Raw genomic sequence first — 62,133 nt, 5'->3', positions numbered from 1 at the left:
AGAAGCTTGGGCAGAGTGTTTTGATTTTCAGAAATGTAATAGTAGTGTAGTAGTCTCTTTATCTTTTCAAAGAAGTATTTTGAATGCTGGAACTGGTGTGGAGTCACGGCAGTAGGAGCTGAAGCTGTTGGTGATTGGCACAGTAGACGTTTATCAATTGTGGTGTACGGTTCGAATTTAATTTTCTGTGTTGTAATGAATTTTAATTTGAATAGACAATGTGATTTAATTTCCTGTTACTAAATTGTCAATTTTATTTTGTTGTTGTAATTTAATTTCTGTTGCAATTTAATATTTATCGTTGTGTGCCTATCGTTTAATTTTTACTGTTGCTTGCACTGCGTTGTTGATTATTGCACGTTAAATTATTAGCTGTAGTTTTGATCTAAATGTTTTGCCGCCGTAATGTTGATGTTGTTTTCAGATTTGAATTTTACTGTTTTATGTTTTTACTTTTTACTGTATTTTCATTTTTACTATTTTCTGTTTTTACTATTTTCTATATTTTATGTTTTCTGTATTTTGCTTTTACTGTTTTACTGATTTTGAATTTCTGTATTTACTGTTTTTACTGTTATTATTTACTGCTGTAATTTCATTTTTTTTGTTTTACTGTTTTACTGTTTTTACTGTTTTTTGTATTTTCTATTTTACTGTATTTTCGTTTTTACTGTTTCAGATTTAATTTTTACTGTTTCATGTTACTGTATTTTCGTTTTTACTGTTTTCTAAAATTTTCTGGTTTTACTGTTTTCTGTTTTTACTATTTACTGTATTTTCGTTTTCTGTATTTTCATTTTCTGTATTTTAGTTTTCTGTTTCAGAACTGTTTTTAATGATTTACTGTTCACTGCAATTTCGTTTTTACCGTTTTAATTTTGTTTTACTGTACTGCGTTTTACTTCATCGTATTTATTTCAACGTTTTTTAAAATTCAGTTGCATTTAATTTTCATCGCAAAAATAACCATTTCAAACCCCCCCCCCCTTCGTGTGTGATCTGAGACTGAACCAGCAATTTGGTCCTTGAGAGACGACCTAGGAGTCACTTCCTAGCTATACTGCATTATTTTCGTGCATCGAATTTGTACGCGGTGCGACCCGCGTGTCACTTAGTCTATTATGTATTAAGGGCATTGGCCCATATCTTACAATATAAATAAACTACCCTATGTGTAGTCTAAACACACAAGGGATATTTTCTCCCAATCTTCTCTATTTCTCACAGTGGGAAATTCGTTATAAGGGATATGTGTCCTTTTGAGGCTGAAGCTGTAATTATCAACCTGGTCAAGTCATGGATCAAGAAAGAAGTGGATACACTAGAAGAGGAATCAGGAACAAAGTGAATAAAAATCTACAAGAAGAGGTTGGTTGCTCGCAATCTAATCAATCTACAAGAGAATTTTTTTTATAAGTACCAGATAACATGCAAACTAAAGATGGAACAAATTAGCAAATTAAAAAATCGCCTTACTCATTTTATTCTTTTTGTTGTAGGTGTGGATTCCTGGTGCAAATAAAGAATGCTTTGCTCCTTCCGCTATTGAAATTCTAGGAATCATGGATGACTCCCTGGAAGCGTTCTTTGTATTGCCAATAATACCCATGCATGCAGTTTTGCTTCATCAATTCATGTTTGCTCTTGACAAATCTCTCCAACAATAAATTTTGAAGGTGAAAGCTAGTTGCGGTATATATTTACTGCATATCATTTTAAAATCGTATATCCAAACAGTTTCTCACCAACGCATATTGAAATCATTTTAAATATTATTAAAGGGCAAAAGAGGAATGGGGAGGTGTAGGAAATAATGTGTGGTGGTGGAGGGGGTAACTCTCATCTCATTATCATTGGTGATGGTGTAATTAACAGAAGAGAAACCAGAAGAAGAACCACTTTGATAAATTGTAGTTAACAGAAGAGGAATAAGTTTAGGAATAGCCTTAATAACCTCAAACAAAAGATCATGATCTCTCACAATGGTATTGATTGAGTGTACCTCATAATCTTGGTGAAGTGATTTAATTGTCAAATTAAATATTATTCAAATGTTTAGAAAACGTTTATTTAGATTTTTCTTTCAAAATTTTAATAAAAAAACTAGTAATTCTATATATCTTCTATATTAGAACTAAGATTAAGTTTATTAATTTTTTTAAACCTACAATATTTAATGTGGCATGAATTCTTACAATTATAACAAATAATTGATTTGTTTTTCTTATCTTCTACATCTATTTGTATTTTAATATTGTACATACCTAGGAATGGCAAAAAAATCCGCGCCCGCAGATATCCGCGGATAAAATCCGCAACGGATAATTTATACCCGCGGATATTTACTACCTGCAACCCGTGGGTAGCGGATATTTTAATACCCGCTTATAAACGGGTCGGGTGTAGGTATTATACTATCCGTACCCCGCAAAAAATAAAAATAAAAATTTAATTTATATTTTATTAAGTTAAATTTAATTAAAATTAACATTAATTTATATTTTACAAGATTAAATTTAATTAAAATTTAATTAAAATTTATATTTAATTTAATTTATATTATATTTTATATATTTTTTGTAATTCTATTTAAATTATTTTAATAATTTATTAAAATATATATTTTTAAAATATTTGTGGGTATCCCCGGATATCCACGAGTATCCGCGGGTTTTAAAATACCCGCGGATATTTTTTAAGCGAGTATCCATTCGGGTAGTGAGTCAGGTAGTGGGTGGATTTTTTTTTGTCGGGTCCGATTGCGAGTAGACACTATCCATGCCCAATCCGACCCGTTGCCATCTCTATACATACATATCCGAAACATATCCAAGAACACGGTTTTTTATGGAGTACTCGTTCTTTTCAAATATAAGAGTTTTATTAACTTAAATAATATATATATATATAGTAATAAATTATTAAAAATAAAAAAGAAAGAAAAATATATGTATATGAGTTACATTTCTTATTTATTGTAATTTACTTATAATTATGTTGTTATTAACAAAATTTAACTTAGAAAAACATAGAATTAAATAAGTTTGGATACTTTCACAACATAACTCATTAAATTAGTATCTTCAAAATTAGTACTAAGAATAACATCTAATAAATAGGTTAAGGCAACCATTAAATTTGTGTAATGTAAAGGACATTCCGAACAAACATCAAAACTAGAAATTGAACAAGACATGTATTTCTGAAGTTCAAATGGGTGAATACTCCCAGTCAAATAACAATGTATAAATTACGAATTTCATCATTAAATATGAGATAATGAGACTTTAAAGAATCAAATATTTATTTTAGTCCCTAAAAATACACTCTATTGTTAAATTACTTTGGTTTTAAAATAATTTTTTAATGATCAATTTGATAGAAAATTAAGAACTATTTTTTATTAAATTATGATATAAAAGTGATCTTATTGGGTTTGAGCTTGTTATACTCGGTAAGATTTGAGAACCTCCTATGGGTCGGATTGTTCAGATGTATGAAAAGAACCCGTAAAAAAATATTCGATACTCAAGTCAATAAAAATATAAGGATAAAAAATGTGATTAGTGTTACTATGGGCTTACAAGTTACCGATCGGTCTCAGGCTACCGATCAGTCTCGACCAGCTTCTCAGCCGGACGGTCTCGACAACTGTTGAACAGATTTAATGTACAAATAAATGTGGCAATGACTACCGTTAGACAGTTAAGGTTTGCATTAATGGTCATTAAGAGGTAAATTAATTGGTCAGATTCTTTTAAACTCTATAAATAACGGTTTAGATTTGAGGTAAAAACAGGTTCAACTCATACTTTACTGCGCCATACTTACGTCTGATTAAGACTTAAATATTTAACTGTAATAAACAGTTCATAAAATCGCTCCTAATTTGAGCGTCGAAGTACCTTTTGCAGGTACTTCCCCCATTTTGCACGAGGGTGACCGAGCGGTCAAGACTAAAGTTCACCAAGCGGTCAATACAGAAGAGGACTGATCGGTCTAAAATGGAAGCATACAAGTGGAACACACAAGTCAAAGAGTGTCTCGGTCTCATAAAATTCCTACCGAAACATTTTGGTGCCCACCGTGGGGCCGAGGCTTGAAGACACCCAATGGTGACCACGAGAAATATGGAAGAGCAGAGCACCAGAGATTTAATCAAAGAGTTACAAGCCTAGATTGAGGCATAGGCACAGACCATACAAGCGCAGGCGCATGCACAGCAAGAGATGCAGTGGAGGCATGCAGAGGAGATTGCGGCGATAAGATCCGAACAGGTCCCTCCCAAGCGGTCCGCCTCAAATCGGGAGAATGACAACGAAGCAAGCCATAATCATACTACCCGAACGGTCGAGGTAGAAGGGAACCAACACCCCTGCATACCGTTCGGCCTACCAGTTTACTTCCCTTTACAACGACCATCATGCAAACTCCAATGCTAGAAAAAACTCTGCCCGCATTGGATAAGTATGATGGTTCAACCGATCCAGACAATCACCTAAGGACGTTTGGTAATGCAATGACATTCTATACAAATAGCGACCCGATCATGTGCAGAGCCTTCTCATTATCACTCAAGGAAGAGGCATTGGAATGGTATAACACTCTTCCTCCCAACACAGTGGCTTGCTTCGCCACTGTGGAAACCCTCTTTAGAAGGCAATATGCCTCTAATCGGAAACAGGAGATAACACCTGTGGAATTGGTAAATACTAAGCAGGAGAAAGGGGAAACTTTGAAGGCCTTTATGAAAAGGTATACTGAAACCGCACGACGAGTTAAAGCGGTCAATCACTCTTTTATCATTAACAATTTGCCTTCATGTCTGAGACCAGGATATTTTGCCGAAAAATTGTATGCGCGACCACCAAAAACTATGGAAGAGCTCCAAGAAAGAGCAGCTGAGTTCATCTGTATGGAGGAAATGCGAATCTCGCTTAGAAATCGACAACAAGAAGTTGATGTAGGCGGAGGCAAAAAGGACGGCAAACGAGAATCGACATTAATGATAAAAGTGGGGAACTTCCCCGAACATTTAAGTTTAACCATTATACAACCCTCAACGCACCTAGGGCAAAAGTTCTCGAAGAAGCCCTAAACGGATAACTTCTCGCACCCCGAAGGAAATCATCTCCAAAAAACGCAGACGAAAGGAAGAGCTATCGTTTCCATCATAACCATGGACATACTACAAAAGAATGCATTACGCTGAAAAATGAAATAGAAAGTCTTGTTCGGGCGGGACATCTCCGTAGGTATGTAAAGGAAGCAAGAAGCCTCCCCAGGGAAGGATATTTGTGAAGAATCCCCGAACGGGCGTATAGGAAGGACGAGCGAGAGCGGGGCTATAGTCGAAGTCCCAGTCGTCTTCAGGAACGATCGGTTTGTTGATTTATCAACTGAGGAGAAGCATCCAAAACTATATTAATGTCATGTTTAAATTCAGTTTCATTTGATTTAGACTCTTGTTCTTGTCTTAAGCTTTCATTATGGAATAAATTAAGCTTAGTAATTCATGCTTAGTCACTGGTTGCTAACTTTGTTAAAGTTCATATTCAACGAAGAAGTCTCTCAAGAAGAGTATGAAGTTAAAGACCGAGCGGTAAATCCCTCTCGGCCGAGAGGTAAACTCCTCTCGTTGAAGTTAAAGACCGAGCGTAAATCCCTCTCGACCGAGAGGTAAACTCCTCTCGTTGAAGTTAAAGACCGAGCAGTAAATCCCTCTCGGCCGAGAGGTAAACTCCTCTCGTGGAAGTTAAAGACCAAGCGGTAAGTCCCTCTCGGCCGAGAGGTAAATCCCTCTCGTTAGCCAAAAAGCTGAAGTTAAAGACCGAGCAGTAAATCCCTCTCGGTCGAGAGGTAAACTCCTCCAGTGGAAGTTAAACACCGAGCGGTAAATCCCGCTCGGCCGAGAGGTAAACTCCTCTCGTCGAAGTTAAAGACCGAGCGGTAAATCCTGCTCGGTCGAGAGGTAAATTCCTCTCGTCGAAGTTAAAAATCAAGCGCTAAATCTCACTTGGCTGAGAGGTAAACTCCTCTCGTTGAAGTTAAAGATCGAGCTATAAATCCCGCTCGACCAAGAGGTAAACTCCTTTCGTCGAAGTTTAAGACCGAGCGGTAGAGGTAAACTCCTCTCGTTGAAGTTAAAGATCAAGCTGTAAATCCCGCTCGGTCGAAAGGTAAACTCCTCTCGTCGAAGTTGAAGACCGAGCAGTAAATCCCGCTCGGCCGAGAGGTAAACTCCTCTCGTTGAAGTTAAAGACTAAGCGGTAAATCCCGCTTGGCGGAGAGGTTAATTCATCTCGTCGAAGTTAAAGACCAAGCGGTAAATCCCGCTCGACGGAGAGATAAACTACTTTCGTTGAAGTTAAAGATCGAGCTGTAAATCCTGCTCGGGCGAGAATTAAATTCCTCTTGCTGAAGTTGTAGACCGAATGGTAAATCCCGCTCGGCGGAGAGGTAAACTCCTCTCGTTGAAGTTAAAGATCGAGATGTAAATCCCGGTCGGCCGAGAGGTAAATGCTTTTCGCTGAAGTTGAAGATCGAGCGGTAAATCCCGCTCGACCGATAGGTAAATGCCTCTCACTGAAGTTGAAGACCGAGCGGTGAATCCCGCTCGGCGGAGAGGTAAACTCCTCTCATTGAAGACTAAGACCGAGCGGTAAATCCCGCTTGGCCGAGAGGTAAACCCCTCGAGTTAACCAGGAAGCCCTGGTAACAAGGACTAAATCTCAAGTATACGGCCAGTCGGTTGTATAGTACGGATGACAAGATTCAATACTTGAAATCGTTCGGTCCAAATAAGATATAACGACTTGAAGCACATGGAGAGCAAGCTCCTCAATACAACAAGAACAACCTCCTTCAAACCCATAAGTCCTATAGTTAACCGTTCGACTAAAGCCGAACGGTTAACTCTGACTTGGGGGCTTATGTTACTATGGGCTTACAGGCTACCGATCAGTCTTAGGCTACTGATCGATCTCGACCAGCTTCTTAGCCGGACAATCTCGATAACAGTTGAGCATATTTAATGCACAAATAAATGTGGTAACAACTACCGTTAGGCAGTTAAGGTTTGCATTAATGGCCATTAAGAAGTAAATTAATTGGTCAGATTCTTTTAAACTCTATAAATAAGGGTTTAGGTTTGAGGTAAAAACATATTCAACTCATACTTTATTGCGCCATACCTACGTCCGATTAGGACTTAAATATTTAACTGTAATAAACAGTTCATAAAATCGCTCCTAATTTTAGTGTCAGAGTGTCTTTTGCAGGTACTTCCTCCTTTTGCAGGTACTTTTCCCTTTTGCACGAGAGTGACCGAGCGGTCAAGACTGAAGTTCACCAAGCAGTCAATACGAAAGAGGACCGATCTGTCTAAACTGGAAACATACAAGCGGAGCACACAAGTCAAAGTTAGACAGTTAGCTTAAGTAAAAAATTTCCTGATCAGATTTATTTTTATGGAGTTTAAGGAAATATGGCCATTAGCATGAGCATGTTCCACCAAATAATCAAAAAGGAGAATTAGAAGGTGGCACAACCAACTAAAAAAGTTTCACTTAAATATGTTTTCAACTCCTATAATAAGTGAATAATTTGTTCATTTCTTGTCATTTTTTCAAAAGTCAATTAAAAAAATAAGTAAATATTACAAAAACTAAACACAAAAATGAATACATTAGTGAGATTAAAACAAAAGCAAGAACCAAAATGTAAAATGAAATTGTATAAAAACCAGTTAAACCAACAGACCTTTTAACAGTTATTATCTTAGAATAATCAAGTTGCTTAAAGTAACTAAAATGATGCAATACCATGAAGCGTACAACCAAAAATAAATCTTAAAAATTCATGAAACTTGCTTGGATGAAATTGCCAGAAGCTTCTTTCCTTTTTTATTATTTATTTAGCATTGTTTGGCTTTTTCTCAATTTTTATTTGCTCATTTCATGTGGACAAACGTAATGAGGTATGCATCTTTTGTGTAAGTAAGAATTTGTTGAATGCTCATCTTCTGTCTCGCATCTAATTATAAGTTTGGCTGAGTTACCACAAAAGAAGACAAAATCAAAGTTGAATACCGCAGAAGGTAAAAAAAAACCGAACTATTCACATTATATATAAATCAAATCTGGTCCCAAAGGGATGTACAGGAACTCATGTATGAAAACTGTAAGTCTACAATCATATAATTCACAGTGCTTCCAGAAATAGTTTGTCTATAAAACATAAACTATTCCTAGAAGTCCAATGTTAGTTGAACCAGCAGTGTAGATGCGTTTCCATTGGGAACAAACCTGCTGATTGCGCAGAGAAACATCTCTAGATCACAACCAATATGTTCTCATGTTGGAATCATCAATATCAACCTGTATGTATCATGAACTTTAGTAAAGTAAATATAGATAAAGGGTAGTGGAAGGATCGGATGGCACAGCTCCTATATATTTCAGGAATAGTGACAAATCAATCAGTTGTGACATATATAAATACCTGTTCATCAAAACCAGCGGGAATCTCAAACTCGGTCCCTGAAGCATCAGCAAGATCCTCAAGAGTATCCTGTAAATCTCAAAAGTATATCATATCAATTGTCGAAGGAATTCCTATCACCTCAACCCTTTTCACTTAACCATCTCAAGGATACCTCTTGGTTGATTGAGGAAAGAAAAAGGAATACCTGCTCATGCAGACTAAGAGCATGATTCTCCACTTGGATGGACAAGTTGTCAGTAACTGATTCAGCAGTTCCGATAAGAAACTGCAAACCCACAAAATTAAATTGAAGGACAATATTCAAAAGTTGAAAAGCTTTTAAGGTATATTCTTAATATACACCCTGAGTTCCAAACTCAAAATGCCATACAAGCTACTATGAACAAACCAAAGGACTATGACAACAAGTATCATTATCCACACCAGACCTAAAACACAATTTTAGTAGGGAGTCAACTAACAGTTAATTAAATTGTCAATTTTTGCATAATCTATTCAATGAAAGTAAATTGCATAATCTGATATAAGCAAATAGAATTTCTTCATCATAGATTGAGCAAAATTAAGTTCCATTAAATTGCATCGAAAAATGTAAATAAATTAACTAATTCGAACAGAAATAGATAAAACCTGCTCATTTGTCTTCTCAGGTGACCGTCTGGAATCCATTTGCATAGGCTTTGTTTCCTCAGGGCTTCCCTGATAAATTAAAAAATAAAAATTACAAATCCATAGCCAAGGAAACAGTGTCAGCATGAGGATCAGTGTTCCATCATGCAAACAGTACTCAAAAGTCAACTCATTGATAATAATCAGCATCAGCAAGCACAACTTTGAAAAAAAAGTGAATGGACCCTCAGAAAACAATAAACTGATATTAAAAAACGAAGAGTTTTCATGCAGTTTTATAACCCTTGTCAAAGTTTGGTAAACAAGGAAGGAGACCACCATTGCCGCAAGAACAAAAAGGTTAAAGAAACAGTTATACATGAACAAAATAAAGTTTTTATTAATTTGCTAAGAAAATTCTAACATTAGTACCTCTTTGTCTTGCTTGGCACAAGAATGTTCTGCTTCTGCTTTTGAAGGCTTTATATCAGCTGAAGTATCCTTAAAATAAAGAGAATATTGTTAGACTTGAAATTTCAAACATCTTTTGAGCAAAGATCATATCAGAAATTAAAAATTGGAGACCACTGGGAGCAAAATTACAGAATAAAGTATTTCTTCAGATTTCGAGCAAGTAGACCTAATAAAAAAGGTTAAGGAATAGACACAAGCTATATCTTCATAGTATTTATTGTTGAAAAATGTTGACTGCTATGCCAAAATTTTCATGTTGTCATCTCCTAACACCTTATCTAGTCATATTTCATCAACAATAATTTCTGAAAACAGTTTAATCATAATAAGAATGCTTATATCTTTTACATATTATACAACAGACCAACTAATAACAAATATTTACTTTTGTTATCATGTAATTATGTGTGAAGAGAGTCTCTCCTCTAAACTGTGTCCTAGCCATAAGTAACAGAGCAAGTTTGTCAAACCCCTTCACATCCTTAGTTAATACATATTTCCATTTGGATCATCTCATGTGTGGCCATCTTATGACCAAGCCATTTTATGAGACAAAAGGCAATGCTTGTTGTAGTGGTCCCAAAATCATTTTCAGCACAGGACAGTTTGTATACCTTTCTTATCATATAACAGGGTCATGTAAGTGCCCAAGAGGATCCAGATCCATCCTGCTTTTCACACAAATAGATCTAAATGTTTTTAAAAGTGTGATGTAGACAATGCCTTAGATGAATTTGTCTATCCGTTTTGACATAAAGCATGAAGATACTATATTTAAATCTTGGTTAATCACAATAGGAGAAGGTATGACAATGGAAGAAAAGAAATTGTTGCATGAGAATAAAAAAATTAAAAATACCAGGTCATTTTGTTCAAAAGCAATCCTTCCTGCTTTGGTGAGATCTCTCAGAGTTCCCTTCAAATCAATAAGGCATGAAAATTAAGTAGATGGAAACGTGAACTTGTTCAGTTGATACTTGGTAATAAGCTATCTTCTCATGGCCACAACAATCCAGACATGCAAAATAACCATCTTTCACAAAATTCTAGGACTATGATTAACAATGAGTTGATAACTGCAATAGATAAGATGCTGACTAGACAGAAAATTGTTATTCTTGCTGAAACAGAAAGACAGAACATCCTATGAATAAATAATCTTCAGGATGACACAAAATCCTTGTTTTCAAATTATAAGTCAAACAGTTATCACTTGTCGGAGATGCCAAAAGGTCACATTCAGAATGACTCAAGTCACTAAAGATGAAAGTCTAGGCAATAAGAGCAGACAAAAGGTTAAAAAGAAATCTTAAAAAAATATAGGTTTACTAAAATTTGATGACATTCTAGTCAACAAAAGCTACAGTGTTTAAGGCACGGCCATCAGTTAGTCTAAAATAAAGTTACAAAAGGGAGACCAACATGTCATATCTGATTCTGGAAAGCAACACTTGCAACAATCAATAACAAGAAACTAAGTCCCACGCTAAGCTAAAACAGATATTAATTACTTTATTGGCCCACATAAGCCCACAGGCATTGCATAGAGATCTTGGACCTGCAGGTCCTCGACGCATAGCTGGAGTAGACTTCTCACTAATTCCACAATGCTGGCATCTACGTTCACTTAACAATGACAGATGCAACACAAAAATAATCATATTAGAACCAATCCATAAAAGATTAAGAATAAAAGTTATTGCATCCATCCGACTCAAACAAAAGGAATAACTTTGAAACTCACGTAGATTCTGGCCCAGGAATAGCATTGCTTGAATCCCAGTTTTCAGCATGAGATTTGTAGTCTTCCTTCAGTGATGCAAATTGTCCATTCTTACGATGCATCCTATTAGATAACCAAGTATTGTCAATCCCAAGAAAACCAGCTTATACCATCTAGAGGAAAAACAAAGCATAAACGTATTAGGGTCAAAACTAAAATTCCCATTCTTATTCTGAAAGCTAATGCTTTTACAAGATAGAAACACAATACTAAAATACCAATCACCAATGCAGACTTCAAACACCATAAATGCTTCCATAAGAAACAGGGGTACAGGCATGAGGGGGATGTTACTTGTTAAGCACAGATGTGAGCCAAGTATTCACTCAATACCAAGTCAGCTCACAATTTTTGTTTAACCAAAAATAGTCTTAACAAATAGAGTAACTACAAGTAAACTTATACTTTCTTCAACTTCTAAGGTTGTCAGAAGCTAATTTTATAAATTGAATTATTAATAGGATTTTATGAATAGAGTGAAGCCTTGCATACTCACATTATTGGCTTTGAAACTTCACTTGAAATTTTTAGTTCATCTTCTTAATAAAAGGGATTCAAAATTAGTAGCCAACAATAATGTTAAGATCAAAGGAAAGATAAAAATGACCCTGAGGGGCTCATTGACATCAAAATGAACTAAATTATATGACATAAAAATCACCAGGGAGAGATAAGTGTATCTTCTAAAATAAAAAATGATAATACAATTTAAGCACTTTTCATGGTAGAGGAGAACAATTCACAGCAATAATAAGCATTTCTTTCTCAACACTTTATAAATGTCTGTACAGAAATTCATAATATAAAATAAAAAACTATGATACAGGAGTGTAAATAATTTTGGGGAAAAACAAAATATGTTCAGAGCTTCTACTTCCCAACTACCCTATTCCTACCTCTGGGCAACCTCTTTACGACATGTGTATCGTATTTTCTTCTCAAAACATCTCTCTTTTCGTTTTTCACGAAACCTAACTAGTGAGGCAATTCTTCGGGAAAGCTTTGAACATCGGGAAGGATCATTTATTTCCTGACATAATAACAAGATTTAAAACACTTATTAGGAACACTAAGAGAAAAATGTTTCAAAAGGAAAAGCAATTTCTGAAGATATACCCTAATGTCCTGACTGTTTTGCTGCAACAAAAAGTCCGGGGTGGGGACAGTATTTGGTGTCTCCTGCCCTCCCAGAAGTAACAATACAGCCTGCACCTATATTTCATTTCATACAAATAAAGGCATTATCAATCTTCAAAAATTGTCCAATCATTTTATAGAAGTGGTGTAAATATGCCCCAATAGAGCACAATTAATTGGGAGCCACATCCAATCCAATTGAATAATTTATCAGGGAACAAGTAATCACTCATGACCATCTAAAAAATTTGAAATCCACATTAAAGTTGGAGCATAGGGGTCATTCAAATATAAGAAAATCATCAGGTTTTGTAATCATGCAACTAAAACCAATCACAGCGCCAATAGAATACTGAGAGGAGAAGTCAGGCATCAAGGGGAGCAACACTTTAATGAGCAAAAATGAACAAAGGGTGAACGAGAAAATTAAAAATACAGCTAGAAAAGACAACTTGTCAAACAATCCGCATGACACAATCAGACACACAATCTGCATGACAACAATCAGGCACAGCTCAAGACTCAAGACTCAAAATAACCTCTTCGTGGTTGAATAATTATGCATGGGAGGGAAATACGAGTAAATAACTTTCTGTTATAAAGAGAGAAGAAAGGAATGTCTTTGTTGAACCCCTGTAATTTCTTCTGTGCATGACAATAGAATCTGAAGATAATCAATAATACAATTGCAGAGTTTCATTATAAGACAACTTGTTCTTTTCCTTTCAGTCTTTCTATAACATTACAAACACAGAACCTAGAAAAACACGAAAACTACAACCTACTAGCCCAGAAAAACATTCAGAAATCCCTCCACCACTCTATGCAAAAACTTTAATCCATTTCAAGAAAACAATGATTGGGTGTAACCTACACTTCTGCAATAACTTCCCAATTTTTTACAAAAATATCATCGCGGGTGACCAACAAATGAATTAATAAATCCACATCAAACAGTTTTTTTCCATTTTAGTTTTTTTCCTGAAGAATCAGTTAAACCAAATTCAAACACTTCAATCTCCACATAGTGCCAAGTTTCCACACCAATCGATCCAAGGTATCAAATAAAAAAGTTGAGAGTGAATAAAATGAACCTTTTGTGGGGTAACAGCAGGAAAAACATAAACTTCGCCCTCAAAGGAAATGGTGAGTTCACTGGTTCGGGCGTGCACAGCAGTTGAAGCATGGCCCAATGGAGTGGTTGCTTCTTCTCCACCATCGGAACCATTGGAGTAATGGAAAGCATCCACCATAGCAAGCGCAGTCCCTGGCGGCGGAGGCTGCTCTTCCCTGTTTTGGCTGCGATTATTCACCGTATCCATTCCTGTAGCATCCCTCTTAGAAAATTTTGGAAGTGTGTTAGAAGTTTGTTAATGAACCCTAGAAGGAAGCAGAAGAAGAGTGGGGTTGTGAGAGAATAGAGAGACAAAAAGAAAGATTGAAGGAATAGAGAAAGAGTGCGGAAAGGAATAGAAATGCAAAATATTTGATTAAGTTGTGTTTCCCAGACCAAACAGCGCAGCCAGAGAAACAATGACTCAAGAGCAGAATAAAATAACATATCAATCAAAATTTCATCATCCATATTCAAATTTTGTGTATTTTTTTTTTTTGCCAATTATATGTTTCTATGGTTGGTGGGACATAACATGTTTAAATCCATCCCTGTACTAATTAAATTTTAAGCAAGATGATACATCAAAAATATGTATTTGTAATTCGTCTGACTTTAATTTTTTTAAATAAAATTCTAAATTCATTTATTTTATATCATTTCTTTTCATATTTCTATTCATTGATTTTACTTGTCAGCAAATTAATTTAAACAATTACTAAACTATGTAAATTAAATTTAAAAAAAAGTTGAAACTGAAAAACTAAAATGCATACAAATTAGAGATAAATTTCTTACAAAACAAAATTAAGTATTGGAACAGAATTAAGAAATAATAGTTTTAAATATTTTTAAAGAAATATTAAAAATAATTGATTTTTACAATTTATTAAAATCAGATTTCTTTTTAAAGCTTTTGTACCTGCTAATAACAGGAGAAATTCTTCAATTTCATTTCTTAAAAGAGTGGGTCACTCAAATCATACTAATTATTTAAATTAATTACATAATAAGTTCACTTAATTCTATTTTAGAGAATCATTGACATTTATTATGAAATGTGTCCTACTACAAGTATGTCAATAATCTCTCTCCTCCTTATTAAAATATATTTAATCTTTATTTTAACCAAAAAGTTAATGAAGATCTTTCTTAATCAAAGATATATACTTTAGAAACAAAAATTACTTTTATAGAAGATCTTATTTATTTCAAAATTATACATTTTAATTAGATATAGTTACATTTTAATTATTTTCAAATTTTATTATACATAAATAGTTTTTCAATACTTGGTAAAAAAAATCCTAAACTATATTTTAATAATTTTTAGTTGAAAGACTCCTATTAAAAACATTTTACTACATACTGATAACTAACCAACATATTAAATACTCATTCCATAACAAAATAATAACTGAATATTGGAAAAGATTAATGTTATTCAAATTGAAATATGCAAAGGATTATATATATATATATATATATATATATATAATATATAATATATAATATATAATATATAATATATAATATATAATATATAATATATAATATATAATATATAATATATAATATATAATATATAATATATAATATATAATATATAATATATAATATATAATATATAATATATAATATATAATATATAATATATAATATATAATATATAATATATAATATATAATATATAATATATAATATATAATATATAATATATAATATATAATATATAATATATAATATATAATATATAATATATAATATATAATATATAATATATAATATATAATATATAATATATAATATATAATATATAATATATAATATATAATATATAATATATAATATATAATATATAATATATAATATATAATATATAATATATAATATATAATATATAATATATAATATATAATATATAATATATAATATATAATATATAATATATAATATATAATATATAATATATAATATATAATATATAATATATAATATATAATATATAATATATAATATATAATATATATATATAATATATAATATATAATATATAATATATAATATATTATATATTATATATTATATATAATATATAATATATAATATATTATATATTATATATTATATATTATATAATATATAATATATAATATATAATATATAATATATAATATATAATATATAATATATATATAGATATAGATGAAAAAAAGTAACAAACTTAAAAAAAGAAATAGAATAAAAGCAAATATCATAACAAACGCAAAGCAATAAAAACAAATATCATAACAAATGCAAATAAATTAATTTTATGACGTGTATTAGTCCCTTTCAAACTGGAGATTCTATATTAAGCATTCCAAGTTTGAAAAAATTAGATCTAAAAGGTGCAAGCGTCAAAGGTTTTGTATAAATGTTAGTCAATTGTTGCGATGATACAGAAGATGAATAAGGCCTTGGTTGAGTTTTTTCCTAACAATGTGACAATCCAACTCAATATGTTTTATACGTTCATGGAAGTTGAGATTATGAGCAATATGAATTGTTGAGCGGTTGTCACAAAAAAGTGACACAGGAGAAGGTTCACCAACTTGTAAATCCTGCAGAAGATAAAAGATCCATTGTACTTCACACACCGTTGCTGAAAGTGCGTGATACTCAGCTTCACATGAGGATCGTGTTGTAGTAGTTTGCTTCTTGGATTGCCACGAGATTAAAGAGGAACCAATGTATAAACAATACCTAGTAATTGATTTTTTTTAGAGTCAATGCAACCAACCCAATCAGAGTCACTGTATGTGGTGAGCTTGTGAGTGTTTGATGATGGATAGAAAAGGCCACACCTAGGTGAGCCTTTAATATAGCAGAGTACTCTGTGAGCAGTTGCTTGATATTGATCTATAGGGCCAAATAAGAATTAACTAAGTTGATTCACCATAAAAGCTATGTTTGGTTGAGTAGTTGTAAGATAAAGAAGTCTTCCTATCAATATTCTATAAGAGTGGATGTTTGAGAGTGATTTGCCAATAGTAGCTCCCAACTTAATGAAGTTATCCATGGGTGTTGATACTGCTTTACAACAGAGAAGACTGGGATCTGATAAAAGTTCTAAGGCATATTTATCTTGGTTAACCACTATGCCTTTGGAAGACCGTGCAATTTCTAAACCCAAAAAGAACTTGGCTTCTCCAAGATCCTTAATGCAAAATTGTACGTGAAGAGACTGTTAGACCTTATTGATTTCAAAAATGTCATTTCCTGCTAACAAGACATCATCAACATATAAAAGTAAGGTTGTGAATGATTTCTCAGTTTTCTTAGTATACAATGTATGATCAACTTGACTTTGAGAATAACTAAGAATTTGCAAGGCATGAGATACAATATTGAACCACTGTTGACTAGCTTGCTTCAATCCATAGAGAGATTTCTTTAATAAACAGACCTGGTTGGGCTTGTAAGTTAAGAGACCTTACGATAAAGCCATATAGATTTCTTCTTTTAGATTTGCATGCAAGAAGGCATTATCTACATCTAATTGGTGTAAAAACCAATTCACAACTCTTAGAGTGGTCATTTTTGGCATTGGGGAAAAGGTATGCATGAAGTCAATACCTTCTATTTGAGTGTAACCCTTCACAACCAACCTTGCTTTGTATCGTTCTACTGTACCATCCTATTTGTGCTTGAATTTATAGACCCACTTGCAATCAACAAGGTTTTTGTCAAATGGTTTATCAACCAGGACCCAAGTATTATTTCTTACCAGTGCCTCTAGTTCTTGATCCATGGTTATCCTCCAACATTCATGTTTGATTGCCTCTAGAACTAGAAGTAACATGGATAGATAATTTCAATTGGTATGGAAAAATGTTTTCATGGAAGATGACATTCCGAGATATGGAACATTGTCTAGTCTTGATATCATAAACAACATAACCTTTTGTGCCACTCTTATATACTAGAAAAATACATCTTATGGCTCTAGGATCAAATTTGGTTTTATGACTAACAAGTGTGGAAGAAAAACAAAGTGAACCAAAGACCTTGAGGTGAGTGATGTCGGGTAGACATTTATATAGGAGCTGATAAGGACATTTGTTAGCCAAGATTGGTGTAGGGATTCTGTTGACGAGATAAACTGAGTGCATAACTGCATAAGACCAAAATATTTTGGGAAGTTTAGCTTGAAACAATAAGGCCCTAGCAACATTGAGAATATGCTTGTGTTTCCTCTCTACGATATAGTTTCGTTAGGGAGTTTCTACACAACTTGTTTGGTGAACTATGCCCTTTGTAGCATAAAATTGGTTAAACTGAAACTCTTTACCATTATTAGTTATAATGGTTTTAAGTGTTTTTGAAATTGGTTTTCTACCAATGCACAAAACGCTTGAATTAAAGGTCTAACTTCTGCCTTATTCTTTAGCAAATAAATCCAAGTGTGTCTAGAGTAATCATCAACTATGGTAAGAAAATAAGAATGACCATGTATGGACATCATAGAAACTTGACCCCAAATATCAGCATGAATCAACTCAAATATTGTAGTGGTGAATGAAGAACTTAAGGGAAAACACAACTTTCTTTGTTTTGCAATATGACATATATCATAAACATGATTTTTATTACAACGAATGAAAGGAAACATTTTATTAATTGATTAACCTCTACCAAAAGATGGATGACCCAATCTATAGTGCCATAAATTGGGCAGACTAGAAGGAAAATTACAAGAAAATTTTTCTGAAATGGTGTTACAAATAATAGAGGGTTAAGAAGAGTCAGTTGTCTGGGTGAAAAATGTAGATACCTCTTTCTGCTTTAGTTGTGCCAATCATCTTGCAAGCTTAGGAGAAATAACACATCAGTTAAAACAAAATCGATGAAAGGTGAATTGTACCAGAGATGGTAGCTGAAACTAAGGTACCATTAGGTAGGGATACTTTAACAGGTAGTATATGCCTATATGTAGTAAAGTAATTAAGGGAATTTGAGATATGATCAGTGACACCGATGTCTAGGATCCAGTTAGAGATTAGTAGATTACCATTGCTTGTTGAAGTTGAATTGGTGCAAGTATTCACAATGAGCAGTGGGCAATGTGGAGTCTCTCTGATCATGTTGTGGCAGTAAAACAAATAGATTCTGATATTGACTTTCAGTAAAAAAAAATTGTGCATTACCTGGTGTGACCTTTCTTAACGAGTCTTCTAGACAGTTGGTTTCATTTTCTCCAGTTACCACCATATTTGCAAACCTTGGAGCAGGGATTTTATAATTTTTGAACTTAAAACCAATAGGGAAACCATGTTTCCTATAACAAACGTCAACTGTGTGACCATTCTTCCATACCATGAACACTTCTTGGAAGTGTATCTATTATTTCAAACATTGTCATTCCCTTGATTTTTCTTGGAGTCTAAAGCATCATTGCTAGCCGTAATAAGAGCCTTCGGCATAGAAACATTATCAGTGGTAAATTGTCGTTCTTGTGCAATCAATGCAAAAACTTGGTTCACATTGGGAAGATTGTCTAACAACATAGTTGTGATCTAACCCCTGAATATTGATCATTCAACCCTCGCAAAAATCTAACCACTTGATTCTTATTTTTCTCCAATTCAATTCTCTGGATTACACCACATGAGCATTTGGGGTTGCATGTGCAAACAGGAAGGGGATTCAAAACATCTAATTCATCCCATAGAGTTTTCAATGTGGTGTAAAATTTTGAAACAAAACTATCACCTTGCCTCTAGCTATAGATTTCCTCTTGAATTTTTGTGATTCTGAATAGATTTACATGTCGCTCGCGGAGCTCCTTCCACACATATGAAGCCTTCTCGCACCAAAGGATGGACTGCTTAATCTCCATGTTCATCGACTTTATTAGCCAACTAAGAACAAGCATGTTACCTCATTCCCATAAAGGGAAAATTGCATGATTCTTTGGTGGTTTTGGAATCGTGTCATCAACAAACCCTAACTTGTTCTTTGTTAACAAACTCATTTTCATTCCACGAGACCAACTATGATAATTTCCATCTGTGGTGAGACAAGGACAATGGAAGGGCTCTCATTTGGGTGGATATATAGGGGATGCGATGCATTTTGTGCATCTTGTAGATTATAGGGATAGGTGGCTTCATTAGCCATTGATGCGCGCAAGAGAGCTCTCTCTAAGAGAGCTCTGATACCATAACAAAATAATAACTGAAGATTGGAAAAGATCAATCTTATTCATTGTGAAATATGCATAGGGTTACTTATATAGATGAAAGAAAGTAACAAACCTAAAAACAAAGAAAAAAAATAAATAAAAAATGTCATAACAGATGCAACACAATAAAAGCAAATATCATAACAGATGCAAAGAAATTAATTTGATGACGTATATTATTCTCTTCTTCCTGTGATAAGGCGATTTGTTATCCTTAATTTGTAGCATATACAAACTTTTTTTATTTTTCATTACTTAATAATATATGTAATTAAAGACTGGCGAAACTATGATATATCTTTTATTTTAATGTGTTAGTGTACTTAATACTATAACTTTTGGTTCATAATACCATCTCAAGATTCCTTTCACATGGTCATAATTAGTCACAATATCACACTAAGTACCCAAACATCCATAATAGGTCACAATATTCTACAAATTTTTACATACAATATTACATTACTATGTATGCACACATGTATGTATTTATATACATGTATATGTGTATATGAGTGTATCAAAAAATACATGTAATCTATAATACAATGCTCTCATTATTAGATGTATATAGCTTGAACGACCTTGCTTTTTTGTACAAATAAAAACTTCTTATTTGAAAATTTTCACATTAGTTAATGTAACACTAATCCCAAAAGAGATAATCAATGTAATGTCTCTCTTGAACACCCTTTCATCATCGAGTAATTATCATTCTTCTAATCGTTTAAAAAAATATCAACAATTGAGTCATAAGACTTATACAATTTAAAAAGTCTTAAAGAACAAAGTATTGTCTAAAAATTCTATCACTTAACCTTGAGTCATAGCTTGAATAACATACATTGACTTAAACATCACAACATTTCAGCAACGTAATGATTATTCATTATTCCTTGAGTAACAATCCACTACTTAAATGATATATACCGAAAACAATAAAAATTTCATGCTTACTATGTAATACTGTCATCGTCAAATTAAACTTTATTTTATCTCAAAGATGATTATAACTCCTTATGGTATTTGAATTTTCCAACAATTCCAAATAGAAATGTATAATTATATCCTAATATCTTCCTACAGCTTAACCAATAATACAATCCACGCATCTAATTAAATACAAATATGAACAAAGGTAATTTAATTAACTACATGTTATAAATCTAGATCATGAGTTTGTTAATGATTAATTTTGATGTACAATTAACATCTCTTCTTGACTAGATAATTGTCCACATTCCCCTTCTATATATCAAACAAAAAGAGAATTGGTTGAATGTTAACTTACATATATCATTATTATGATTAACCTAATTCAATATATCCTATGTCACTTTCTTAGAGGTTTACTTTGTCACAAAAATAAATGTTCTATCACACTATACTGTTAGAGAACATAGGCAAAAAGTGATTTTTATAAAGATGAAATTATTATTAAATAAATAATGATATTATTATAACCTATTTATAGACTTTTTACTCTTTATCCATTAAAAACTACATCTCAAAAAAAATATCATACATTTAATATTATAAAGGAAAAGAGTATGATATTTTTATTTTAGAAAAACCTTTAATTCTAGGTATCTATATTTTACCCATTTGTACAAATTATATAGTGTACTTGTACATTTTTATTCAATTATACACTACTTTTTATGTATTAGATTCACATTATAAAGAATTGAAATATTCACTAATAAGAAAATATAATTTAATTCCATAAATTGAAAATAACATTTTGTGAAATTAAAAAAAATTTAAAAGTAAAATCTTTCACTGAGGGTCAAAATAATACTATTCCCAACTTGGGAATTAATAACTATTTAAGTAACTATATAATATATAATATTTTACAATAATTAGATAAATTCAATTTACTTTGACATATTTAATGTAAAAGTCAATAAATTTATTCTCTTGACACTGAGCGATAGTTTCGCATCTCATATTATTTATGTACCTATTATTTATTCATCCTTTGTGAAGGTACTCAACTATAAAGGCGCTGGGTAGGATATTTTGAGTTTTGGTGATTATAATTGGAGGAAGAATGAATGTTGAAGAAGAGGTTCAGCGACTCAGCCAAGAAATCAAGAGGCTTGGCAAGGTCCAAGAAGATGGTTCTTACAAGGTCTTTATAACAAAATCTCATCTTTCAATCTTCTTTTTATATCATGTTGCTATGAATCACATTTATGGAACTTCAAGCTCACAATTTCTTCATCACCTCTTCCTTATACACGCATAATAATATATGTTATAGATCTAGATCATGAGTTTGTTAATGGGATCCTGGGTCGTTAAGAAAGTCGGATCTTGACTTCGTTCACAGGGATCTTATTTTATATGAGTCAATCTCAGGATCTCTTAGGTATTGGATTGAAAACTGAAGGTAGTTTTGGTAACCCAGAAAGGTAGATCTTTCCTTTCCTTGGGAAAATTGTGATTCGAACCACCTCGCTGTTTTGCATAGATTAGGATGAATGAAATGGGAAAGGACCGTTCCATCTTAAGGAAAAAAAAGGACGTAATACCTGCTAATAATGAACTGAAACTTAAGCATCAACAATTGTTTTCATTAGAAACAATTTTATTTACCTGTCCCAATTACTCTTCAACAGGAAATGAGAGAGAAAAAGATGTAAAACTAGAATATAAGTAATATGATGTAGTAAGATGAGAAATAAACATGCTGATAGCATATTTAAATGGGGTGTCTTACTGGATTGAAAATTGGGAACGCCAGATGGTCGTAGAACCATTCAATACAAGGTTGACCTGCTCAGGGAAACAGAAGAATGCTGCCCTTTTCTACGTGATTCATTGAAGTAACAAGTCAAAATTTGCGATCCAAGAGCATGTCATCATAGTAATAACTAAACTCTGACTTTGATGTTCATATTGTTGAAGGAGGCAGCAAGTAAAACCCACTGCATTCATGGAAAATAAAGGGTGAATTGATTTCCTCGTCAATGAGCATGTGCGTGCAATTTGTAGTTTTCATGTTTTAATCTTTAGGTGGAGATTTTTGCTGATATGTTCTATATACCCTTCTGAATAGAGCTCTCTTGAGATTAACAAAATATCATCTTTTATTGTGAAGGTGACATTTGGAACACTATTTAATGATGACGAATGTGCAAACATATTTGAAGCACTTGTTGGGACACTGAGAGCAGCGAAAAGGAGAAAAGTACTGACATACGAAGGTGAGCTACTGCTGCAAGGAGTCCATGATAACGTGGAAATTACACTTAGTCCTCCTGCCTCTGCCGCATCATAAACTTGAAACACCAACTTGTTTTTATGACCCTTGTAATGGTATAATGCGTGCAATATATATAAGCGTGTGGAGGAGACTTCAGGCATTATCTCCTCGTATTACCATTCAGGTTGAGGTAAATGTTTAAGCATGCATCAAATGCTAAAACCAGAATTTGTTGATTTCAATTTTTATGAAACGATGTTATACCTACTTGTGCACATTGTTAGTCCTTTTCGTCAATAGTTACCGTCGTTTTATTCTCTCATTATGATGCAGACCTATCACCATTGGAAAAACTAACATCAAGTAAATTTGTATCTAAAGTTAGCATGCCTTTGCTGCAGCGTTCCCCATGTAGCAGGGTAATATTCCAAAAAAGTAACAAGTGACAAAAATCTTGACCTGTTGAATATGAGTCGCCAATACTAGTAAAAAAAAATAATCAAGTGACAGTAGTTAAATCAGTACACTGCCTCGCAGTGAACAACTTGTGTGAATTGAATTAGCAACCTGTTACGAGATGTCTATTGCAACTCTTAATAGGTCTGTTGTCACTTACATTTACATAATTTTTATCTAAAATAGTTTTTTTATTAGCTAAATTTCATGAAATTGAATTAAATGAGTGACAACGACATATTAGTGTAACATTAGACACCAAGATCACTGGCAGGGCATAGTAAAAAACTGCGTGAATTTTTCCTATATTGTACGTGCTTTCGGGTAGGATAAAAAAGGGTTTCGAAAAATTGGCGAAACTACTTGAAAAGTAAAGGGGTTATGTCACGGCGATCCAGTAAGAATAAAGGCTTGGAGAAGGCTCTGCGCTGCTCGGGTTTCATCAGGTGTACCGGATATGACAATAGTCCTGTCACTTGTTCCGGGAAGAGGTTCATGGACGATGACCTCAGCCCCTGATATCTGACAACGGAAACACAATTAAGTTAAAATGGTGGGGATAACAGTGTATTCCTCAATATCTTTGAAACAAGACTAGTCTCATTGTTTGTCACGACAATGCTACATTTCCAGAATGTCAAATTTTCTCCTACTAGAACCAATAACCAATTACAAAATCATAGTAGTGACCACGCAAAAGATTAATGTGAGGAGCACTTTGGCAACTAAACAAAGTATATATACATATACTTATCCGGAATGGGGTACCTGTCTCAAGCGAACCAGATTGCTACTGTTTTCCCCATATACAGAGCCAATAATATCCTCGGGAACCACAATTTGCACAGTTGTATTAGTAACAATTGAAGTTTTACTCCCACTGCAGACCGAAGAGAGTCATAATAAGTGCTCATCATTTTGTAACATACTGTTATACACGCTCAAGTGATTATTTCCGAGTTCCAATAAGTTGTTGCTGAAAATGAAAAACAATTATTTTCTTTTTTCATGCTTTTGGGGCTGAGGAAGGCCTCAGTGAAGAATTTAATGGGATTTCATATTCTTTTCTAAGAGAAGATTCAAATACACAAACCCAGGTTATGCAACTGCAATGGGGCAGAAAGTAAACAAGGTGAGCCAAGCTTTGTTCACATTAAAAACCATGTCCTAGCAGTCCCAAAACTTCACTCGATGCCTGGGCTCCAAATAATAGCAAATAAACAATGCTCTCATAAAGGTCAATGTTGAATAAAAAAAAGGATGCTAGTCAAGTGTATTGACTTTTCACCAAACAGCAGAGTAACTGGCACAACAGAAACAACTCTATGTAAACAAGAAATGCAGTATGAGTTTGGCATCAACAAGAAATGCAAACAGGTGACCTGATCTGACCTAGTATGCCACAGAAATCACCACTGGTTATACAAATCATACTGTTCCTAGTTATGCAGATCTATGATCCTGAAAATACTAAGAAGGCCTAATTGATCAGCATTAAAGCATGTGTAATTTATTTGGCATAACACATACCTGACAATTTCTAAATCACCGTTTTGAGAAATCAATCCTCGACTAACACCATTGGTGCCACTGGAGTTTATTCCAGATACTGTCTGCAGCCAAATTTAATTAGTTCATAGGGAAAACTTGGAAAGGAAAACAAGCCAGCAGAGAGAAAGCAAAATACCAGTGGTGCCTGTAATCCTGGAAAAGAATGTCTATTGAGACCATGAGAAACAGCAACAGTTGGTTGGCCTCCAGCTAGAACAGAGGAAAGGCTCCTTCCTCCACCACTGTTTTGTGTACTGACAAATAGATGATATCGCAGTCTACTAGTTGCATTATATATTGCACTTTGAACATTCAAAAACTCCCCTGATATCTGAGGGAAAAGTGAATAATGGTTTTAAAAAGTGTTGAAACATGATTGCAAGACTTCTCCTGAGGATTTAGGGTGCATTTAGATTTGAGTTAGAAAGTTGACTTGAGTTGAACTCAACTAGAGTCAAGAAAAAGCAGCTGTTACGTTTTTGGGTAAGAAATGTAATGAACCACGATCACATTAGGCAGAAAAGATAATGAAAGAATGAATTTCTCTTATTAATGGTAATAGAATTCTGTAAACAAAGGATAGTTGGGAGCATAACCTCCCTTACAAAACAAGGATAGATGGGAGCATAACCTCCCTCACAGGACTGTAGCCGCCTGTCAACAAACTCAATAATCAAAACATAACCCTAACAATAGCATCGAGCTTTATTTATATTAAATATTTCCCTAGAATATAACTCTATTTACTATAATTATCTTATACTAAATATTTCTCTAGGATATAACTCTATTTACTATAATTATTACTAAATAATTATTAGGGTAGTAACTCTTCAATCGATTGGCTTGAGTTCTTCACCTCTTTCCATCGTTCGGCTCGATCCCTCACCGCCTTCAGCCGTTCGACTCAATTCCTCACTGCCTTCCATCGTTCCGCTTGACCTCTCCCCGCCTTCCACCGTTCGGTGCCCTTCTTCTTCTCCCTCACCGCCTTCCACTGTTCAGCTTGCCCTCACCCTGCCTTCCACCGTTCGGTGCCCTTCTTCTTCTCCCTCACCGTCTTCCACCGTTCGGTGCCCTTCTTCTCTCATATACTTTCTTCTTCTCTCGTATACCTTCCAACCCCTAACAACATCTATTACCTTATATCCTATCAGCAACTCAGTGTAGCTTTTAATTCAATTATAGTTTGAGATAGATTTTACTTCTAACTGTGAACAAGAATTGCCAAACATGTTGACACAATGTTCCAAACACACCCTTAATAAACATATTTAACGAAATACATATACAAGAGGTTTATGACCCAAGATAGACATCCTCTTGCAAATAATATGGTTCTTGTCAACTTTAAATGTTAAAAAAATACTGGATTTAATAAGGAAAAGTGGTAGAATATCATAGCATTAAGCATTTGTCATAATCACTATACATATCAACAAGGAGATCATTAAAACCACATTTCAATATTTTGCTAGTATTAAGATCAGATCTCTAGATAAAAAAACCACATGAAGATAAAAATCGAGCAGCCCCAATATAACACTTGCAGTTACTAATGACATGCATCAGAAAGACCACAAATTCAGAACTAATGTCAAGATGATAACGAGGCTAAAAGTCTTTGAGACACAAAGAATAGGTACTCCAACTTTAAAATCAAACTTTTAGTCTCTATAAAATAGAGAATACAACTTATATTTCAATTGTAGCTCTAAAGGAAAAATGTAACGTTTTGAGCGATTAATAATGTTAAGAATTGGACTTTTAAAACTAACTCAATCCTACAAAATCAGTTTGTAAGATAAGGTTTACACCCATATATATACTATAAACTGACCTTATCGTTAGTTGATATGAAACTTTCAACAAATAACATGTTTTGACATATAAACAGTAAGAATAGTTAAGAGTAAACAAAGAATCTAAACCCAAGTGTCTAAGTCATAACCCAACTTTCTATAACAAAAAACCTTTATATACACATTGCAATGCACACTCTAATTACGTGGAGTTTTTAGAGCATATTTCATTTCTTATGGATAACTTAAAATAATTCATGACAAAATATGTTGTTTGGATAGAGAATTTAAAAAAATTTTGAAACTTTAGAAATATATTGGAGTATTTTGATTACTTGAAATTGTAGAATTTCAGATTCCATCTAAAAACTAAGAATTTGAAATTTTCCATCCTCTTCTCTCTAACATCAACATCTATGTCTCTTCTCTCACATCAAATATTTAAAATAAGCTAATCTTTGGTACTAAAATTTCAACATGCACGTGTGTATACATTAGATATAGTAGAAATTATATTACTCAATCCAAATTGAGAATTGAACATTTAAAAAATTTAAATTAATTTATCCAAAGAAAGCATATGAAAATGTAAGAAATTTAGATCATAACAATTCAAATTTGAAGCATTTCAAATTTTAAAATTCCTCATCCAAACTTAACAAAGCTACTTATTGCTCCAAAAAGCATCTAGAAGGAAATAAATACAATCTATACACTCAGAGTGGGGGGTAGTAACTAAGACACTCAGCGTTCAGAAACGCAAAAAAGGTTACAAATTGAGGATAAAAATGGGTCATATTTTAGTATGAGCTATGCATGAACAATCATAGTAACTGTACGTCATATCTAAATCCATATTCTTGTTGTTTAATAGGATATATAAATATAACGTACTAGTTAATCAAAGACACTTTCTCCTCCAAAAAATTACATGAAACAAAGGCCTTATGATCAGGCTAAACTTATTCCTCCAACAAATAAGCACAATTATCTATATTTATAAGGATAAGCCTGAGGGAGTTGGAAGCTTGGTGTATGTCAATCAAAAGTATCACTAGTAAAAAAAAGAGTCAAAATCTCAAACATGTATAATGAACAGAATTTAGGCTGGGAGAAGCAATTTCGTTATATAAGTAGTGGCATGGTGAGAATCATTCACTTGTATTGTATTCTGATAGGATCTAGGGTGATAGGATATAATGGGTAATGAGATTAGGATAGAAGGAAGAGGAATTGTATAAATAGTACTCTGTTATGTTGTTAGGGAGTAGTTTTTGAATATTGATTGTACAGACAGGCACTTTTGGGTCCTGTGAGGGAGGTTATGCTCCCAACCATTCTTTGTAAAGAGAATTTTATTGCTGTCAATAATAGAAATTCATTCATTCACTATTCTTTTGGTTTACTGTGAGCGTCGATTGTTAGGTTTCAAACCCAGGAACCTAAGGATCCAATTAAAGGCGGAGCAAGACGGTGGGCAAGCTACCGCTTTGGAGAATAGAATCGAAGGGAGGATAAGCGTGATGGAAGGAATTGGAGAGGAAGACCAACGAAAGGAGCATGGCAGAATGGAAAAGAAATATGCAAGAAATATGGCAAGAAATGGCCGCGATGCGTCAAGACTTACAGGAAATCATGCAAATACTGGGTGGACGAAACAGGAACACGAATGGACACTCAGATGGGAGCCAAGCGTATGTCGATGAGGACAGGAGGGACATACGAGAAGAAAACAATGGCGGAAGAAAAGTTGAACATCATGAGGGGCAATACAGTGCGAGGAAGCAAGGGGAATTACTCGTCTTCGAGGGACTCGACCCATTGAATTGGATCAATCGCGCTGAGAAGTTCTTCGAACTACAAGGGGTGACGAAGGAAGAAAAGGTGCGTCTGGCGCACATTAGTATGGAGGGAAGTGCAGATTCTAGAAGGCTAAAACCAAGAACCTTTCTTGGGATGGTTTGAAGGAAGCCCTAGTGATAAGGTTTGGAACCATTGTTGAGCGTTTGGCAGCATCGAAACAGACGGGGACGATGGACAAGTATGTACAATACTTCAAGATATTGGCGGGTCGAGCAAAGAGGGTGCCGAACGAGCAACTGTTAGGATATTTTCTTGCGGGATTGCAAGAGGACATCCGAAATCAAGTCCGACAGCATGACTCGCAGGAATTGATGGTGGCGATGCGGATTGCAAGGGATGTTGAGGAGTTCCAAGGAGGCACAAAGGTGGGGAACGGGAGTGGGATAGAAGACCAGTCGTCTTGCGGACGAACGAGCAGTGAGGTGACACGGTCCGAGGCCAATCACTCTGACCAGGCCGATCGAGAGTTGTCGAGCGGTCCGAGGCCAATCGCTATAATGTAGGCCGATCAGGAGTCGTCGAACGGTCCGAGGCCAATCACCCAGGCAGATCGGGAGCCGCCGAGAGTGTGGGGTCAGTACTGAACACCCGAAATCTGCCGGATCCAAACAGGAGAGGACGGCCGGATCTGAACAGGAGAGGACTGCCAGATTCGCTCGGAAGAGGATTGTTGGACCCGAATGGGAGAGAACCGCCGAATCCGAACGTGAGAGGACGGCTAGAACCGAATAGTCTTACAGTCAAAGGACGAACGGTCTTACAGTCAAAACGGTCTCCCAGTCATCGGTCAAACGGTCTTACAATTAGAATGTAGGCTGGGGAGGGAAAGGTTGATGGAAGAATCAATGCCTGGGAGAGAAGGATGGATTTTGTGAAGAGGTGGACCAGCAAACAAAAAAGGGCCTTGCCGTTCTTGATACACCTGCAGAGGGGATAGAGTTGTTTGAAGCATTGAAAGACATCGAAGACCATTTTCTCAGGGCTTATGATTCTGGAAAAGAGGTGACAAGAATGCTGGAAGCTAATAAAATCCAGGAAGAATGGAAGTCATTGGAGGAGGATTTTCTGCCACCCAAGCCTCTAGACCTGAATTGGGGGGCAGTAGCCAGTGGGTTCCCTTCATATAATAACACGATGATGAAGAGGAGCCAAGAGATCAAGTTTCACGATTCCAACCTTGAGGACAAGGTTGTTCTGCAGCGGGGTGTAATGGTAGGATCTAGGGTGATAGGATATAATGGGTAATGGGATTAGGATAGAAGGAAGAGGAATTGTATAAATAGTACTTTGTTATGTTGTCAGGGAGTAGTTTTTGAATATTGATTGTACTGACAGGCACTTTTGGATCCTGTGAGGGAGGTTATGCTCCCAACCAGGGAGGTTATGCTCCCAACCATTCTTTGTAAAGAGAATTCTATTGCTGTCAATAATAGAAATTCATTCATTCACTATTCTTTTGGTTTACTGTGAGCATCGATAGTTAGGTTTCAAACCCAGGAACCTAACATATTCTCTGGAAACAGTTCTCTTTTCCATCTTACTGCACCCCAATCTGAGCTGACAGCAAAAGTCAAGAAGCCAGCAGACAAGAAGAATGGGACTACATTCATACACAAGGATAACAGATACTTTTGCATAATATACCAGGATATGAATGGTATTATATATCTTAAAACAATACCAAATGTAACATGATGAGAGGTTGGGGATATTTGCAGGAATAAAAAAGGAGTAGCTGGTACCATTAAACGAACACATGCAATTTGAAAACATTTTAATTGAAAAAGCAAATAAAGAATCATGGACACACCTGTACCAATTGATCATTTTCTGATACACACTTTGGAGCCTGATCATGGCCAATTATTCTTATATGCGTCCCTGTGGCTTTCCTCATTTCTGAGATGATTGCCCCACCTTTCCCTAACAAGCAACCAACTTGGTTTGACGAGATTACAAGACGTGCACAAACAGATGTTCCATTTTTCGCTTTCAAGTCTAGCCCCTTCCCAACACCAGCCTCAACAGACTTGGAGAAAACAAGCACAACGGCCTTCTGTGCAGCGGAATAGTTTGATTCAGCATTCTGCCAAAAAGTAAGTCACCAGCAAAAAAGAAATATTAATAGACAATGTACTACACTAATATACACACAAGGCAATAAACATAAGTACAAGCAAAAAGATTACTTTTAACAAACCTCTGAAGCAGTAATAGTAATTAGTCTATCCTCGCACTCAACTACTGAAGGAGCAACACTTATAATAGCCCCTGATTCGTTCTGCAGAGCTCTGACAATATTTCCTCCCTTTCCAATGATGGCACCAACCCTATCACTGGAACAAAGAATTCTAAAGGTAACTTCATGCTGAAGTACTTTTGGATCCAGGGCAGACAATCTATTAACTTCAGCTGATAATTTATGAGCACCAGACGCATTTCCATTAGACCTGTTGGTTAAATAAGATAATGCAGAGCTTCTTTGCAGATGGTGATCTATATGAAGATTAGTTAAAGACTTAAGCGGAATTGAAAATGGTTCAGACTGAATCCCTTCATTATGTCTGCTTCCCATCACCTTTGTTCTATCAGGTGGAGGACAATCTTGAAGTTGCCGGGAGACAGCAACAAGTGCCTTCTTTACGGACGTGAGCTGGCCTTCTATCTGACACAATTTCAAGACAATTTCTTAGTATGAAAATAAAAACAGAACAAATAAATTTAATTCCATTTATCATATTCACTGGTCCCGATAATCAGTGAGTTGGAAAATGTTCCCAACAAAGCAAAAAATTGCAGTCTTTTCTCTTACTGCATCACAGGTAGCCAAAGGCAACAGGTTTACTAAGTGCAAAGGCCAGGCACAACATTGACCCAATGTTCCCCCTCCAGATATCTGTTAGGTCTCTCATAAGTAAATATTATAAGATGAGAGCCAGGATATAGGCTTTTTGGTAGGACTGAATTGTTTTAACAATTATTAATTATTTTAGCAGTTATTAGTAAGCATAATTGCCTCTAAGCAGTTATTAGCAGAATAAAAAATAAAAGGAGGGGGAGTCGGTTTTTGGAGAGAAGTGGATTTTGGGAAGGGAGAGACCAAGCTCTGAACATCTTGGAAGGAAACCTCTGTCCTCAATCAATATTACTCAATTGTGTTGTAATTTGTAAAATTCTGTATTAGTCCAATTGAATAAATTCAGTCCTTATTCTCATAGAAGTTGGTGTCTATCAATATCAAACTTTTAATCCTAGCCTTTTAAGACACCACTAATAACCGCTAAGCAAGCTCCTATGTTCAAGTTCTATTTCAATATATAAAGGGTTGGATTGAGGAAAATGGTGAAATGCCAATAATCCACTACATCACATAACAGATAGCATCACAGCCAAATAACAGAAGTTGCATACTGGCTGAAATGTATGATATATATAGGAATTATATACTAATAAAAAATGAATTTATGCCAATAAAAATAAAAATTGGTATAATATTAATTCAAAAGTCCAATTTGCCGAAGACTCACAGGAGATGACAAAATGGCGTAACAAAGACATCTAGGAGTGAAAATAGGTCAGAGTACATAATTATATATACACAATACAAATATTACATAATAATATAAGAAAATTGTAATTACTAATAGGCCTTTAATACAATCAGTCCAATAGCTTTAAAGTTCTTATGGCAAAATAGGCCTGCAGGCTAAGTCAGACCTTCATGTAGATCAGGTTAGGCCCCCTTTTAAATAGCTTATGACAGATAAATAGGTTTATCTCTACCAAAGCCTGATTCCAGCATATTTCCAGCCCTAACTACACCCATGGCAGCCACAAAGGCAATCTAAGGAATTCTGCAGTGCAATAGCTGTAAAGTGGTTATTTAACGACACTGAAAAGGATCCTTATCATGGATACTAGAACATCAAAAAATAACTGGGCAGCGGGGGAAGGGGGTTAAACAAGGAAGTCAAAATCAATATTATAGCTATAAGATCAAATGGGGGATGGAATATTGTAAATCATGTGATCCTAACAAGATAAAAAATTATACGAACCTACTGAAAATATGAAAGTATATTTTAATATCAAAATATGATAATCTATTTAACTAAAACATACAATAATATCATTAAAATTAAAATAAGAATTTCGCTTTTTTAGTTATTATACAATTAATTTTTCAATCTATTATTTTAGTTATTTTTATATAATGAAAAAGATACAAAAAGAGAACAGGAGACAGAATTCAGTCCAAAAATTCAAAAAGTGATTCTATTTCAAAGGAAGGCCTAAAGCTCCACTGGTTTCTGAAATAAAAATAAATATAACCACACTGATTATTTTTACTAGCAAAAGTAACCACGTTAATTCAAATCACTTGCAAATGAAGTAACTCAAATCATATTCAGAACAGATCAGATGAACGAAGGAGATTAAACAATCCAGTAGCAAAAGCAAATCAGTTGAATTGCATACATGAGTTCTCGAAGCTGAGATCCCTAAGGCTTCCAAAATTTGCAAAATCCTTTTAATCATACAAGATATTGATTTTGCCTAACACAAATGTAAAAATAATTCACCAACTCATTATCCATCTAATTATTATGATAATATTAATGGACTATTTTAATTGACTTGAGATCTAAAAGAGGAGAAAATATTTCTCAAAAGACTTATTTCATTTCTACTCTTAATCTTACATTTATAGAACTAGAGAGAGTGCTCTCTAGTTGTAACACACTTAACACAACTCACACACAACTCATACACACTCACACACAGCTCATACACACTCACACACAGCTCATACACACTCACCCATAAACCAATAATTCTAACACTCCCCCTCAAGCTGGAGCATACAAATTGTATGTGCCAAGCTTGGAACAAATAAACTCAATCCGAGGTCCCCTTAATGACTTAGTCAACATATCTGCAAGTTGGTCATTTGATCCAACAAACTCAGTACATATTTCTTTTGACAATAACTTTTCCCGAACAAAATGACAATCAATTTCTATATGTTTGGTTCTCTCGTGAAACACTGGATTTGATGCAATGTGAAGAGCAGCTTGGTTATCACAATACATCTTCATACTCTGGATGTCACAGAAGTTAAGTTCTTGAAGAAACTGCTTCACCCATATAAGTTCACATGTTAATGAAGCCATTGCCCTATATTCAGCTTCAGCTGTTGATCGAGCTACTACATTTTGTTTCTTACTTTTCCATGAGATAATGTTTCCTCCAAGGAAAACACAATATCCCGTAGTAGATCGTCTATCAATAGGAGAACCTGCCCAATCAGCATCACAATATCCTGATACTTGAAGGCTTCCTTTTTCTTCATATAACAGCCCTTGCCCAGGAGCCTTTTTTACATACCTTAGAATGCGAATGATAGCATTCCAATGGTCAACACATGGAGCTTGCATGAACTGACTAACCACTCCAACTGCAAAAGATAGATCCGGCCTTGTAATAGTAAGATAGATTAGTTTTCCAACTAGCCTCCTATATCTCTCTGGGTCGGAGAATAACTCACCTTCTTGTGTTGTTAATTTTTGATTTGGATCCATAGGGCTATCAACCGGTCTACAATCAATCATGCCTGTTTCTTGCAAAATATCCAGAGCATACTTCCTTTGGGAGATTACAACTCCATCTTTTGACTGAGCTACTTCAATGCCTAGGAAGTATTTGAGGCTTCCAAGATCCTTGGTTTGGAAATGTCTACACAAATACTCCTTCAATTGAGATATTCCAGCAGTATCATTTCCTGTAATAACTATATCATCAACATATACTATCAAGTAAACACATTTTCCTGGAGACGAATGATAATAAAAGACTGAATGATCTGCTTCACTGCGTTTTAGCCCAAATTTTTGAACAATGGAGCTAAACTTTCCAAACCAAGCACGTGGTGATTGCTTGAGCCCATATAGAGATCGATTCAATTTACAAACCATACCAGACTCCCCCTGAGCAACAAACCCAGGAGGTTGCTCCATATAAACTTCTTCCTCAAGATCACCATGGAGAAAGGCATTTTTGATATCCAATTGATGAAGTGGCCAATGACGAATGGCTGCCATTGCAAAGAACAATCGAATGGTAGTCATCTTTGCCACGGGAGAGAAGGTATCACAATAATCAAGACCATAAACCTGAGTGTACCCTTTTGCAACCAGTCGAGCTTTGAGTCTATCAATGTCACCATTAGGACCGACTTTAATTGCATATACCCATCGACAACCAACAGCCTTTTTGCCTGAGGGAAGTGGCACAAGCTCCCAAGTATGACTGTGGTCAAGAGCCTGCATTTCTTCAATCATGGCTTGTCGCCAGCTAGGATGATCAAGTGCTTCTTTCACAGTTTTAGGAATAACCACAGCAGATACAGAGGATAAAAGTGAATAAAAGGAGGGAGATACTCTGTGATAACTAAGAAAATTATAAATGGGATGAGGGTTTCGAGTGGAACGATTACCTTTTCTGAGAGCAATGGGCCAACCAGAATCATCTTCATCAGGAGGCGTGACAGGAGATGGTGACGGAGAAGAATCTGAAGAAGGAGATCCACCATTTTCTGGAAGAGGAGTATCCATCGGGGTACTGTGTCGAAGGATATCAGTATGTGGAGAGGAAGGTTCGGGAGGACCTTGGGTATGACTTGGATTGACTGAGGTATTTGAGATATTAGACTCAACCACTGGAAGAGGAAGTACCTGTTGGAGAATATGAACATCTTGAACAGATGGAGAGAAGAAAGGTGTCTGTTCAAAGAAAGTAACATTAGCAGACATGTAGTATTTTTTGGTTTCAGGAGAGTAACATCGATACCCTTTTTGAAGAACTTGAAAATGCAGTTGACAGCTGCAGATAGTGGCGAGACAGCCGCAGACAACTACGAACGGCACTGGACAGGTGCGACCAGCAGTGACCGTGCTGGTGGACAACACACGGAAACCAGAGCAGGATGAACCTGCTCTGATACCAACTTGAGATCTAAAAGAGGAGAAAATATTTCTCAAAAGACTTATTTCATTTCTACTCTTAATCTTACATTTATAGAACTAGAGAGAGTGCTCTCTAGTTGTAACACACTTAACACAACTCACACACAACTCATACACACTCACACACAGCTCATACACACTCACCCATAAACCAATAATTCTAACAAATTGAATTGTGCTTAGTTTATGTATTGTGTAGAAAATTCATTAGATATCCAAAAGGGAACTTCTTCTACAACCATTTATAAAAAATGAATACTATATAATGGAAGGCTCAGAACAATGTGCTGCCTACGGAAGGAGGAGGGGTGGGATGGGGGAACAGCTAGGAATTTCAGATACATAATAAGAAATGGATACTATATAAAATGAATACAAATATACGTGAAATTTATAAAAAATCAACATACAATACAGTCAATGTATGCTAACAAAAATTTATGAACACAATATTTGTAAGAGACTTTCACATTACTAATTCCTCATCAATACACGAACATGTGATAGCCAATAGATGATGATCACAATTTACAAAAAAGATACCAGTGATCATATCAAGCATATTTACATACATATATTTCCCACTCCATATGAAATTATATTTTTTTAACATGAAAATGTAAAAAAGAAAAAATACAAAAGAAGCTTTAATCTAAGAATGACAAGCCCCAGCTCATCATTTGGAAGAGACGGTCCATTTTTGACAAAAGACACTAATGACTCCTTTCAACAACTAAAAGCTACATACAGTAGTTACAATGTCACTTAGCTACTGGCTCCGCTTATTTACCAGGCATTACCGATAGTTCATTAGAGTCATTCAGCACATGATATTTTACGCTAAATAGCTCAAGTCTGTATCCATAGGGTATCAATAACGGATACTAGTTACACGGCAATACTTTTGTACTTTTGGAGTATCTCGGCTTCATAGGAAGGTCCAGGCTATCAACACAAAATTTTCCTTCAACCAATGAATCTATCTATTTTGAGAAGGTCCTTAAATGAAAAATTCACTCGTGTAAATAGCCAACAATTGCTAGCACGTAGTAGGATCACAAGTGTAAAAGACAGGATATATACAAGCGAGAAATTAAGTGGCAGCTAATTGTTGATGTATTACATCACCATCTGTTTGGCCTCGGGATTTTGTTGGGAAACATCCACATCTACAGTTTTCCTATTTGACCACACTAATATGCTCAGACTCTCTGCCTCCAATATTCAAAATCAATATTACCAAGTCTATTATAGTCCCACACATTCAACCATTTTTTCGTTTCTCATAAAATTCCATAACAAAAAGGAAGGGAAGGAAAATAGAGCGGGGGATGAACCCTTTATTAATTTAAGCAATTTCTTAAAAAACCCTTCCGCCTCAATTCTATCAACTAGAATGAGTAGTAGTTCTACAAAATCTCATTCATATTTGTACGAGTTCAACATCCATTCATTACATTCAGAGAGAACAAAAGACAGGTTAGACATGTCTCCCTTAATTAAATCACTAATAATTCTTCAGCCAAACAGTTAAAGTATACAATTTCAACTTCAAAATCCAATTCGAAACAAATGCCAAAATCCTAACGAACATATTGCATGCTGACACATTCACTATAGGCAGAAGTCCAATGCAACGCAGTGCAAGAACACGAAAAGCAGAAACAAGAAAACAAACCAACTGACCTCAACGATTTCATCGGAGGGAGCAGTGCACGCCGGCAAACCATCGTTCAAAACCCTAATCTTACATCCGGTGTCAATTCTGATCTTCTCGACGACCTTCCCGGCCTTGCCGATAACAGCGCCGACCTGCACATTATCCGCCAGAAGGCGGCAAGAGACGACACGGTCGCCAACCTCGGTGCCAGCAGTCTCGGCAGCAACATCAAGAACCCGTTCAAAGACCTTGAGCAGTGCCTCTTGTGCCTTGGAGACTCCGCCGTCGGCGGAGGCAGCGGCGGAGGCAGTGACGAGGATGACTCGGTCGGGAAATTCAGGTGGGGCGTCCTCAATTCGGATTTTTGCTGCGGTGGCTTCCTGAAGCGTCTTGATGAGAACACCTGACTTGCCGATGATGGCGCCAACGCGTGAGGCGTGGCAGAGGAGACGAAAGGTGACATGAGTCTGATAGAATTTGGTACGGTTGGAGTGTCCCTTAGGGGGATTTGAATGGGCCATTATCATTCAATCTGTAACTTCTGCTTCGGATGAAGCTCCTTCTGCTTCTGTTTCAGGGCGAGCTGCTTCTGCTGATGACACTGTTATTTTTTTTTTGCCAGGGTTCATCACGCTTCTAATTAGATAATTAAATATAGATAATACTCTGATTTAGTAATTAGTAATTGTTTGTCCTGGGTCCTTTTATCATTCTTACCTATTATATATTAATTAGTAATTACTAATTATTAATTAGTAATTGTGTTTTGTTGTGCTTCTTGCTTGATGATATGACAATTGTAAATAATATGGGGGAGGAAGAAGGAAGCCGGTTTGGAACGGAATGAGAGGAACTGAGTGTTGTACAAAATAATTAATTAATATTAAACATTTTTAATTGAATTAAGATTTTATAATTAAATATTAATAATTTTTATTTGAATATTATTAAAAGTGTTATAAAATATAAGTATGAGTAATAAAAATAACTTATAATTATTATAAAATTATGTAAAGCAGAATTAATAAAATTATTTAAAATATGAAAGGTTAACTTTATAATACAATTTAAAAATATTGATTTAAATTATGATACAGTGACTTATAAAGTAGGAAAGGATTGTTAATTTAAATCATACTTCATAATAGTTTTAGTATCAAATTTTAAAATTTGAAAATGATCATATAAATTATGAAGTTGAAAATGTTTATTTAAATTATTTCTTTATATTACTAATTAATAAGAGTTTTAATGGTCTATATAAAATGTTAAAGTGGTAAGTTTTAATTATTAATATAACAAATGTGATCATTCATTTAACTAATCTTTTAGAATCTGTTTGAAGAAGTAAAATTGTTTTCTGTTAAGTTAATTTTTTTTCTCAGTTTTCTTTATTCTTTATGTTACTTATGTAAATATTATTATTTATGTGTGAATACTCATTATTAATAATGTTAAAAATATTGTACAAAAATTAAGAAAAAAATATGAATTTTATTGATGACATAATCAAAAGTATGATACATGAAATATTGATTAGAAATTATTTAATAACTTGAAGTATAGGATTTTTATTTTATAATATCACTTTGAGATCATAATCTTTTTCACGATTATACTTCCTAATGCATATTAGTTCTTATTTTACTTAATTTTGAATGATTTTTAGAAAACTTTTGTGTTTTATTTCTCCAAACGCTCTATCATGAATTTTGAATATTTATTTTAATATTTATATAAATGTAAATATTTGAATTATAATGTTCATATATGTATGTAAAAAGTATACATGAACAACATAAATGAATTTTTTTGAAACTTTTTATGATCACATTATAATTCGTTCAACTTAACTATAAATATTTCAAATTGTCACACATCTAGTAAATCTGTGATCTCACTAGAAATTTTACATGGAACCTATCAAATTAAAACACTTTATGAGTATTCATTTTTAATTGTGCATCATCCAATGATTTGGTTGTTACTTAGAAGTAGACATGACCAACTATAATCATGGTTGAAATCTCTTTCCTTCTATTGATGAAAAAATTGTTATATTATGTGTATGTAAACATTATTTTATATATATATATATATATATATATATATATATATATATATATATATATATATATATATATATATATATATATATATATATATATATATATATATATATAAATCATAAGATTATTAGTCTTTATCATTACACACAAATATCCAAATATTTCTTAAAATGTCATTAAACCATTATGTTGCTTTTTTTTAGCCCTTACGGTGATGTAGTACTAGTTAAATTTAAAGTCATTCATTACATATGTTGTGTGAAAAAAAATGTGATAAATAGCAAAATTTGTTGTACATAATTTGATGTAAAATATATGAAACTTATATGCATTGACATCTCTTTTAGTTATGCATTCTTAAAGTACTTCATAAAGTTTTTTGCAATGTGTTATACATGTATAATATTTTATTCAATCATCCTCTCACAATTATTCAATTCCTAAGTTATGGATATTTAAAATAAGCACATATTATGCTATAGTATGACATCTATGTAAAGGCTCCTCTAAGAAAAAACAATACATATTTGTCACACCTACGACTACAATATAGGCAAAAGGAAGAATGTTACTATGTCCATCTTGCATAATGATCACTATTAATGTCCCTCGGTATTTTTCACATAGAAGCATTATATCTAAATGAACAATTGACTTACAAACTAAATGTTAAGGCATAAAAAATTAGACACAATACACATTTTCCAACAAGTAACTATATGTTTTGATCATAACAAAAAATATAATTTTTTTTGTATATTTAACAAGTTTGTCAAGTGTGAACCAACCTAAGATTACTTATAGTACAAATGAACTTAGTTATTGAATGTCTTGTGAAGAATCAACAAACGACCTAAAATTAGTCGACAAGCAAACAAAAACACAAGAAGTCTCATGAGTTATTGGCACTTGACCCAAGTTTGGACGTTATGTAAAACAACATTAGAGTAGTAACAATCTCTTAGAATCGCGCAACAAAAAGTTCGCATGTGGACAATGAAATTACAAGAAAAACACTAGGGGGTGAATAATGTTTTAAAATCAAGATAACATCTAATAACTTGTAAAAAAGATGTATAAGGATTTTGAAATGTTAAGACGCTATTTTTTATAATGTGAGTAAGTGGAAAATGTTTTATAATGTTAAGACAACTGTCTAGATGTTCAACTCAACCTGAGTTGAACAACCAAGTATTTGAGTTCTCTTTAAAACTTACAACAAATCCATAAATGAATTTTCTATAAGGTACAAATGAATAACTCTCAATGAGAAGATGTATGTTCAAATACAATACAATTTGTAACAATTGAAATTGTTTCTCTCTTTACAAAGATTTTTCTCTCAAAAGATATTGAATGTTGAACGATATAAGAACACTTAAAGCTTTTCTCTCTTTTCACATTGTTATTCTTCTTGTGTTGTCTTTCTTGCACCTTTCATGAACAACATATCCTCTTCAAGCTTTCTTCTATGTATATATCTTCTCCTGAAAGATAATCGTTAGACCGAGAAGTTGACTTCTAAAGAGTTGGTAGTCTTTAGATGTGAAGTCTGACTTTAGTTTACTTTGTAAGGTTCAAAGCTTTTTCTTATAGCCTTAAGCAACATTTGAGCTTGTACAATGTGACAGAGTAGATGGCTTCAAGGAAACATTCTTAGAATGTTCCTCTTCTTTTACAACATCTTTCTCTTGGGTGTCGTGATTATAATAATATCTTTCTTCTTTATTTATCTGCATGGATATCAAGAAACAAAATGTACAAGCATCAAAATACCTTTTTGTACATGAATTAAATGTTTTGAAAGTTGAGAAGCGTTAAGCAAGAAATTTTATCATTTGTCATTTCATTAATAAATGCATCGTTTCGTAAGACAAATCACATGTATATTCATCAGATGATATTATCATCAAATGCTTTCAAAGGTTAAAGTGTTTTAGCGATCATTCATCAAACGATGTTTTATATAGAAAGCTTTGCTTGATATAACACTATATTGAATAAAAATTTCTTTTAACCTTAGTGTTATATAAGCGATAGACTTTTTTTTCATAAGAAACTAGCTTATTTTGCTCATATAATCTATTGAGAAATTTTTATGAGAAATACTTTCTTCTTAACGTTGTTTATGTTTTTCTAATTCATTTAAACACTTTGGTCTAGAAATCCTTACTTCAACTCTTGGCTTCAAATGTTATAAAATGTTTCTTCATTAAACGTGTTTTAGACAACTTTTCTTACACAACAATATTTCATTTAATACTCTTTGTCAAACTTCAAAACTTGAGTTGCTTTAGACGATATATTTTCTAGACGATTTTGTCTTAGCAAACAAAACCTAAGAGTTGCTTAATAAAATCGTTCTTTTAAAATTTTCTCTTTTTATAAACGAATTATATAACAAAAATTTGATATTTTATAAATAACAACAATAAAGATAAAGAATGTAGGGAAAGAGAAATTCTCACAAGGAATTTTATACTAGTATGAATCAAAAGACCCTATATTTAGTTGTTAATCTCTTTAAAGAAGGATTAACCAATCACTAAATCTAACCAACAACTTACAATCACATAAAATAAAGTTAAAGTTAGAAAACACCTCTTTTGACATACAAAGGATGAACAATTTTTCTAGTAACAACAACACTCAATCACTTAGACACACTCAATGAAAGTTCTCGTTTTACCCACACTTCAAAACTCCCTTTTTCACAAACATTGAGAGTTTCTCTAGCACACAATTCTTAAACCCCTGAGTAAAAGGTTAGTTTTGGTTTAGACAATATATATATATATATATATATATATATATATATATATATATATATATATATATATATATATATATATATATATATATATATATATATATATATATATATATATATATATATATATAAACTCAGTATTTGAAAATTAGGTCTGAAAACTGAAGAGTCTTTTTGCAACTGCTACTGTAATCGATTATCATAAGTGGTAATTGATTATTCCAAAAATTATTTTAAAAATTATTTTATCTCCATGATAATCGATTTCCAACATTGATAATCGATTATTCTAAAGACTTTTAAGTAAAGCTGAAATTAATGGGGATAATCGATTATCATTAGTGATAATCGATTATCATAGAGGTTTTTAAAATAATAGAACTTATCCTGAGTGTTTTGTTTATTGGGTTCTACCTATTGACTATTGATCTACTAATTTTAAATAAAATACACTGATTACAAGACTTTAATAACTAAATTCTTAAGTCTTCAATGTATCTCTTGAATTCAAGCATTCTTTAAATCTTCAACAGTTCTCCATGAGTCATCATCATCAAAACTCTTTATTGAAGCAAGATATCCATATTCTTCTTTTGTCAACACAATCATTATTTCATTCACAACAAAGGAAAAAGAAAGATATACTTCCTCCATATACTCTTTTTCTAAACAAAAATATCCAATACAACTTTCTAGAAAGGAATTGACTCCTATGCAAATAACCTTGTTATTTACAAGAGGTTTACCACCAAGGGAGGAATAAAAAAAATGAAGAAGAGAGAGATACAATGGAAGGAAGGAGTACCTAAGGAGAGTGAATGAACAAAGATTGAAAATGAAGAAGAAAACCCACCAAAATGCTTGAATGCCTAAATAGGTGTAAAACCAAAAATGGAGTCCAATGAAACTATAAATACTAAGTGTTCAAAGTGTTTCACGTAAAATGATGAGACATTTTTAAAACGTCACTTCCTAACTTGTCATGAGAAATAACAGTGTCTCTTGCCCAAATAAAAACATTTTTCTAAAAAATAATTTCATAAATATATGTAATAAAGACAATGTGAACACCTTTTATATATCTTTTTTTTTTCTTAACCAACAAGGTGCCTTTTAATGATATAAATTGTGATAAACTATTGAGTTCTAAAGTAGACAATACCTTAAATATGATAATTGATCCTAAAAACATTAGTAGTTTAAAAGAAGATATGTGGGAAAACTTTGACATCAATGAGTCATGAACAAACTTATATAACAAATCATAATTCCATATTTAACCCAAAACCTTAAAAGAGCTCATTTATACTAATATGCACTAGTGCAACGAAGGGAAACAACCGCGGTTGTTTTTGAATATACGCTTCGGTTTTAGAACCGCAGCATATACAGGCGAGGTAAAACGGTTTGGCACTTTAGGCCGCAGTTCCAACCACAATAATACTTTGAAGGCTACTGCCTCGGTTCTTTAGAAACCAAAGTAGTAAAGAAGAGAGAAAAAGGGGGTGGGGAAGGGGTTATTACCTCGGTTGAACCGAGGTAATAACCTGGGGATATGAGAACGGTTCTTGCTTGAACCGCGACCAAAACCCTGTTTTTTTTTAAATTTTTGTGTAACCTTTGGCCTCGGTTTTGCCACAACCAGGCCTATTCTCCTGCAATTTTTTTTAATAGCAGGTCTGTTTTTGTGATATCCACTATCACAAAAGCAGACCTCCATATCAAACAATATCATAACAACACAGATTCAACACAATAGTCAATATTTACATCACATAATGTACAAAGTCTAATAACTATAAATCAACATGTTCTAATGTATTTTAAATCTAATAACTATGAACTATTATATAATCTAAATAAATGTTTTGCAATTGCTTTCCTCAGGAATGTTAGTGGCTTCTCAGGAATTGGAGTAGGAGTCTTGAATCTCTGCACAAGACACATGATATTAATTAGTGTATAAGAATTCCAAATGATAGAGAAAAACAAAATTCATTAAATCTAAATATTACCGTTTCCCATCCTCTTGTGATATGGGCACGGATAATGTGTGTCATCCAATACATTACGTAGTATCCGCACTCATATGACCCACTTTGTCTGTTACACTATAATATATCATCACAGTTGTAAATAGTTAGTGAAAATCATTAAAACAAAACAATTATAAGAAAGTATGGCTTTAGCATATGTCAAACCTTGAGAGCAATCAATGCAAGCTTTCTACTGTTAGCAATTGATCTCCCAACCAACATCATACTTGTTGAAATAGAACTATATATATAAAAAAAAGGTTTTAGCATTCATTTATATAACAAAGAAAGTCCAAACATTGAGGTTCTTACCAATCAGCTGCTTGTCTGAGATGTTTGGGAGGAGACTTGTGCAATGAGCAGAACCATAAAGCATAACTCTCTTGTAAAGAAATAACAAGTAGCTCCCAATGGCGCCTGAAATTCATAATAACTTAATTATTATATATTGAAATCACATATGGAACTTTATTATGTTAACAAAGTTCACTTACCCAAATATATAAGGAATAAAATGTATGTTCTTCCCGCTTGCAAATCTGCTTGTGAGATATGTTGTGATCTCATCAAAATCATTTGTTTCGTGAATGACTTGGGGATCAATGAACCCATAGACATCATTGTACCCCAAGTTGTTACTGACACCAAACATATATCTGAAATCAAAAATTACCTTTGATATAAGTATACTTGATATATAAATCAATTTTATATAAATAATTGCTCATAGACTTACATCATCCATAGCTGAACTAATGTAATATTCAACTCTTCTGTTCCCGATGCAAGCTCTCTGACATCTTGGCTATGCAGGTATATTGGGACCTCAGAGTCTCTCCCAAATACATTAGCATCATATTCAACCTCCAAAGGCTTATTTGCAATGATGTCAACAAGTTGTTGCAATGCACCAAGAGGATCGTCCTCAGATAAACGAATCTTCTCCTGTGCATGCGTCTGTTGTTACATGGAAAAATAAGATAAGTTTTGACATCAATAACATGTAAACTTTAAAATTGAGAAGTGTAAAGTAGAATTCCATACCCGGGGGTCAGAAAACGAACCAACCAAGTGTTTAGGCCAAGCAATAAAAGACTGGAATGCCTATGCCACAATGAAAATCTCATTTGTGGGCAGAGGAACTGAGGCATCTGGTATGATAATGTCGTCTACTAAGACCTTCACCTCATCCTCTGATAGCTCCATACCATGAGCAATAGTCGTTGCTTGAAACACTGTTCCACGAGCTACCAGCATCGTCCCGGTACCATCTAAAATGTTTAGCAGACATGGACTAGCATCGTCCATGTCATCCCCTGGGACGATTGGTGTTGAACAACTTCCTTTTCCGCTTCTCCCTATCAGAGTAAATGTTAGATTATACAAAACATAGAAATTATTAAACATAAATGTTTTTATTAATTTTACCTGTGGGAGGCACAACATGTTCTTGTACAGGAGAAGGCAGCGGGCGCATGCCATAACTCTCAAACTGCTGCTGGAACTGGTGCATAACTCTATCAGTCACTTCTGTAGTGACCTCATTATACAATTCCTCCCTAAGCTCTGTCCTAAGCTCCGTCCTAAGCTCCTCCCTAAGGTTCGCTCGAAGCTTTTTTGTGATCTCTTGTGTCAGCCTTTGTTCTTGTGCTTCGATGTATGCATATGAAGTCTGACGAGAAGAACTCCTAAAATAATCTTGAATGCCTACTCCAGTTCCAGCAGCATGCACACGTCCAGGGTGCTCAGGTATCAAACTGACCCAAAAACGCACACGTAAGTTTGATAATTCGAATCAATAAAAAAACGTATCAAACCAACCCAAAAACTAAAAAGAAAACGAAAACGAAAAAACTCCGACGACCAAAGCCAAATTTGATCGGATACAAACGTAGGTGATGAAAAATGAGGAAGGAAGTCCTTCTACAGTGACGACGGCGGCGCAACGGTGGCATAAGGAAGAAGGGAGAAAGGTCGCGGCGGCATAGAAGAAGAAGAAGAAGTTGTAGAGAGAAATCGCTGGAGAAGAAGAACTGCTCGCGCTTTCGCGAATTTTTACCCTGGACAGGGGCTACTACCTCGGTTCTAAATGAACCGAAGCAGTAGGGGGAATACTACCTCGGTTCTCTCGACAACCACGGTCTATAGTCCCCAGAAAAATATTCAAAATTAATTTTAAATGGCATTTTTGAAATTTTGATTAGGCATTTTACCTTAGTTACGAGCCCAACCGCGGTCAAAAACCAATAAAATTGAATTATTTTACCAAGTCAGGAAATCTGAAAAGACATTAGGAAGTGGGTCTATGGTCTCGGTTCTGCAAGCAACCGAGGCCATATACCCTTTCAAAAAAATCAGTCATTTAAAATGTCAGAGTGCAGGCGGAATGTTAGTAGGGCCAGGGGGTTTTTGGCCTCGGTTCTGTGGACAACCGCGGTCAAATCCTCTGCACATATATTTGGCAGATGAAAAGTCTTTTATTGTCAGTTCTTGCAGACTTTATGGCCTCGGTTATGAGGGCAACCGAGGCCGTATACCACTTATGGTCGCGGTTAAAATAGAACCGCGGCATATACGTTAGCGAAAATTTCAAAAATGCCACCGCGCTAGTTTATGCTTCGGTTTCTATTACACCGAAGCATAATAGGCGCGTTAAAAACCCATATTTTTACTAGTGATGAAACTTTCAACTCATACTTGAATTCCTAACCGATAGAGAGACTTATTTTCTTCTACCCAAATGTCCCACGTCTCATTAAAAATCAAGACTAAGGGTTATTTATATACATCTTTCTTAATCTACATAAGCGTCTTCTAAAGACAAAATTGTGACAAAACCATTTAGTTTCAAAGTGGACAATACATGGATGCACTGATTGACCCTAACATGTTATCTTAACATATTTTAGGTTAGAACATTGACGTTCACATTCATTCCTTTTTAATTTCGACTTTAGGACTTAGTATACTCAAATATTTCACATCTTTTAAGAGTTGAGGTTAATGCATATGTATATACACATTCTTCGTTTTTAAAAATAAAATCGTAGTGAATTATGAACTTTAAAATGAATAATACTTTGAATGTAATTATTGTTTCTAATGATACTACATTAATAGACTTACGGTTAAAATATTGAAACCATATAAAAGAATGAAAAAGATGTGCAAAATCAAACAGGCATTCTCCTTTGTCATAAAGCAAGCACCTCTTTTAAGAAAAAAAAATTATGACGAAATCATTAAAGTTTAAAATATACAATACTTTACATATAGTCATCCTCTGATAATATTATTATTACATACTTAAGTTGAGAAGAATTATCACTTTATTAATTACAATTCTACAAGTGTAATCATTGTCAAAAAAGTTTATGAACTCAAGAAAAAAAAGACTTTCATGTCATTTCATACTTCATTCAATAACAATAATATCAATTTTAAAAAATAAAATACATTATTTCTATTTTCAACCGTTTGTTCGTGTGAGTACTATTTTCATTGTCAATCTTTTGTATTAGGATTGATAATAGATCAAAGTATAGTATTTTGAATTATATCAATATATGAATATGAAAAAACAATAAAATTACAAGAGTGTAAAAATAATTATAAATTTGAAATATAATTAAAATTCCTTTTAATATAACAATATAAATTAATGCTAAGATAAATAAAAGATACAATAAATTAAGTCTTCAATATTTTGGAAAAAAGTTGTCTTCCATATTTGAAGTCACATTTTGGTTACTTTTAGTTTTGTATAATTTATTTGTTTAATGTTCATTTATAGAAGAAATTTTATTTTCAAGCAAAGGTCTAAAAAAACCTATTCTATAATTGTCCATTTCATATATTAAAATTTTAAAATGTTTAGGAAATGACTTGAGATTAACGGTCTAAAATGTGTTGTATCGATTTAAGTGTTGTCTTGAAGTCTAAGTGCTAGATCAAGTCATCTAAAATGTGTTGTATCGATTTAAATGTTGTCTTGAAGTCTAAGTGCTCGATCAAGTCATATGCAGAATTGATCTCATAGTCAGCTCAAGATTGATAGTTAACAATTAATGGCATAATAAATGAAAGTCACCTACAAACCTCCATTTATATAGGTTTCTGGGTGAACTTTTTTTTCATACTGACCTAATCATTTTCCAATTGTGGATAATCATACTTTAACTTTAAGTTGATCAACATTAAAGTTAATGTGCTTTGATTCATGACCGACTAATTTGTTCGGTGGTAAGCCGGGTCCACAAAAGTTGTATGTATCAAACGAGTTTAAAAAATAAAAAGAAACCTTAAATTTTAAAATAAGTTTAATTTACTTAGTTGTATGATAATAACAAATTTTAATGATTAACATTTTAATGTAATGTTTCTTTAATTATAAACTATTTATTAATATTTTGTATTATTATTTAATTTCTATATTTCTAATCTATTTAATTTATATTTGACAAAATAATCCTAATTTTGAGAGAAAACTGTTGACCGGTATTTCCCCCCTTTTTATATATAAAGATAACATAAAAAAACCTTGAATATTATTATAAATAATATAAGAAAAGAAAAATGGGTATATTTGTATTTCTTACTCGTGTTTATTTCCATGGAAATGGAATAAAAAAATGATAGCAATTAACGGAATTAGAAAGAAACAATGAAAGTGAAAACAACAATTCATAAAAATAAGGTATATATATATATATTATTTATCGAAAATTAAATCATGCACAAAATAACTAATTTAAATGTCATAAATTTTATTTTATTTTCAAAATACCAACGAATCAAATCAAAATACATATTTGTATGATCAATTTGAATAGTGAAATCATAAAAACATTTATAATTACATAATTTGATATAATTATCTTTTTTGAGCTAATAGTAGAAAAGAAAATTAATAGTGATTGAATATCATAAAAATAAGTAATTTAATAACAAAATATCAAGAAAACTAAAAAATAAGTAATTTTTTATAATAATTTTGAAAATAGTGTGTGAAGAATAAAGAAATTGGAAGACGTGAGATAGCCATGTTCATTTCTGAATTATTCGTAGTTATTGTGAGTTCGATTATTTTTTTTAGTAGAGAGTTTATACAGTTACCAATTCATATTTTTATCAAATAGTTAGGTTATTATTTAAGTAATAAAGATGAAACATTCTAACGAAAAAAATGACAAAAAGATAATTAAAAAATGTATCTTTTTATAACGGTATAAATAACATATATAAACATAGTAATATACTACTATATTATAAATTAATAAAAATCAATATATTTTAAAAACAATGTATCTTAAATTGTGTACAATTGAGTTTCATAGTTCAGTAGTTATGTTGAAGAGTAAACCTTATTAGTAAATATATATTTTTTCAATTAAATGAAATATCCTCTGAATATAACTGTATGGAAACCACTAAACATTAAAGGGGATAATCGGTAACTCTTGCCGTTTAGCTTCAATTAATACATTATTACCCAAAGCAAATTTGCAAAACATTTGAATCATAAAAGAATATTTAGCTAATTATATTATATATAACGAAATAATATTTTCATACTCAGACATATTATATATTATAAAAGAATATTTTCATACTCAGACATATGTTATGTAGCAATATTACATTTATTTTTTCCCTTCATGGTGAATTTGGTAGCAGCAACGAATGAAATAAATAGATGAGAAAAAGAGAGAGAAATAGAGTGAAAATATAAATTATTTGATTTAAAAGAAATAGAGTAAAAATAAAAATAATATAATCAATTTAAAAACTGTTTGAGAAAAGTCAATTTTAAATTGCTGTACGAAAAAAAATTGTTAGTTTGGATTATTGGATGAAAAACAAAATAAGCTCTTACCTGGAACATAAAACCATTCATACAAAACATAGATGCTTGCTTCTGAGCAAAGGTCTAAAAATACAAAATAACAATGTTTAACATTGCAAACCATGAGTTACAAAACTTATATCAGAGCCAATTAACTTCATCCTTTATCAGTGTTTGTGAGATAGGCCATTAAATATCCAAACAGGTCATTTCAGAATTTTTGACAAAATAAATTTTGACACAGATTTATTATAACATGAGGAAACATACCAGAACAATTACAAAAACTGTTTGAAATCTCATATCGAAGATAACTCAATTTTCAGTACATAAATAAAGCAGTTCACACCAGTTTTTGATTTTATGAGAATTACATTACTTGCTATTGGACCGGTATTAGACCACTCACCAATATCTAATTCTACACACAAGATGCACATGATTCGGTGTGAAATAAATGTGTTGAAAATCTCATTAGACAAAAGGAGTATGTTGAAGATCTCATTAAGCTTAAAACACTTCATTATAAAAATGTCTAAATCAGTGCACAAGATTTTTCAGATGTATTTAATAGAGATAATTTAGAATTTTTACAAAGGTTGTTCTAAAAAACAAATTCAGGGCAAAGATTAATCATACAGAATACAAGAATTCAGCAGAGAAAAAACATTTACATCCATTTTCTCATAGATGGTATTTGACAGAATTTTATTTGGACCAGAGCACAAGTATGATCAGAGAATTACAGATGTACTAACACAGATGATGGATAACGCAGTACATATTACGCAAGTGAAAAGACTGGAAGAATTAGTCACTTGGTCAGGCACCATGATGGTTGAATATTCTAAACTTGTTTGCAAGATGGTATACACAGCATCAAACTTCATAACCAGGATTAACTTTCTGTTGGATATCCCCATAACTTTCCAACTCTTCTATGTCTTCCAAGCTCCCCAAAAAAAGAGGAAGTCTTTGATGAAGTTTGAATGGTTGAAGGGAAAGAATTCTATGTTTACCATCAGACCCTCTCCCACCAGCCTGCTCTACAATGAAACTGAGGGGGTTTGCTTCATACACAAGACGAAGATGGTCCCTTGGATTCATTGCCACACCACCATACAACAAAGTTCTGTGCAGATCAGCCACTAAAGAACATATATACCTGGCAGAGTACTTCTTTGGATATCTACCTTTTCCTTGTCTAACTGTGTCTATATATTGCCTTAAACCTTCAGGCCAGTCAAAATATCGTGCATCATTTACAGAATAAATTTGCCCTGACCACATTAGACAGATGTCAATAGCATAAACCAAAAGTATATTCCATTCAGAAGTTAACAATTACAATAGCCAAGTAAAGAAATATCCCATAATAAGATGCTTCCAATCTTAGGTAGTAGGGCAATATAAAGATACGAGACATAATGCATACACCAAAGGGTTAACTATGTTTTGGGTTTCTAAACTATAACGTAATTTTAGTTTTTGTCTCTATCTCAAACTTTAATCCTATTAGGTCCTTGTACTTAGAAATATATGGGTAAAGTGCTTTTCACCCAAGAACATGAACTGATTTTTGATGTGACAAACAACAAATCTAGTTGGATACAATTCACAAGTTCCTCTCATGTTATCGTCTTACAAGGTTACCATGATTCGCGGTTTGTCACGCCAAAAAACAGTTAACATCGTTGGGTGAGAAAGAGTACATCCATGTATTTTTTAAGTACGAGGACCTAACAGAATCAAAGTTTAAGATAGAAACGAAAATAAAAATTATGTTATAGTTTAGGGATCAAAAACATAATTAATCCTATACCAAATTAATCACGTCAATACTAGATTTGCAAACATTTGAATTAGATTAAATAATACATATTCTGGTAGTGTTATATTTTCTTACAGTGTCTAACTCTCATATAATCATTTATAAAAACCACTTCAAAAGTTGCAACATGGATAATTTTTAGTAGTTGACAGCGTAAAAACTAACACCAGCAATGCATGTATGTTAAACTCTTTAAATTATGGAAAATGTAAAATGCATATTTTACCACGGGGAGGAATTTTAACGCTTGGATTTGTAAGAACAAAGTCTCCAGTTGAATGATCAAGAGTGAATGCCTGTGTTCCAGAACCAAAGGTGATGCAGAGAATAGTGGCTGAAGAATAGAGAACATAAGCTGCAGCAATCAACCTACTTCCACTCTGGAGTGAATTCAGCATGGCCTTCTCCTCTATAGGTAGATCATCTAGTTCCTCAAGGCGCTTATAAATACCAAAAATTGTGCCTGTTGGAATGGATGCATCAATATTTCGAGAACCATCAAGGGGATCTGTTACAACCACATATGGACCACTGTCACTTATCCAAGTTGGCTCATCATTTTCTTCAGAAGCCATGACAGCAACTTTCCCAGATTTTCGGAGTGAAGACAAGATAATTTCATTCTGCAATGATGCATGATAGGGAGTATTGAATGATCAGACACTCTATTTCATTAATATTTAAGGGTCGTTGTTAATAGAGGAAAGAATATAGCCCTTGACCAACTTAGGTAGGCATTCAACATTCTAAGAGTATGTTTTTACACTTATCTCATGTATTGATATTTACTTATTTAGATGCCATTCTCATGTTGTTGCTCTATGACTTATTTAGCCATGAGAGGGTGAATTTTATCAAATTTTTCCAAGTGGTTAAAGTTCAACAATCTGAACGATAATAGGCATCATATAGAGCCCCCAAATTACCAATTAGTAAGAGAAATAGAAAAGAAGATACAAAAATCATTCTGTTTGCATCTTCCACAATAAAAAATGGCACCTTCACCCCAATTTGAAATGAATTCTTTTTTCTCAAAAGATAGAATGAAAATAGAAGCCCCTCCACTCTCATTCCATCCTTTTTTATTCTTTTCTCATTTACAACTACTCAACTTCCACCCAAATTGAGTACACGCTTACACAATGGAAATCAGTTCCTAAAAATCACCCAAGAAAGGATAAGAGGACAAAACCACACTCAATTTGAACATTCAAATCCTTCTTGTCTTCTCTCATTTACATCCACACAATTTCCGTACCAACTGAGGACACCCTCACACAATGGAAATCAATTTCCACCACGCCAACAATTACCATTCATGAAAGGATAAGATAAACAAACAAAACTGCATTTAGTAATTTCCAAAGAGAAAAAGAAAATACCGAAACAATATCAAGAGGCTTTGGAGCATCTCTATCAGAACCAACAGAGGCAAGACCTGTTTGTTTGCCAAGGCTGTAACTGAAAGGAGAAGCCACAAGAGCTGCAATTCTCTTGCAAGCATACTGTACGTGATCAAGCAACACCACCAAATCATCCTTCACGTGTATTCCTTCCTTCCCCACATACTCTATCAGTGTGACAAACCCATCATCACCTCCAGAAGATGAAGAAGAACCACCCACAGCTCTGAGGGGTCTTAGCCCAGACCCAGAAACTGAATTCATTCTTAGTCTGCAGAAAGGAGTCCCCAAGTCAAAAAGTTGAGATTTTGATGAAAGATTTTGAAGCTTTGGCCTCAAGCTTACAAGATGATAGAGTGGTGGTGTTGCAGCTGACTGCATAATGTGATATGCAAAGTTATCTAATGAAGAAATATTTTCATTCACCGTGGCAGATACTTCACAGGCATTTTATATTTGCGAAGTCTCCCTTCATTTTTTTTTTCTTTTGTTTGCAGACATTTTAAATTATTATTGTAAGAACGTTTGTTACATTTCAAATAAATCATAATTTAAAAAACAATTTAGAAAATATTTAAAAATAATAAAAATTATTATAGACCAAAGTCATTTTCAATCTAAATCATATTATATTTGTATACTAGAGAATTGGATCATTGTGCGGTGACTTTTGCGTTAATTTGGTCTACGATGAGTGAAGAGAAGATGGTATGAAGATTGTTATAATTTAAACATAAACATAAAAATAAAATGGTTGGTTACAACTCTTCCCAATACATTTATTAAACAAGATATAATTGTCTAAGACAAGAGAAGAGGTAAAAGATTTAATTTTGATATTGTATTTTGATATTGTATTTTGATATTGTATTTTGTCAGCATATACCTAACATGTATTAGGATGATTATATGTTAATATTATTAACTTAAAGTAATAAAGTTAGATAAAATTAAATATTTATTAAATATTTATTAAATATTAGATATTGTACTTTTAGGTATTTTTCTAACTCATAAAATTAGGAGTTTGTGATCCAGATAAAAAAAACTCGACTATTATCTTAAGGAAAAGATTTAAACTATAAATATAAAATACGCGATTATAAATATAATATAAGAGTCTTGTATATTATTTTATCTTTTAGTTAGAACAAATATAATGATTTTAAGCATCAATTAGAAGAAAGGTGTTTGTTTCATTAATATAAAAGTAGTAAAGGTGAATCCATTATCCCCCGTTCTTCAACTTCTACTGTTTTGAAAAGGTTCACAAACCTCTAATAAGAATTTTAAACATATTCTAAAACGTAGAGGCATAAGAATATTCAAATTTATGATTTAAATATAAACAATAGAAGTAACTTAAAATAACATCTACTTAAAATAAATATGGATCCTAAATATACTATGATATAAAGCTAAACACTTCTTTAGAAATGTATAATTAAGACATGCCATTTTTTATTTATCAAATCCAGACATATATGATTTGGATTAAAACAAATGATAAAAATATAAAAAGTAGATGAGCTTATTTTATTATAACGTAAATAAATTTACCATTTATACAGAATATGTTATATGTTATTTAATTAGTTAGTTTTTTTTATATGGTTTAAACCTTTCAGTAGCTACAAAATTTATCTTTTTAATTTTTACATTTGTTATTTAAATTTAAATTTAATTTTAATTTAAATTCATATTTTTTTGGATTTTAAGTTCAATTTATTTTTTTATTTGGGTCGAATTTAGATTATATACTTTTAAAATTTTGAAAATGCGACTAAATTGAGCTAAGGTGATTGAGAACTAAGTTAAGCTAGGTTGATCCGGGTCTAAGGTCAAGCATAGTTGGTTCAAGTTGAAGGTTGAGCCTAGTCAGTCCAAGATGAATATTGGATTAAATTGACCTAAGTTGAGTTGAGTCTACTTGGATCAAAGGTCGGTTTAAGATGAAAGTCGAGACGAGTTAGCCTAAGCTGAAAGTCAAGATGAGTAAGCTCAAACTGAAGATCAAGATAAGTCAGCCTAGATTGAAGGTCGAGAGGATTCAACTTTGGCCAATAATTGAGACATGTATGACTCGGCTAAAGGTGTTGGCATGTTAGTTTGGCACAAAGGTCAAGTTGAGTTTACCCAATGTAAAGGTTAAGATAACTTGATCCAGGTTGAAGGTTTAGGTGATTCGACTTGGACTAAAAGGTAAAACCAAGTCACTAGGCTCAGGGGCGAATCAAATCGACTAAGGCTAAATAATCATTTCAAGTCGTCTCGAGCAGAGGAATATAGCCAAGTTGGCAAGGGTTGAATAATCAAGTCAAGTTAGTCAAGTTGGAACAATCGATACCGATATTGCGTAGCGGAAATAATAAAACACAGAGTACGATACAGATTGTTAAAAGCAAAGTGCTTGTTCGGTCAATTTAAAAAATGGCTCCTTTAATTTTCTCTTAAACGTTTTATCAAACAGTTGATGTGCAGAAAATGTAAAGAGTGTAGGGAGTAGAAAAAATCACACAGTAGATTTTTATCCTGGATCGAATCAAAAGATTCTACGTCTAGTTGTTAATCACTATAAAGAGTGATTAACGATTTCACTAAAAACAGTTTTACAGATTACAAAATGGAGAATGAAATAAGAGTGATAGAACCTTCCTTCGACAAAAGAACGGGAAGAAAACTTCCTTCGACAAACGAACAGAAAGCAAGCAGCGAGCACTTTCCTTCGACAGACGAACCGGAACAGTGCAACAGAAAATCTTCCTTCGACAAACGAACCGGAAGAAAAGAGCTTTGCCAACTTGAAGAGAACTGCTCCGACCTTTGACACACAAAGCGCGAGCTTCTCCTATTCACAAGACTTGACAAAAGCAATGAACTAACACTTAGAGAACTTCTTCAAATCACACTGTATTCTCAAGTGACTTAGATAATTCCTCTAAGGGTTTTAAACCACTATATATAGCTTACAGGTCTGAACTCAAAAAGACACAATACAACTGCCAGTGATAATCGATTATTGTAAGTAATAATCGATTATTCAAGTCCGTTACAGGGTTTTCAAAAAAGTGATAATCGATTATTCTGAGAAATAATCGATTATGTGTGAGACTTGGGGGCAATTCCCATCTAGATCAAGATAATCGATTATTTCAAGCAATAATCGATTATTTGCGAGAGCAATGGTTTTTCAACAAGGCTCGAGATAATCGATTATTACATCACATAATTGATTATATGTGCAGATATCCTAAAGACAGTAAATTTCTAAGTGTTTACATGTTTAAGGTTATTCCTAATACATTTCTAGTCTACAAAAGTGTTTTTTTTAAATAAATTACAACTACATTATTCGAGTTCTTCTCTTGCAGCATCATCAAAATCATTATCTATTAAAATACCAATGCACCTCATTGGTAACAAGTCAAGACTGAAGGTTGAGACATGTTGATCCAAGCCAAAGGTCGTGCCTAGTTGGCTTGGACTGAAAGGTTAGGCTAACTTGGGTCAATCCAAAAAGTTGAACAAAATCGACCCAAATTGTAAAATTGAGTTGGGTCGACTTAGGCCAAAGGTAAAGACGTGTTTTCCAAGGTAGAAGGTCGATATAAATCAGCCTAGGACTAAAAGTCGAGCGAAGTTGGCCTAAGGCCAAAGGTCGAGCAGAGTTAATCTAGACCAAAGGATCGAGTTGTGTTGGTCTGGTATGAAGGTCATGATGTGTTGACCTAAGGCGAAGGATCAAGATGAGTTGGCATGGATTAAAGAATCAAGTGGACTTAGTCAAAGTCGAAGGTTGAGCCAAGTTGTCTTGAACGAAAGAATCGAGTTGATTTAGCAAAGATTGAATGTTAAGTCAAGTAAGTATGGGTCAAAGGTTTAGCCAAGTTGGCCCAACCTAAAGATTGAGATAAGTCGACTTGGGCCAAAGGTCTAATAAAGTCTGCATCAATCAAAGGTTGAGCAAAGTTAGTCTCGATAGAGCCGAATTGGCCCTAAGCAAAAATTAACATGTGTTGGTCTTGACTGAAGGTCTAGTCGAATTTCTTGAGCGGACCAAAGATTAAGCCTAATTAGCTTGGCCAAAGGTTTCAAGTAATCGACACTAGCTAAAGATCAAACCAAATCTTTTTAAATTAAAGATCAAATTGAGTCAACTAAGACCAAAAATAATTTATATCGATTGGGCTCCTATCTAATAAATCTAATCTAATAATAAATCTAATCTAATAATAAATCTAATCTAATAGACATAGTAAATTCAATATGAATTCAATTCAATTTAAATTATATTAAAAAAAAATCTAAATCTAACTATTGTTAAAATAAATTTAAATTATAAATTCAATTTATTTTACCATATTTAAATTAGATTTAAAAAAATCCAATTGAATGACTCTTACTTTAATAAAATATATATCTCTCAAATATCTTTGTACATATTATAGAATTTAACCTATTTCCACTCTATGGGTTTCTTATTACATGTTATTTGAATATCTGTTTTATTGATTTATATTCATGGAGGTTAAATTTAACTTTAAGTTGAGTCGAAAATAGTTAAATAAAATATTGTAACTTTAATAATTAATTGTATCATTAAATTATAGTAATTTTGATCATTTTATATTATCATAAATTTTAGAACAGATTTAGAAGATTATACTTTTACTATTTTTTTCTTATTGTTCTTTACTTTTATTTTTAGACTAACCATTTAAGATTATGTAAATAATCTACCTATCGTTGTTTATATTTAAACTAAAACACCGCTAATCTCAACACAATGAACATCATATCAATAGTTATATATATATATATATATATATTCTAACATCAAATATCTTTATTATCAATATCTACTTAAATGACTAGTTATTTTTTTATAAATGTTCTTTTATGCATATAGATATCATATGACTATATAGTATAATATTATGTATTTTTTATTAATAATCATGTTGGTATCCACAACAACACACTAAAAATTAGTAAAATATAATTAAAATCAAATCAGGAATTTGTTTGAAGGAATTTGCATTTCGCGAAATTAGGGTTGACAAATTCTATATCCAAATTGGAGATTGATTGAGTGAAATTGAAGATTGTGATTGTTACTAGTACGAGACTTGTGGTGGACAAAGAGATGTCGATTTCTGATTTTCTGTAGGTGGTTCCCATCGCAACACAATTTGGAAACTCGTGGTGGCTTCCACGATTTGACTTCTACGTTTTTGGGTTGTTGCTTTGCGAGAGAAGATGGAGGATGAGGCTCGAAACTGTTTGTTAATTTATGGTTAAACAACTTGGGTTTGTTTTTGCAGGTGTAAAGGTGTGAGACGCTGATGAACTCGCGTTTTCCGTGAGGAAGATAATGGAGGCGCGGTGGTTCTCGCTGTGGTTGCTGGTTTAGGTGCTATGGAGAAGCAATGTTTCCTTCGCCATTCATAGTGCTTTCGCGAACCTGGTGGCTGACAGTGGCGCGAGAACGCGAGGTGGTGGTTCTGTTTAGGTGATTGCCACCATTAATTAGATGATTGCCACCGTTAATTAGGTGATTGCCACCGTTAATTGAATAAAAATTCAATTGAAACAAAAAAAATAACTGAAGGATCTATCTGTGAAAAGTCACAAAAATAGAGACCAATTATATGATTAAACCTTGTATATATATAACAATTGTTAAGTGATAAAAGAACCCAATTTTCCATTGATTAAATTACTAGAAAATAAAGTTTATAAAAAAAATGAAAGTAGAATAGAATCACTTAAATAATATAAATAGGAAGGTAAATATTTAAAATTAGAATATTTGACTAAATAAGAATAAACTAAAACTCTGTATTAAATTTTATTACTACTCATAAATAATTTTATTGCACATAATGTGATGCTGCTACCTCACTTTAATAAAATAGGATTTGTTCCTAGGAATAAAGCGGGTTCATTTAACATCAACTTTAAAAATATTTTTATTTAAAATGATGCTTCAATCCAAATATATTTACAAAGTTTTTAAAATAGAAATTAAATTTTCACTTTCAAGAATTTGAAATTTCAAACATTTTCAAATATCTTTATTTTTTATTACATTATGTGAAATTATTAGATACAATGTTTTTAAGTAAAGTACATCAAAACTTAATAAATCTAAGACCGACAATATTTTCCAGCATTACCTAGACATAAGTGACTTTCAATTTTCATTAAAATGAAGAGAGTTTTCAAAAACTTCAACACTTCAGTTATATATAATGATAATTTATATTTGACAAGACCATAAGTCAATAATTTCACTTTTCTAAGCACATGATATAGAATCTTTTAATAGTGTTACTAATTTAAACATTAAAGATAATGTTTTGACTTCGTTATCAAATTTGCTTTCTTCAACTCGAATGGTACACTAAAAAATTCACGAAATTATCGATAAAATTTTATCAATAAAAATAAATTTGTTTGTAAATTTTAATTATTGAAAAATTATTGAAAAATTATTGACAATTTTTATTCACTCAAATAAATTAGTTGAACTTTTTGGACTAATGGTTGTTTAGGGGTTGAGAGTGATATTTTAGTGGCAAAACTCATGAAAATAAACAAATTGAAAGAAGAAATAGAAGGAGTAAAGAGAAAGAAAATGAACTAGATTAATATTTATCGATAGATGTTATTAACGGATTTTTTTTACGATAATTAGTGATGAATATTATTGACAAATTTTTTGTCTGTAATTACCAACGAAACAAAATTCTGTAAATAAAATTTACTAATGATAATTTTACTGATGAATTTTTGACCACTGACAAACTGTCAGTAGTTTTAATTTACCAACATATTTTAAACATTACTGACGAATTTTGGTCATTAGTAATATTAATTTTTCATATAGTGAAAATAGTAATATTTATAGTTATTTTAGAATCACTTTCCACAATTAAATTTTTGTATATCTTGAACATAGTTGTTTCCATCCCAATCTTGATTGTATTTAATTTAGATATTAACACTAATGAAACTAAAGATAATTTTTTATTCCCAATCCCCTGTAAGCCCTCTTATATTTGTTTTGTTCTCACATCAAATGCGTCATATGTTAATAAAAATTAATGTTTAGAAAAATGACATGTCTATGGTACGTCATAATAATGAGGTAGATAATGTATTTCACATTGTGTATTAACATAAGTTTCTTTTGAATCAAACATATAAATTTTGACTTTAATCACCAAACATGTAGTTTCCATTTATACTGTATTTACATGTAGTTGATGATTTCAAGCAAATTTTAGTGATGATTGTTTGTGATGCCTCCCTACTCAAAACTTTGTTGCGTCCCTTAACCAATACATAGAAGTTGGTATGGTTTCATTCCAAGCAATGTATTTCATAATTTTTTTCGCCTCTCAAATTGAATGAGTAATACAAAAAAAAATGGAGAGAGAGACCATTTCAATGATGAAAAGAATTTTAAAACTTATTAGCAAATGAAGAAGAGAATGAACTACATATACGTTAAATATACGTTAAGCACAAAAAAGTTTTAAAAGAAAAAGGGAATTCAAAATTTAGTCCTAAAATATAAGTCATTGATTGATATGAATTTAAAACTTAAATATTAAATTTATAATATGTTTTGATTAGAAAATTACCTTCTTTTGACACACTTTTATTATTGAAACATCATAGAAATCCTTTATTTTGAAGTTTAACAAAATCAACTAACGAAATAGTGTTTTTCTTTTAAAAAACATATAGGATAACTCACTAAATACCATATTTATCTAAACAATATCCTAAATGCAATACATTATCTTAAACAATATAGATAATAGACGATACTAAACGTTATAGTACATGGATTACACTAAACACTACTATAAATATCTAAAATTTGAAGTCCAATGTAAAAATAATACTTTTTCTTTGTTGTGTAGGAAATAGAACTTTTTGTTTACTGATTCAAAAGGACATTGAGAAATACAAAGACATTCTAGGAATGTTTCTTCAATGCTTTCGGTCTGACCAATCCGTACATGAACACAGATTCTCAAGCAAAGTAACATTTGATAATGTACAAAAGGCTACAATAACTCTTTGAAAGTCAAGGCTCTAGAGTAATGAATCTTTTTCGAAGTTGTCTATAAATAGAAGACTGAGAATATAAGTGACAAGTAACAATAAACAAATTAATTGCACATATTCTTACGTTGCAAAAATTCTCTGTCTTTGATAGGGCATCGTCTAGCTTTGAGAATTTTTTTTTGTAGCAAGTCTTTTCAGATCTACATGTTAAGACAAGATCGTCTAAAGTAGATAGATTGTCTAACATCTTGGAGTTTTGAAGTTTAACGAACAACATTCAACGAAATATCATTTAGAGATGTATAGTGTCTCAACATTGTGCACATCAGAACATTCTTACTGATCGTTATAAGACAAACCATGACGTGTCAAGTATAAAATATTAAACAAGCATTAAACAAAAGTCTGTCTAGTAAAAGAATCCATAAACACTATATCTCATTAATTGTCACTATGTGAAAAACTTAGACTTGTACTAAATGCTTATTATACGAAACATGCTTCAACACTATTTCAATGTATAAATCATTAAATGCTTTACGTATTGTACCTTGTTTGCTTTTCTTTTTCATCTTTATATGTGTAGATATTGGCAACACCAAGATATACTCAAAAGTATTGCACGAGGATCAGGTTGTGAGATAGGAAGAGATTCTTGGAATATTTCCTAATGCT

General features: G+C 32.9%; 4 protein-coding genes across 5 annotated transcripts; 1 reads left to right on the top strand and 3 right to left on the bottom strand.

Moving 5' to 3' along the window:
* Positions 1–8,099: 8,099 nt before the first annotated feature.
* LOC108321366 (GATA transcription factor 19) lies at positions 8,100–14,048 on the bottom strand. The gene is made up of 11 exons (XM_017553142.2): positions 13,603–14,048; positions 12,488–12,583; positions 12,268–12,401; positions 11,333–11,434; positions 11,100–11,214; positions 10,448–10,504; positions 9,547–9,615; positions 9,136–9,204; positions 8,690–8,770; positions 8,503–8,571; positions 8,100–8,378 (listed from the first exon to the last, which is right to left on the bottom strand). The coding sequence occupies exons 1-11, from the start codon at positions 13,828–13,830 to the stop codon at positions 8,337–8,339; spliced, it is 1,062 nt and encodes a 353-aa protein (XP_017408631.1). The 5' UTR covers positions 13,831–14,048; the 3' UTR covers positions 8,100–8,336.
* A 7,781-nt stretch (positions 14,049–21,829) lies between these two features.
* LOC108344728 (costars family protein) lies at positions 21,830–23,382 on the top strand. The gene is made up of 2 exons (XM_017583207.2): positions 21,830–21,985; positions 22,958–23,382. Exons 1-2 carry the CDS (start codon positions 21,905–21,907, stop codon positions 23,135–23,137), a joined length of 261 nt encoding a protein of 86 aa, XP_017438696.1. The 5' UTR covers positions 21,830–21,904; the 3' UTR covers positions 23,138–23,382.
* Positions 23,383–23,531: 149 nt separating this feature from the next.
* On the bottom strand, positions 23,532–38,107 carry LOC108344714 (KH domain-containing protein HEN4). Of its 2 annotated transcripts, XM_017583187.2 has the most exons (7): positions 37,446–38,100; positions 30,935–31,399; positions 30,545–30,820; positions 25,206–25,400; positions 25,049–25,131; positions 24,287–24,398; positions 23,532–24,040 (listed from the first exon to the last, which is right to left on the bottom strand). In XM_017583187.2, the coding sequence occupies exons 1-7, from the start codon at positions 37,944–37,946 to the stop codon at positions 23,903–23,905; spliced, it is 1,770 nt and encodes a 589-aa protein (XP_017438676.1). In that variant the 5' UTR covers positions 37,947–38,100; the 3' UTR covers positions 23,532–23,902. The 2 variants fall into 2 exon arrangements, 1 of the variants encoding a protein (XP_017438676.1); XR_008248489.1 differs by lacking the exon at positions 23,532–24,040 and having other exon boundaries at positions 25,049–25,127; positions 37,446–38,107.
* Positions 38,108–50,793: 12,686 nt separating this feature from the next.
* On the bottom strand, positions 50,794–53,823 carry LOC108333959 (fructose-1,6-bisphosphatase, chloroplastic). The gene is made up of 3 exons (XM_017569491.2): positions 53,353–53,823; positions 52,197–52,593; positions 50,794–51,419 (listed from the first exon to the last, which is right to left on the bottom strand). Exons 1-3 carry the CDS (start codon positions 53,752–53,754, stop codon positions 51,019–51,021), a joined length of 1,200 nt encoding a protein of 399 aa, XP_017424980.1. The 5' UTR covers positions 53,755–53,823; the 3' UTR covers positions 50,794–51,018.
* Positions 53,824–62,133: the final 8,310 nt, after the last annotated feature.

This window comes from Vigna angularis, chromosome 1 (assembly GCF_016808095.1).
Source record: "Vigna angularis cultivar LongXiaoDou No.4 chromosome 1, ASM1680809v1, whole genome shotgun sequence".
NCBI classification, from domain to species: Eukaryota; Viridiplantae; Streptophyta; class Magnoliopsida; order Fabales; family Fabaceae; genus Vigna; species Vigna angularis.
This window is presented reverse-complemented; position numbering and strand designations above follow the sequence as displayed.

Coding starts and splice junctions, on each gene's coding strand:
- LOC108344728 (XM_017583207.2), top strand. CDS start 21,905: ATGAATGTTGAAGAAGAGGTTCAGCGACTCAGCCAAGAAATCAAGAGG. Junction 21,986..22,957: donor AAGAAGATGGTTCTTACAAG/GTCTTTATAACA, acceptor TTTATTGTGAAG/GTGACATTTGGAACACTATT.
- LOC108333959 (XM_017569491.2), bottom strand. CDS start 53,754: ATGCAGTCAGCTGCAACACCACCACTCTATCATCTTGTAAGCTTGAGG. Junction 52,594..53,352: donor AGCCTCTTGATATTGTTTCG/GTATTTTCTTTT, acceptor GCATCATTGCAG/AATGAAATTATCTTGTCTTC. Junction 51,420..52,196: donor CGTTAAAATTCCTCCCCGTG/GTAAAATATGCA, acceptor TAATGTGGTCAG/GGCAAATTTATTCTGTAAAT.
- LOC108321366 (XM_017553142.2), bottom strand. CDS start 13,830: ATGGATACGGTGAATAATCGCAGCCAAAACAGGGAAGAGCAGCCTCCG. Junction 12,584..13,602: donor CTGCTGTTACCCCACAAAAG/GTTCATTTTATT, acceptor AATGAAATATAG/GTGCAGGCTGTATTGTTACT. Junction 11,435..12,267: donor CGTAAAGAGGTTGCCCAGAG/GTAGGAATAGGG, acceptor GTTATCTAATAG/GATGCATCGTAAGAATGGAC.
- LOC108344714 (XM_017583187.2), bottom strand. CDS start 37,946: ATGATAATGGCCCATTCAAATCCCCCTAAGGGACACTCCAACCGTACC. Junction 31,400..37,445: donor CCTCCGATGAAATCGTTGAG/GTCAGTTGGTTT, acceptor AAATTGTGTCAG/ATAGAAGGCCAGCTCACGTC. Junction 30,821..30,934: donor TTACTATTACTGCTTCAGAG/GTTTGTTAAAAG, acceptor ACTTTTTGGCAG/AATGCTGAATCAAACTATTC.